The 72089-nt window shown below is 43.7% G+C and overlaps 1 protein-coding gene and 2 pseudogenes across 1 annotated transcript; 1 reads left to right on the forward strand and 2 right to left on the reverse strand.

The window, feature by feature from the left end:
* Nucleotides 1-16230: 16230 nt before the first annotated feature.
* LOC110488610 (CCR4-NOT transcription complex subunit 6) lies at nucleotides 16231-35269 on the reverse strand. Its single transcript, XM_021560885.3, has 12 exons — nucleotides 34982-35269; nucleotides 33914-34038; nucleotides 33416-33602; nucleotides 33108-33193; nucleotides 32891-32995; nucleotides 32742-32810; nucleotides 32375-32532; nucleotides 32067-32221; nucleotides 31081-31235; nucleotides 21940-22173; nucleotides 21018-21226; nucleotides 16231-20106 (listed from the first exon to the last, which is right to left on the reverse strand). Exons 2-12 carry the CDS (start codon nucleotides 34023-34025, stop codon nucleotides 19870-19872), a joined length of 1707 nt encoding a protein of 568 aa, XP_021416560.1. The 5' UTR covers nucleotides 34026-34038; nucleotides 34982-35269; the 3' UTR covers nucleotides 16231-19869.
* Nucleotides 35270-37947: 2678 nt separating this feature from the next.
* On the reverse strand, nucleotides 37948-43473 carry LOC149978256 (uncharacterized; annotated as a pseudogene).
* Nucleotides 43474-50279: 6806 nt separating this feature from the next.
* Nucleotides 50280-61654, forward strand: LOC149978257 (uncharacterized; annotated as a pseudogene).
* The last annotated feature ends 10435 nt before the right edge of the window (nucleotides 61655-72089 follow it).

A 72089-nucleotide genomic window follows, 5' to 3' on the forward strand; every position in this document is an offset into this window, starting at 1 on the left:
CAAATGCACACAGTATGTGCCACACACACGCAAACACACAGTGTGGGTTCACACAAACACACAGTGTGGGTTCACACAAACACACACCAAGGTGACAGCAGAAAGCCCCTCCGCTCAGTGTGGTGTATCCTAGCAGAGCGAGAGGAAAAACAACCTCTGAAGGCTTTAGAAACCCAACAAGCCATACTCGTGAACGTTCGCTTAGACCGTTGGTGTAGAAAGGCTAGATGCTTCGCTTTTCTCATAGGCCAACCTGTCCAAAGTATTCACGATGCCGAGGACGGCCAGCTGAAATAACGAATCAACCTATCAGAGACCTTAAACTGTCGAGTCACCATCCAATCGCATTTGTTCAACAGTTTGGCCACCAGAGGCAGATTGTTAAACCATCCAACTGCTTGGTTTAATTTGATATCCATGGTCTAAGTGGAGTGTGCCAATATATTTTTGCATGATGCTTCCTTGGCTAGGCTACTGACGTCATACAAAATTCATAAGGGCTTTTGCTCATGTATTTAACATATATCCATGTACTTTCACTGAAAAAAGCAGGAGAATTATATAACTTTGTACTCAGACATTGTAAAAGTCAAAGGCGATGACTTTCGTGGCGTTAACAAATTAGCAGTAATTTACCCACTACTGCTAGCCCGGAGTGGTTGTGTGATCCCCTAAAGTGATCTACTCCAAGGCGTGGGCATATGGTGGCTGTGAGTTCAAATCCCAAATAGGCTACACTAAAGTCCCATTTGCAATAGGTTATAGCAAGGAGGACACTATCTGGTGTGAATGTGTGCAACGTTCAACCTATAGTAGGCTGGCCTAGATCAACACCATTTTTGGACATGATAGCCTAACAGTCCATGACAATACCTCTATTGCTGAGCTGAATGTCTTACAAAATTGACAGGAAAGCACCATCAGATGAAGTGTCTTCTACTGCATTGCATTCATAAAAGGCTGCACCTCAGTGGATTCCTGGAGTAACTGCGCCCTCTACTGGACACTTGGTGAACTTAGCCAGGCCAGTCCATTTACACTTTGTTACACGTGTGACAAGGTAGGCAGGGTGTTTTCGAAGATGGCTTAAGAAAGTCGTAAGCCTAGCTCATTAAGAATGAATTTAACAAAGGATAATAATCTTCATTTTTAAGGCGATGACTGCACTTTCATTCTCAACACAATACAACACTGAGGTCCACATGTTAAAGGGAAAATTATGACCCCATTTGTCCTTTGTGTATCAGAGTGTGCCAGTGGACTTCTGGTAAGGATTCTTTAGTGAAAAAGTGTTGGATCACCTCCAACTACGTGCACAATTTTATTTGGCTGAGACGGAATTTGTTTCTGGATATAATTATCTGCTCAGCTGACCGTCTTCAACATTGTAGCTTATTGTGCCAGGTTGGCCTATGGAGAAAAAAAAAGCTAGCAGCTAGCCATTTTAGACCAATGGTTTAAACCATGGTTTAAGCAAAAGCAGAACCCCAACCAATTACTACAGCAATCATCTCCATGGCTGCAGTGTAATACATCTGCCTTAGACTGCTCCATACCTTTATAAATACTACAGACTAAACAGGCGTAAACAAAGGCTCACCCCAGCCAACAGCCTATTGAACTGAAGTGAGTGGAGCGTAGCCTAACCCGCTCGCTCCTATACTTACCACATAGCTAGCTCCCAGAACAACAACCTAGGCCAGAGAGAGTGGCCACAGTTTAACCTCTCTCTCTCCCAGTCATATGGCCATATGGTGGAGTCAAAAATAGTCTCTGGTGGGAAGATTGGGAGCAGGGCCCAGGAGGTAAAGTATGTTGTGTTGTGTGTGTGTGAGAGAGAAACCAACAGCTTAACATGTGGCCAAAGGGCTTTCTCTTCTGAATCTTCCAGTCTCTCTCTACCATTTCCCCTGACCTCTCGGTCTTTGTGTGTCTCTCTCTCTCTCCATTTTGGCTCTATTCATCCACCCTCACACTCATTAGTGTGTGAGGAATGTAGGACCTGTCATCAGCCCGCCCTGTGACCCTCGGACACGCCGCCCGGCCGTCCGCTCCCAGACCCAACTACAATTAGCACGGCCATCGCCTAGATAGAAGAGAGAGGGGACGATCACTTGGCTGTCATGGTGAGGCGCAGCGAGGCGACAGCGACAGCTCCCTGAGGAGAGACGAGGGCTGTGAACCCAGCCGTCTCGGTAGCGTTAGGTTACTCCTCCAGATGCAACGCTCCGCTCCTACTCCCCTCTCCTCTTGTAGTTCAGGGGAAATCTAGACAGCTAAGCCCAGCACTTCATTTCTAATTTTACGTTTTCTGTGAAGAGCGATTATTCTCCCCTCCCAGTTGACAGAGTAATCCCTGTGCGTCCATGCCTGGGTGCGTGCGTATGTCTGGCTGCGTGCATGCGTTTGTGTGTACGTGTGTGCGTGCATGCACATAAATGTGCATGTTTGCGTATGTGAATGTGTGTGTGGCTGTAGGTAGAGGATTAGGCTGGTACAGTGTGAGGTGAGCAGTGTGGCTGAGGCTGATGATGACTTATCATTTAATACACAGACCTTTAGATCAACCTGACACTCATTAGTTCCTCTGATAAATAGAGAAGCATGCCCTCTGAGACCTGCTCCATTACCTTAACAGAAAACATATAGATACAGACACACTGCTGTGTGTGTGTGTATGTGTGTCTGACCGGAAATACTTTCAATTACTGGCCATTTGAGAAATTTACCGGACCTATGTGCATAACTCATTAGGGCATCCACCCATGGTGCTCAGACTGACAATTGAATTATGGTAATTCATCTTAACAGAACATGCAACTTCTGTAATGAAGCAGCCTATAAAACATAATTTTCAAACATTGCCAAAATGCAATTCGAAGGAAAACTAAACAGTGGACCTGATGCGAGCGGTTCTGTACGGGGAATCTAAAGACGCAACAACTAGGATGGTTTGCTAACACGACTAGGATTGTGCCTTTGGCTTCTGGACAACGACAGGAAGTTGATATGAAATCCAATAGAACAGGAGAGAATTGCTGATTTCAATGGCATATGAGGAAGTCTTCATAACATAATTGCCTTCGTGTTTCTATCGTTGTGTTTTGCAGCGGATACTTTGAAGAAAAGTAAGATGCTTCATAACATGAAGTAAAAATGTTCAAGTTTCAAACAAATGAGTATATGTTTTCAAAATGCATAATGTAAATGAACTTATAGACCGTCAAATGTATTTACATCCACTGATATTTCCAACAATGAATGAAAAACGTTATTTTGAAATGGGATTGTTTTTTCTCACCGGTCAACTTGGCCAGCAGCAATTTTATTTATCAGCTTTAAATGATTTATTTATTTGCCAAAAGCTGGCAATTACCGGCTACAGGAAACCCTGGTATGTGTGTGTGCGTGCATGTGTGATTTTATCACGGATCTACTTCATTTTATGTGTTTCATGTGGAAATATGGAGGTTGGATTATGTGTCTTGTGCACGGCACACACACTCACAAAAATATGTGCACATTTGTGTTCACACCCACGCGCACAGGCATACACAAACACATGTAACCAGTCAATCAGCATTCAGGGTTCAAACCCAGTTGAATAAACTGGGTGGTTCGAGCCCTGAAAGGTGATTGGCTGACAGCTGTAGTATATCAGACTGCAATAGCACAGGTATGACAAAACATTATTTTTTATCTTTCTAAACATTTTAGTAAGCAGTTTAAAATAGCAATAAGGCAACTCGGGGGGTTGTGGTATATGGCCAAAAAACCAAGCTAAGGGTTGTATCAAATAAAATCAAAACAAATCAAATATTATTTGTCACATGCGCCGAATACAACAGGTGTAGTAGACCTTACAGTGAAATGCTTACTTACAAGCCCTTAACCAACAATGCAGTTTTAAGAAGATACCTAAAAAAAAGTGAGAGATAAAGAATAACAAATGATTAAAGAGCAGCAGTGAATAACAATAGCAGGGGTACCGGTACAGAGTCAATGTGCGAGGTAATTGTCGAGGTAATGAACATCTAGGTACTCTGGGTAGCCATTTCATTAGCTGTTTAGGAGTCTTATGGCTTGGGGGGTAGAAGCTATTTAGGAGCCGCTGGGACATAGACTTGACGCTTCGGTCCCGCAGAGAGAACAGTCTATGACTAGAGCGGCTGGAGTCTTTGACAATTTGTAGGGCCTTCCTCTGACACCGCCTGGTATAGAGGTCCTGGATGGCAGGAAGCTTGGCCCCGGTGATGTACTGGGCCGCACGCACTACCGTCAGTTGCCATACCAGGCAGTGATGCAACCCGTCAGGATGCTCTCGATTGTGCAGCTGTAAAACCTTCTGAGGATCTGAGGACCCATGACACATCTTTTCAGTCTTCTGAGGGGGAATAGGTTTTGTCGTGCCCTCTTCACGACTGTCTTGTTGTGCTTGGACCATGACAGTTTGTTGGTGATGTGGACGCCAAGGAACTTGAAGCTCTCAACCTGCTCCACTACAGCCCGGTCGATGAGAATGGGGGCGTGCTTGGTCCTCCTTTTCCTGTAGTCCACAATAATCTCCTTTGTCTTGATCACGTTCAGGGAGAGGTTGTTGTCCTGGCACCACACGGCCAGGTCTCAGACCTCCTCCCTATAGGCTGTCTCATCGTTGTCGGTGATCAGGCCTTCCACTGTTGTGTCATCAACAAACTTAATGATGGTGTTGGAGTCGTGCCTGGCCGTGCAGGAGAGGACTGAGCACGCACACCTGAGGGGCCTCCATGTTGAGGATCTGTCTGACCCTGCTGCCTTGTGAATGTTGACCTTATTGTGCCTTATTGCTTAAGTACTGCTTAAGTAAGCTAGCTAGCTAGCATACAGGCATTTGCTTACATGCGTTGCTTTGGTTACACAGTACCACAAGCTGCCAGAAGCAGTCCGCAGTCCGTACCAAAAAGTACATTTTCTAGACAAGTCATTTCCATTGCTTACATATGAAATGTCTTCCTGCATCCCTTGAATTGGTGCTGGCTGCATATGCCTCACATCGTGGCATTGTTGACAAGTTGGCTATTCTAATATAGGGATATCGTTTTATCTCTGATTCACTTCCGTTACTCAAAGCCCCAAAGGAGGTGTATGATAATGGCGGCCTAGTGGCTTCAAGGCTCTTATTGGCCAAGACATAGTGTCAGCTATGCAGGGATTATATACGTTGTTGGTCATAACTCATGCTTCTCACCTTTCTCTGTAATAAATGGTATAACAGGAGTTGACAAACATCACACAGGCCTACAAAATTTCAGGTGTCACTCTTTCCACATACCTCTTAACACGTGCAAAGGTCATTGTAAAGTTATAATTTGGCGACAGCAAGTCGAAACATTACACAGCAGTCATGCTAACTTTTGAGGTCAGAATACCTGCTAAGAAATCTACCATTGATCATATCAACAATGGGCTCTTACTTCTTCTGTGAATTCCACATTACTACATGGGAAGTTGGGAACTATAATTCCATACACACGGGCACTTAGCCAGGCTTCCTCTCCTCTCCCCTGTGTAGAGACACAAACATATACAAGCACACACATGCAAGAAAGAACACACACACAAGAAACACACACACAAGAAAGAACACACTCACATGCAGCCAAGAACACACGCATGCAAGCAAGAACAAATGCGCATGCACACGTACGCACACACAGTGAAATGGCACAAAAAAACAGTGCACGAGGCAGGCATGTTTACTGATCCCTATGTGAACTTCTCGGTCATGTAGAGTTTATTTTGTAAAGAGGGGAAAAAGGGAGGAGGATGAGGAGGAGTAGAGAAGCGACATCTGCAAGCGCTTTACAGGCTTCTGGACTGCCACGTCAACACAACACCGACAGACCGCCAGCACTGGAGTTAACCCGGGGAGGATCACATACACCAGATACAAACACACACAGGCAGCCAGACACACACACAGGCAGCCAGACACACAGACACACACACACAATCAAATTTCACATTAAAGAACAAAGGTTCCTGATCTAAAAAAAATTTTTTTTTTTAAATGCTTTTTTGATATTCTGACTTAATCCTCTCAACAGCCTCATTTTCAACACATTAACTCCATTGAATCAGAAAACATGAGAACGAGAGCAGTCTAATACAAATTAAAAGGTTATTTCACAGGTAATTTGAGCAGAATAATTGATAAAGTCTTGCTGCTAAACTCAAAGTGAGAATAACCTCACAGCTATGTAAGCTGGAGCTTAATAAATACACCAGAGCCCAATGAACTGCTCAAATATAAGAATGATTCAGTGTGATCCAACTTGAGAAGAGTTACCATTTTTACCAGATGTGCGGTATTGAGTAAAAAACTATATATTGTACCTGTGATGTTACCAAATGCATTTCCCCCCTAATTTCCACTATGTTTTAACACCTTCTTAAGGTGCCATGTAGATGGGCTCTTTGGCTAAAAGAGCAGTGTGTTTCAAAACTTAAAATCCCGGGGGCCATAGTTTGAGTGTGTGTTGCTCGAAATGCCTTTTTAAAGTAGGTATCCAGTGTTTCCAGATTTCTATTAAATATCGTATGTGATGAATTACAATATGAGTGAAATACTGTAGTTTTCCTTAAAATAGTTTTTTATTCATTATGTTAAAAATAGATTTTCTGTGTTTGAAATCAATCAAATCATTTTATTTTGTCACATGCTTCATAGACAGATGTAGACTAACAGTAAAACGCTTAATCATGGGTCCTTTTCCAACAATATAGAGTTAAGGAAGAACATTGTGACAGGAGGAATAAATACACAGCGAATAATGAGTAACAATAACATGCCTATATACAGGGAGTACCAGTACCGAGTCGAAGTGCAGTGACAAGAGGAAATTAGCTATGTACTTATAGGTAAGAGTAAAATGACTAGGCAACAGGATAGATAATAGAAACCAGCAGCAGCGTTTGTGATGAGTGTGAAATGGTGTGGGTGGTGTCAGTATGCATGTGTGTATGTTGTGTGCGTATACCACCTGGTATAGAGGCCCTGGATGGCAGGGAGCTCGGCCCCAGTGATGTACTGAGACATACTAACCACCTTCTATAGCGCCCTGCGGTCAGGTGCCTTGCAGTTGTCGTATCAAGCGGTGACGCAGCCAGTCAAGATGCTCTCAACGGTGCAGCTGTATAACGTTGAGGATCTGAGGGCTCATACCAAATCTTTTCAGCCGCCTGAGGGGGAAGAGGCGCTGCCGTGCCCTCTTCACGACTGCGTGGGTGTGAGTGGACCATGTTAATTCCTTAGTGATGTGGACACCGAGGAACTTGAAGCTCTCAAACCGCTCCACTACAGTGCCATTGATGTTGTGGAGCACACCCTAGAGGGGCCCCCGTGTTGATGGTCTGCGTGGCCGGTGTGTTGTTGCCTACCCTCACTGCCTGGGGGATGGCCTGTCAGGAAGTCAAGGATCCAGTTGCAGAGGGAGGTGTTCAGTCACAGGATACTGAGCTTGGTGAAGAGCTATGGTGTTGAATGCTGAGCTGTAGTCATTGAACAGCATTCTTACATGGGTATTCCTTTTGTCCAGGTGGGAAAGGGCAGTGTGGAGTGCAATAGAGATTGTGCCATCTGTGGATCTGTTGGGGTGGTATGCAAACTGGAGTGGGTCCAGGGTGTCTGGGATGATGGTGTTGATGTTAGGCATGACCAGCCTTTCAAAGCATTTCATGGCTATAGATGTGAGTACTACGTGGCGATAGTCATTTAGGCAGGTTACCTTGGCGTTCTTGGGAACGGGGACTATGGTCGTCTGCTTGAAATAAGTTGGTTTTTACAGACCGGGTCAGGGTTAGACTGAAATGTCTGCTCTGAGTACATGTCCCGTTATTCCGTCTGGCCCTGAGGCCTTGCCAATGTTAACCTGTTTAAAGGTTTTCCTCACATTGGCTACGGAGATCACGCAGCCGTCCTGCTGCGTTCCCCTTTGTAATCCACGATAGTTTGCAAGCCCTGCCACATCCGTCGAGTGTTAGAGCCGGCGTAGTAGGATTTGACAATTTGACTCTGATGGCTCGTCTGAGGTCGTAGCGGAATTTCTTATAAGGGTCTGGATTAGTGTCCCACTCCTTGAAATCGGCAGCTCTAGCCTTTAGCTCAGTGCGGATGCTGTCTGTTATCCATGGCTCCTGGTTGGGGTATGAACGTATGATCACTGTGGGGATGACGTCACCGATGCACTTACACTGAACCAAAATATAAACACAAAATGTAAAGTGTTGGTCCCATGTTTCATGAGCTAAAATAAAACATCCCCATAAAACAACCCCATTTTATATGCATAAAAAGCTTATTTCTTTCAAATTTTGTGGACAAATTTGTTTACATCCCTTTTAGTGAGCATTTATCCTTTGCCAAGATAATCCATCCACCTGACAGGTGTGCATATCAAGAAGCTGATTTAACAGCATGATCATTACACAGGTGCAACTTGTGCTGGGGACAATAAAAGTCGACTAAAATGTGCAAGTTTTGAGGGAGTGTGCAATTGGCAGGCTGACCGCAGGAATGTACACCAGAGCTGTTGCCAGAGAATTGAATGTTAATTTCTCTACCATAAGCCGACCAGCCACATGTATGGCATCGTGTGGATGAGCGGTTTGCTGATGTCAACAATGTGAACAGAGTGCTCCATGGTGACAGTGGGGTTATGGTATGGGCAGGCATAAGCTATGAACAACAAACACAGTTGCATTTTATCAATGGCAATTTGAATGCACAGAGACACCGTGACGAGATCATGAGGCCCATTGTCATGCCATTCATCCGCCATCATCATCTCATGTCTCAGCATGATAATGCACGGCCCCATGTCACAAGGTTCTGTTCACAATTCCTGGAAGCTGAAAATGTCCCAGTTCTTCCATGGCCTGCATACTCACCAGACATCTCACCCATTGAGCATGTTTGGCATGCTCTGGATGGAAGTTTACGACAGCGTGTTCCAGTTCCCACCAATATCCAGAAACTCTGCACAGCCATTGAAGAGGGGCACAACATTACACTGGACACAATCAACAGCCTGATCAACTCTACGAGAACGCGCTGCATGAGGCAAATAATGGTCACACCAGATTCTGACTGGTTTTCTAATCCTCGTCGATACTTTTTTTAAAAGGGATCTTGGACCAACAGAAGCATATGTGTAGTCCCAGTCATGTGAAAACTGTAGATTAGGGCCTAATAAATTCATTTCAATTGACTGATTTCCTTATATGAACTGTAAGAGTTTTTGAAACTGGATGTTACGTTTACATTTTTGTTCTGTTTATTAATGCCAGTGACTGATGTCCTCAATGTTATCGGATGAATCCCGGAACATATTTCAGTCTGTGCTCACGAAACAGTCCTGTAGCTTAGCACCTGCTTCATCGGACCACTCCCGTATTGAGCACATCACTAGGAATTCCTGTTTGAGTTTTTGCATCTAAGCAGGAAGCAGGACGATAGAGTTATGCTCCGATTTGTGAGCCTGATATCTGTTTCTGTGTGTGGAGTAAAGGTGATCCAGATCAGGGTTTCCCCAAACTCAGTCCTGGGGCCCCCCTGGGTACAAGTTTAGTTTTTTGCCCTAGCACTAACATTCACCGGGAGGGCACCAGGATTGAGTTTGGGAAATCCTAATCTAGAGTTATCGCCTCTGGTTGCACAGGTGACATGTTGGTTTAAAAAAAAAGGGGTAAAAAATATTTCAGATTCCCTGCATTAAAATCAAAGGCCACAAAAAACAATGCCTCTGAATGAGCATTTAATTTGTTATATTTTTTATGCCCTATACAACTCGTTGAGTGCGTTCTTACTGCCAGCATCGGTTTGTGGTGGTAAATAAGACAGCTATGAAAAATATAGATGAAAACTCTCTTGGTAAATAGTATGGTCTGCAGCTTATCATGAGGTATTCTAACTCGGGTGAGCAAAAACTTGGGATCTCGCACCAGATGTTGTTAACAAAGAGACACACCTCTGGGGTGAAATTACATTGAACCAACATGGAATAAACGTTGAATTGACATCTGTGCCCAGTGGTACACACCTCTTCCCATCTTCTTACCCGAGTCTGCAGTCCGGTCTTGACGATGCATAGAAAAAATCTGTGAGATGTTTATTAGACATGTCCTTGTTCAGCCACGACTCTGAGAAACAGGTCCAGTTGATAAAATAGTCTTGAATGGAGCTCATCCAGTTTGTTATCCAATGACTGCACCTTCGCCAAGAGAACGGAGGGAAATGACACCCTATTTGCTTGCCAGTGTAGTTTCATCAGGATGCCACCTCTCATGTATCTCTTTCGCAGCAGCTTCCTCTTTCGTGTCTCGGGATCAGGGCCTGGTCCGGAGTAAGCAGAATGTCCAGAGCTGCCGACTCATTGAAGTAGACATTTTCATCCAAATCTAATTTAGTGGTCGCTGTTCATATGTCCAGAAGCGGTTTTTGGTCATAGGAAATGATGGCAGAGACATTATGTACCAAAAAAGTTAAGATAGCACAAAACAACACAAAATAGCAGAATTGGTCAGGAGCCCCTAAGACGGCTGCTATCCACTGCAGCGACATCTTATATCATCTTAAATGTGGGCATACCCCAACAACAGAATGGTGTGGGCGTATACCAGTCAATAAAAATATTAATGACAAATAAACAGCGGATTGGCTAGCTCAGCCAGTATAGGACGGGTCAACAACATTATTTGGGTATGAGTCAACAGATAAGCATTTCAAAGTTCGATTTTCACTGGACAGTTACTCCTCTACGGGATCGGTGTGTCCCCCGTGGGACGGTTGAGCTAAAGTAGGCTAATGTGATTAGCATGAGGTTGTAAGTAACCAAAACATTTCCCAGGACATAGACATATCTTATATGGGCAGAAAGCTTACATTCTTGTTAATCTAACTGCACTGGCCAATTTATAGTAGCTATTTCCACCTGTTGGAATAGACAACAGGTGGAAATTATAGGCAATTAGCAAGACACACCCAATAAAGGAGTGGTTCTGCAGGTGGTGACCACAGACCACTTCTCAGTTCCTATGCTTCCTGGCTGATGTTTTGGTCACTTTTGAATGCTGGCGGTGCTTTCACTCTAGTGGTAGCATGAGACGGAGTCTACAACCCACACAAGTGGCTCAGGTAGTGCAGCTCATCCAGGATGGCACATCAATGCGAGCTGTGGCAAGAAGGTTTGCTGTGTCTCTCAGCATAGTGTCCAGAGCATGGAGGCGCTACCAGGAGACAGGCCAGTACATCAGGAGACGTGGAGGAGGCCATAGGAGGGCAACAACCCAGCAGCAGGACTGCTACCTCCGCCTTTGTGCACGGAGGAGCAGGAGGGGCACTGCCAGAGCCCTGCAAAATGACCTCCAGCAGGCCACAAATGTGCATGTGTCTGCTCAAACGGTCAGAAACAGACTCCATGAGGGTGGTATGAGGGCCCGACGTCCACAGGTGGGGTTTGTGCTTACAGCCCAACACCGTGCAGGACGTTCGGCATTTGCCAGAGAACACCAAGATTGGCAAATTCGCCACTGGCGCCCTGTGCTCTTCACAGATGTAAGCAGGTTCACACTGAGCACGTGACAGACAGTCTGGAGACGGCATGGAGAATGTTCTGCTGCCTGCAACATCCTCCAGCATGACCGGTTTGGCGGTGGGTCAGTCATGGTGTGGGGTGGCATTTCTTAGGGGGACTGCACAGCCCTCCATGTGCTCACCAGAGGTAGCCTGACTGCCATTAGGTACCGAGATGAGATCTTCAGACCCCTTGTGAGACCATATGCTGGTGCGGTTGGCCCTGGGTTCCTCCTAATGCAAGACAATGCTAGACCTCATGTGGCTGGAGTGTGTCAGCAGTTCCTGCAAGAGGAAGGCATTGATGCTATGGACTGGCCAGCCCGTTCCCCAGACCTGAATCCAATTGAGCACATCTGGGACATCATGTCTCGCTCCATTCACCAACGCCACGTTGCACCACAGACTGTCCAGGAGTTGGGGGATGCTTTAGTCCAGGTCTGGGAGGAGATCCCTCAGGAGACCATCCGTCACCTCATCAGGAGCATGCCCAGGCGTTGTAGGGAGGTCATACAGGCACGTGGAGGCCACACACACTATTGAGCCTCATTTTGACTTGTTTTAAGGACATTATATCAAAGTTGAATCTGGTCTGTAGTGTGGTTTTCCACTTTAATTTTGAGTGTGACTCCAAATCCAGACCTCCATGGGTTGATAAATTTGATTTCCATTGATAATTTTTGTGTGATTCTGTTGTCAGCACATTCAACTATGTAAAGAAAAAAGTATTTAATAAGAATATTTCATTCATTCAGATCTAGGATCTATTATTTTAGTGTTCCCTTTATTTTTTTGAGCAGTGTATTTGTATGATCTTTTACCAGATCTAATGTGTTATTTTCTCCTACATTAATTTCACATTTCCACAAACTTCAGTGTTTCCTTTCAAATGGTATCAAGAATATGCACATCCTTGCTTCAGATCCTGAAAAAGGGTCAGATCCTTAAGAGGTTTTTAAGCACCTCATCAATAATCACCACATCAATAACCACCTCTTCAGGGTTTGTTCTGGATGGGAGGCGAGCTCTACTCAGTCTGTTTTTGATTCTAAGGTGTCTGCGGTCGTTTGACCCTAACCAAGTCTAATTTAATAAGCACACACCTGCCCTACCTCAGCCATAAATGTCCCTTTTTCGCCCAGCAGCCACACTGTGACTAAGTAATATGCTCAACACCCTCAGACGGTTTGATTTTAGTGCACTACAAATATTATACACTGAGTGTACAAAAAATTAGGAACACCTTTCTAATATTAAGTTGCACACCCTTATGCCCTCAGAACAGCCTCAATTTGCCAGGGCATGGACTCTACAAGGTGTCGAAAGCGTTCCATAGGGACGCTGGCACATGCTGACGCCAATGCTTCTCAGTTGTGTCAAGTTAGCTGGATGTCATTTGGGTGGTGGACCATTCTTGATCCACACGAGGAACTGTTGAGCGTGAAAAAAAATCAGCAGTGTCGCAGTTCTTGACACACTCAAGCCGGTGTGCCTGGCACCTATTCTCATACCCCATTCAAAGGCACTTACATTTTTTTTGTCTTGCCCATTCACCCTAAGAACAGCACACATACACAATCCATGTCTCAAGGCTTAAAAATCCTTCTTAAACATGTCTCCTCCCCTTTATCTACACTGTCTGGAAGTGGATTTAACAGGTGACATCAATAAGGGATCATAGCTTTCACCTGGATTCAACTGGTCAGTCTAGGTCACGTGTCAAACTCAATCCACGGAGGGCTGAGTTTTCGCTCCTCCCTTGTACTCAATTGATGAATTAACTCACTAATTAGTAAGGATCTCCCCTCCCCTGGTTGCCTAGGTCTTAATTGAAAGGAAAAAAACTGCACAAACCTAGCCCTCCGTCAAATGAGTGACAACCCCTGGTTGAGGTCATGGAACGAGCAGGTGTTCCTAATGTTTTGTACAGTGTATTTGTTCAATGAACACCCCTATAACATGTAAATGTTCCACAGGTGTCAGACAGTGATCAAAAAACACAGGACACTTTGTTACTTGCTACGCACAACGGTGTTTTAGATCTTATAGTGCCACCTTGTGGTCATAAAAATGATAATACTTACCTACTTAATGGTCTTCAATCCATGCTGGGACATCAGGCTGCAATAACCGTATGCCACGGAGTCTGTCTTATACCTGTAAAGTAATAAATAACTAATAAAATACAGGTAGATAAACAGATTTGGATAACTGACCAAATCTCACTGATTACTTCCAATGAACCTCAGCTTCGCAAGGCTAGATTTTGTATTTATTTAAACACAAACATGTTTGTGATAACATTAAACATACTCCAAATACTGTGAAAAGGAGGCAGGACACAGGGAACACATGTAGCATGTATTGACAACCATATTATTCAAGTTCCGCTGCAAAGAATCAGAGAAGACCGATTGAAACAGATATAGAATTTATTTTCAACCAGAAGTAGGAAAATAGATAGGTAGGACTAAAGAAAACAAGCCAAAGGGTGTTATAAACAGAAAACTAGTCCAAAGACAAACCACGAAGACGGCTTAAGAAGAAAACTGAAAAAAGCCTTGTTTACCATTCAGTTTAACAGTTTGTATAATTTTAAAAACAGCTGCCTTCATTTTATTCTCTGTTGATGAACATTCTTTGAATGTTGTGCAAGTGTTTTTGCTGGTATTCCGTGAATGGTAAACAAGCAGTTGGTCCTGTGTATGTACAATACAGTGACACATCAATATAGCATGTACTCAGCTGGCTACAGATCGTTTGATGAACAGGATTGTCTATCACTATCAGCAGGGAGGAGGGTGAGGCCTATACAAGATGGAGATACGGAGGCAGGAGAGAGAGATGAGTGAATGGGGTGATTGTTAGTGGAGGTGGAATCTGCTGTAATTACACTCGGTCTTAGGGGAAAAGCAGCGGAAAAATGGGTGGCCAAAAAAAAAAGTAGTGGATCATTTTCAAAAACATTTTCTTAATGACTCTGAGGGTAATACTGCCAAGTTTCTAAGGAATGGAAATGACCGGTCTGAAATAAGATGCACTGTTGCAAGCCAAAATCCTTTTTGACAGACAAATTACTGTTATGGTTATAAAGGCTGTTGGAAAAGGCAAAGAGCCAAGTCATGACAGTGGTCTTTGGATGGGATGTGTATGTACTGTATAGAACAGGGGCGTCAATCATTCCACGAAGGGCCTAGTTTTTGCTGGTTTTTCCCTTTCCATTAAGACCTAGACAACCAGGTGAGGAGAGATCCTTACCATTTTAGGGACCTTAATTTAATCAATTACAAGGGAAGAGCAAAAACCAGCAGTCAGAATGAGTTTGACACGCGTTAAGGTTAAAGGATGCTCTACACTTGTACACAGAAAGCAGCTTCAGTGTGCACCTTGACAGGGAGCGCAGTCAGAGCAAGTCCTATACAACGGAGAAAACAGAAGCACAATGCAAAAGTGAAAAAGTGAACTGAGTTCAACAGTGATCACTAACTAACTGAAGTGAATGGTGACACGTCAAGCAGTGCCATTCTCCCTCCTTGATCCAATCATAGATTGGGGGGGGGGGGGGGGTTCAAAGTGAGGGCCAGGAGGGGACCAGAGTAACTACTCAGTTTAGCCACTATGAAGCACAAGAACAGTGGCAAGGACCAAATAGTACTCAAATCACCACAGGACCAGACTACAAAGCAGAGTTAATGAGTTAGCTGGCTAACTTTGATGATCAACCAGAAATAACCACACATGTTCTGGTTCATTAAGAATTAACTTGTATTTTTGGTTGTTGAGTCAAGTAGGTCCTTCTCATTTCAAGCTAATCTTTTGTAGTATACCTCTCAGCATCAATGAGTTAGCCAGCTAACTTGCCTACATTTTCTGAACTAAACATTTTTTTAAGACCGATAGGCTTGAAATGGGCATGGTCTCATTGACTCAACCAAAAACAAATGTCTAAGTTGTCTCCTTAAAAAAGATGGCACGCCAGGATCTTAAGCACAAATTCATAACATAGTATGAACTGGATTCGTTACATACCACACGAACTGCAACATATGAAATGGATGACTTAAGTACACAAAACTGGGGCCACTTTTGGATCGTGAGAACCACTCAAAACTACTTGGTGAAATTACACCAAAGTTTGATTGCATCTTTAAATGAACCAGAAAATCTAGTTATTTCTGGTTGTTAATCAAAGTTAACTGGCTAACTCATTGATCCTGCTTTGTAGTATAACTACGTTTTTGCTTCATTTTACATTCATGTTGGTTTCACACCAGTCAACAATAGTGCTGTCTAGAACTGAATCGGCTAATAAGACAAGGCTATCCTGGCCTAAGACAATAGTATACATCTGCTAGCCTAAGTGACATCCCAAATACAGAAAGTGTAAATATTCACGTTTGGAGTTAAACTACTCCGCTTAAGGAATCTTGAGTCGATAAAAGCATTCTGCGTCCATTTTTTACAGCGACCCAAAGTTGACCAAGTTAATGGTTTTAATGATGACTATCATTTCTACCAAAAAAAAGAATCATTTGGTTGATGGAAAGGTGGGGTATGGAAAAGCAATGGGTAAAAATGAAATTGTAGCAATCATAGGATATACACAACACAATTCAAAGTTTTAGGAAGGAAACAAGAGATACATCTTTTATTCACACTTTACAAAAAAAGCTAAGTCTTTAAATCTACTACAATACTACCAGCAATTCAGGGGTATCAAACTGGACATTTGCTTCTGTTCAAAACAAATAAAATATATCAAGGGGGGAGGGGGGGGAGTAAGGACAGAAAAAAAGCTTTTGAACTAGGACTAAATTTATATTTCCCATTTCAACCTTTCCCCTCTGTAAAAATTCATAAAATTCTAACTTTAGCACAGTGGCGAAAGAATCATATTTACTTTAAAAAGGTGACTTTAATTTATTCAATAATAAATGTGGGAAAGGAGGGGGGGGGGAGCGTGATCATTCCATTTCCTGTTTAAAATGTGACAGTTGCAATATATAGTCAGTCACAGACATATTTCAGTCCCGATGGTAACAAAACAGAGAGAGAGAGCGTCTGTCTGGGCCACCTGACAGATGGGGAGACGGGTCAGTTCCTCACAGATGGTACGGCAGAGGAGATGGAACGGCACAGGGGCTTCAGTAGCGGGGTTAAAAGGACTAAAGTAATACACTTGACTGTTAAGTGTCTAGGGGGTTGGACATAGGGCTAGGTATAGGGGAACATGCTTTTCTAGATCCAGAATTCAGCGGTGGAGGGGCAAGACAGGCTAGGTGACTATGGTGACAAGGGGCTATCAAGGGGTTCTAAGAGCTGAGCTAAAGTACACGGAGGGTGCAAAACATTCTGGAAGTAAGGGGGTTCCAGAAGAGGTCTTCACGTTGCCCCGGTGAAAAAAAAACTAAAGCTTGACAAATATTCCATACCGGATTACTAGATCGCTCCACAAGGAGTATATACACATAACATTGTCACAGCTCATACAAAAAAAAGAAAGAAAATACAAAACGAGAACAAAAACCCCAAAGGACATCAAATGTCTGGACAGTATTTAAAAAATAAAATGGGAGAAGAGGTTGTTCCGGAGTTGGCCGATTAGAAGTAGTGCAAGACAACAAAACGGCTACGGTGAGGCACAACGTTCCGGTTGTACAACGCCAATTGTGGGATACTGGATGTGCGTGATGCAAAAAAAATCACTCTTAGGGTCAATCTGAAATGACAACCTATTTCCTATATAGTGCACTTTTGAACAGACATACACAGGACCGGCCAAAATTAGTGCACTATAGTGAATAGGGTGTTATTGGAGACCTAACCTTACTTTTGTCTGAACTGTGAGTGGATGAATGGGTCGGTTGGTGGCAGACAGCAGTATGGACCAATGGCTTGTTGATAGAATGGATTTGAAGATGTATCATCATTTAGTCAGTAGATCTATTTACAATCTGAGAAACATGTTCTCAAATCATAACAGGAAAACAAGCAATACAGACGCATAGAAACAGTTAACCTAGGGCAGGAGTGCAAAGTAGTGGCAGCGAACGCCTGGAACAACCCCTTACGTCTTTTGTACAAGCTGGTCATTTCAATTTCATCTTAACATTTACTGGATAAAAAAAAAATTGCCATAGTTTACAATACAATCCTGTCTTTTTTTTCTTCTTCAAATTGGATCATAATTTACTCATAGTACAAAAAAAACCCTGCCAGAAAACAGGTCTTTTGTGACTCATATACAATCGTGTAAAGACAATCTAGATTTATATTCTGTACAAACACTTGTGAAAAAAAACCCACTGCTGTAGAGTACGGAATTTATGGCTGAGGGAAAAAAAAAATCACTACTGGCCTCAAGAGACAGTGCTACAAGATCTCTGCGTATGTCCACGTGTGTGACAGTGAGAGGATTGCTGGTTTAAACTCCTGTACATCAGCTATTGCCCTCCCTCTTTAAAAAGTAACAAATCTGAAAAATGTTTAGTTGAGAATTTCCTACGTTGCATTGCCCCTCAGCCAAAATCCCCTACCCCATTACAAAAGGTGGTATATGGTCCAAATCAGGAATGGGCAACTCCAGTCCTCGGGGGGCCTGATTGCAGTCACAATTTTGCCCCAGCTAACGCACCCAACTCCTATAAATCAACTAGTCGTGATAGTTTAAAACCCAATTCGTTTAAAATCAGCTGTGTTGGCTAGAGCTGGTGAAAAAGTGAGACACCACTCCAGCACCCAAGGACTGGAGTTGCACATCCCTGGTCCAAATGAAGTCATATTAACAATGACTCTGTCACGTACACATGCAGAGGAAAAACAGTGTGCAAAAAGGGATGGTAGCTGGCCACTAATTACATGTTATTCAACTACTTAAAATCATTCAAATCTGTTCCAATCCAGAGGAAACAGATACATTTTTTTAGCACTATGCCTGACCGGCATGCCAACAAGCCTTCGCTAACTAGAGCTTACTTGCTTCCATACAACAGGTCCAGACAAGTGTATTTGGTGGTTGCGGTCATCCTTTCCTAAAAGGATAATAATCATCAACATCTAAAAACACCGTGAGGCAATTCCACAGGAACAGAGACCCAGATTTTTCACTTTAAAAACGTATGTCAAACAAACCCTCTCTATGCACAAGGACTACTTTCAACAATTCCCACAGAAGACTGAACAAAAACATTTACTTGATGAACAGTGCAGATGAAAAGTTGGTAACAGAACGATGGCTCAAACTGTCATTCTGTTACCAAACGTTGCACCTGCACTGATCCAATTAAATGTGTTTTTGTCAAATTCAGTGGAAATTGTTAAAAAGTAGTCCTTGTGCATAGAGTTGTATGTTTGTTTAACTTTGCAATCATTGGTTTTTGTTTGACATACATTTTAAAGTTACAAATCGGAGTCAGTGTCACGGTTACCATGGAATTGCCTCTCAGCAGTGACATCAGTCTACATGCACCAGTGGGGTTAGTTCCTATTGCACCACTTGGAGAGGGAGACAACTGACTAGGTTCTATTACTCAATAGTAGTGGACTGGTGAGCACCACAAAGCACCCGGTGAGCACCACAATTTTGGACCCACAGAGAGATTGGCCCTATAGCACAGAAAGGAGGAGTGGCACACCATGTTATGCCTTATATGGTAGATAGATATACCATCACATTGATCTCAGTGGGGAGAGAAAAGACAAGGCCCACTCTTAGCCTTGGCTGAGACATTAGACATGTCTGTTTCTGCCATTTGTGCTGGTTTGAGATTGGTATAGGACAGACTATCAGCTGCAAGCTTTAGAAGTGGTGTCCTTTCTCTCCTTGCCTTGTAAAGGGTGTCCACAGATAGAGTGATACAAGGTATTTCTTGTGCCATTGTTCAAGACTGCACAGGTCATGTCAAAGACAACAAGAGTCAGGTGATATTGCTAAAGATCTAAATATCTATACGGGGGCCAGAGGGGATATGGTGATATAATCGAATGAATGACCGGGTGGGGGATCCAAAACATAACAGACAGGATTGACATTTTCTAAATGAAAACAAAATGGAAAACGACAATGAGGAAAATAAAAAATATATAACAGAAATCCCTGTTGGCCAGACCTCACTGTACGGCTGATTCTTATGTTACAGGTTGGTTGTGTATTCCGTCTCATCTTCTTTCCTCCAAGTGACAACAAGAAAAGAGCTGGAGGGCTAGAGGCTGCACACTGCTATAGCATACAGCGCCCCTGGAGTGGGGTTGTCTCACCACTACCTGCGTCCTCCAGGCAGGTGGATGCCGTTGACCTGGTTGTTGGCCTGGCCCTGGGGCAGAGTGCTGGGCAGCAGCAGCTCCAGCTGGGCGAACAGGGAGAAGTGGTCAGAGGGGATGTGGGGGTGCGGGCAGCCGCTGATATTGTTCTCATGGAGCCAGTTGGAGTCCAGGGGACCCAGGATGCCGAGCACATTGATCTGAGGCTTAGAGTAGAAGATGTAGTCAATCACACCCTGAGGAGAGAGCGAGACAGAGAGAGAGGAGGGGGATGAGTGACAGCGTTTACAAAACAGATTTTAATTAGGAGGGCAAACCGGCCATCAAATAAAAATGGGTTTGAATGTTGTTACAGCAGGATACTGCTTTTTAAAGGAATGCCCAGTGCCGACTGCCAAATTGACTGCAATGATTGAGCTAAACAAGCAGGAATGATACCCTACAAAGTGAGCGTTGGCTCCTTGCACAAGGCACATCTTCCTTTGTCATCTGGTTGGCAATATCCTCCATTTTAGTGTCAATGTCTTTTTCCACTTATCTGAGATCCATTCCTTTGTACAGTAGCTATCTAGCTAGCTTTGCAAATGTTTTAGCATTTCTAAGCCAACTACTCAACCACCTTGGTGGACCTGTATGATATTTCTGTAAATTAGCAAAAATATTGATCAATAACTGAATACTTCTCCCCTGCATGCAAACAGTCAGTCGCAGACTCACTGGTGCGAGAAACTTTGTGGGCCAGTATTAGTTGATAAAATACTGCAAGTCTGCAGACAGGAAATGTAGAGAGATGATGCGTTTGAAAGACAAACAACCTGAACCAACTTCCGTGCATTGCTAAATGTAATATAGAGACATTTATTTTAAAATCAGTACAAAAGTAACATTTCCGGCTAACAGAAAAGCTGATGACTGAGGAAGAGAACACGCCTAACAATTAGACACAGTGGACAAAACATCAGAGTACATGAAACCTTTGCAAAGCAGGTGTAATGCTGCAGAAAAGACCATGGGTCAATTTCAATGTCGGGAAAAATAGGATTTCCTGATAAATCAGGACAAGAACAAAAAGCAATCTGTAGCACTGTCAAAAGGCGGTGTCAGAGACATTGCTTCAGGTCTGCCTGTGTTTGTGTGGCTCCCTCACCTTGAAGTCAAAGGTGTAGTTGGTGTAAGGCATCAGGCTGTCCTCGTAGGCGCTCTTCAGCTTGAAGCCGTGGGTGATCCTGGAGTTGGACGTGGAGTTGCCGTTCTTGCCATTGCAGTTGAAGTTGGTGAGGCTATCAAGGTAGCGAAGCTCCTTGAAGTCCTTGTGGGTGCAGTCCACTCCACCCTGACTCAGGTACTCCACCACGCCTGGAGAGAGGGGGACGGTAGGGGTTTACATGAGTCCTGTTCAGTAAAGGGGAATATACTACATAAACTTGTCCAGTTACTTTTCCATTGCAACATGTTTTCCCTATGGAACAACCCATAAGTGTCTGTTAATTCCTTCATTCAAAGTAACCATCACCAAGCCATGCAGGCAGCTAGTGGGCCCATCACTATATTTATCGATTATACCTTTCCCTTTGATGGATTCTGGGTACTAAGTCCTAAACTTGGGATAGGGTTAATTATTAGGTATCCTATTGAAATAGAGTGCTTAGGTTTAGAGGGTCTACATCAGTAGTTAATGGTTATCTGTAAGAGGAAGGTATACGGTGCACTCAATTAAGCTTGAAATGTGCTGAGTGCAGGGGAAAAAAAATATTGTGGCAGCATTGATAGGGGGCGAGAGCCACGGATTAGTGATGAAGAAGGTCAAAGTCAGGTCAGGTTAAGGGAGAAAGAAGTTCATTGCCCGTATCACTTAGTTTCCTGCCTAGCAATACAGATACGATGTTTAGCAAGAAGGAGGAGACTCCACCCAAAGTGGGGTTGCTATATCACAACTATTGTAAACATGTCTTTGTCTAATGCAGCTGTATTGACTCAATGGGAAGAATAAACTTGGTTTGAGCTTTCACAGTTTCCGGTGAGTTTTTACTCAGAATTAGAACCTAACATCTTCTAACCCAGCTACTCACCAGAGTCTGGTAGAGAGTTGAGGTCGGCACAGAGAACAAGAGGGATGCCATTGGTCTCCCCAGAGACAGAGGAGAGTTTGAGGCTGCGAGTGGCCTTGTCCACAATGTTCTTCACCTCAGACAGGAACATCATGGTCTGGACCAGCTTGACGTCGGAGTACTCCGGGTCCCAGTGCATGTGGGCGTTAGCCACCAAGAGGAGCTGTTTCTCCATGCCGTGCAGAGACTTCCCCGCTGGAGAGAAGAGATAGAAAAATACATGTTGGGGTTACTTTAAAATGGTCAATAAGCAGTAGAAACAAAGAACGTCACCAACACTGTTTTGGAAAAAAGATGGATAAACGGAACATGTCTTTAAAAATCATAAAACAGAGCCATGGATGCCATGATATCAATATTATAGTTTAACCAGGTTGAGGCTATAGTTTTCCTTATAATATCTACTTTGTTGACAATACATTGAACAAAAATATAAAATGCAACATGCAGTGCGACATCTTCGCATCAATTTGATCAGGCTGTTGATTGTGGCCTGTGGAATGTTATCCCACTCTTCAATGGATGTGCAAAGTTGCTGGATATTGGTGGAAACTGTTGTACACGTTGACCCAGAGCACCCCAAACATGCTCAATGTGTGATACATCTGTTGAGTATGCAGGCCATGGAAGAACTGGGAAATTTTCAGCTTCCAGGAATTGTGTACAGATCCTTGCAACATGGGGCCGTGCATTATAATGGTGAAACAGGAGGCGATGAGTGGATGAACGGCACAACAATGGGCCTCAGGATCTCGTCACGGTATCTCTGTGCATTTCAAATTGCCATCGACAAAATGCAAGTGTGTTCATTGTCCGTAGCTTATGCTTGCCCATACCATAACCCCACCACCACTGGGCACTCTGTTCCCAACTTTGATTTCAGAAAACCGCTCGCCCACACGACGCCATACACATGGGTCGGCGGTTGTGAGGCCGGTTGGACATGCTGCCAAAATCTAAAACAACGTTTGGTGCGGCTTATGGTAGAGAAAAACATTACATTTTCTGACAACAGCTCTGGGAGACACTACTGCATTCTGCATGCCAATTGCATGCTCCCTCCAATCTTTAGACATATGTGGCATTGTGTTGTGTGACCAAACTGCACATTATAGAGTGGCCTTTTATTGTTCCCAGTACAATGTGCAATGATCATGCTGCAATGTGCAATGATCATGCTGTTTAATCAGATTCTATGCCACATCTGTCAGGTGGATGGATTATCTTGGCAAAGGAGAAATCCTCAATAACAGAGATGTAAACAGATGTGTGCACAACATTTGAGAAATAAGCTTTTTGAGAGTATGAAACACTTCTGGGATTTTTTTATTTCAGCTCATTAAACATGGGACCAACACTTCACATGGTGTTTTTATTTTGGCTTCTGATGGGGTACAACAGTTGAACTAAGCTCATGTACCCATTGATTCTTGAGGAATATATCATTCCTTTATAAGTAAAAAAATTGACGTAGCAACAGCTAATGGCCCTTTAAAAAGGCAGAGCACAGCCATGGGACACAAGCCAGAATAGTGCAGCAACAGCCTCTTCCCTTTTGAAGTTCTACATTTAAAGTGAGATGAAGATAAGCCCCTGTGGTACACCCTTGAAAACCGACTGGGAGAGACCATTTCTAAGCCATGTGGATATCCGCCAAATAATTCACCCACCATATTACAAAACGTGTTCAGTCCTTTCAGTTCTACGAATACCAAATGAGTAAGAACCAGACGAAGAGCCAGGTGCAGGGGCTAGGGTGACAAATGTCAGGGCTTGACATTCAGTTAAATTTGCCAGTGGCAAAATCAGGCCAGTGGCAACTGAAAGCTACTGGCACAAATGAAGAAAATACTGGGCCAGGACAAGATCTCACAGGAAAGCACATGATATGCTCATAATTTCAATATCAGGTGATTTTCTCAATTTTGCAGGATGATCAAGTAGCCTATAATAACCTACCCTCCATACTAGGGATGCACGATATATCGGTGAACTTATCGGAATCGGCCGCTATTTGCTAAAAATGCCAACGTCGGCCCAATGTCTAGTTTAACGCCAATGTGCAAAACCGATGTCAAAGCTGACGTGCATACCTATAACGTAGGTACATGACGTAATGACACCACGTAAAATGTTGCACTACTCGTGCAACACCGCATTCCTAACCTAGCCCAATGTCTGCTGTGTGGATCGAGCAGTTAAGTCGAGCATTTGAAAGTAAGAATTTCAGTGAGACAACTCGAAGGCAAACCCCATTAATGCCAAGATAATGGAATTCATTGCCCTTGACAATTAACCGTTCTCTGTCGTGGGTGACGTTGGCTTTCGCCTACTGGTTGAGCACCGGTACACACTATCAAGTACGCTACTTTTCAGATGTTGCCCCCCCCCGGAGTTACACATTAATAGCGCCACTGCTTTAAAAAAACCTTTTTTAAAGCATTGCTATTAGCTTCACAACTGACATTTGGACCAGCGATATCAGCCCCATGGGCATGCGGAGTCTGACAGCACAGTAGGTCTAGGATTTCGTACTGAGGAAAGTTGTATTGCAGGCTCATGAATGTGCTGGTTGTTATACCGCTGCTGCCATTTCAATGGCATTTGAGAACATGTTTGAAACATGAACACACTAGCTAAGCTCCATTCAAACAACTGACTCGAGAAATAAGCTCATCAACTGCGCCTGCAGCACACGAGACACCCTCTGTCATGGCATTGAAACGCCTGCTCAACAAAGCGATTCGGTGGCACTTTACTGTGTCGTCACCATGCTCGATGCTATGTACAAGGACCGCTACTTTGATGCAGACAAACAGGGTTACATGAAATGTTACACACACAGCTAGACAAGATGGAAACTGACACAGTGGCAGTGCACACCGAGGAAGAGAGGCCAAAGACAGAGCTGAAACTTCACTGCTTGACATTATGAAATCCTGGTTGAGAATGAAACGACTGAACAAACAGCAGAGCAAGTAAGTAAAATAAATCAGTTTTGATTATGTTTTACTGGTAATGGGGGCATATGTTAACCCAGGCACTCCAGCCCCCGGCATCACTCCCATTCCTCAGGTGCTCTCATTTGTTGACTTCTGTAACCGTAAAAGCATTGGTATCATGCATGTTAACATTAAAAGCCTCATCCCTAAAAGTTTGTTTTATTCACTGCTTTAGCACACGCCGCCAACCTGGATGTCCTAGCCGTGTCCGAATCCAGGCTTAGGAAGGCCACCAAAAATCCTGAAATGTCCATCCCTAACGACTACATTTCCTGACAAGGTGGAACTACCAAAGGGGGCGGAGTTGCAATATACTGCAGAGATAGCCTGCAGAGTTCTGTCATACTATCCAGGTCTGTGCCCAAACAATGAGCTTCTTCTTTTAAAAATCTCCCTTTCCAGAAGCAAGTCTCTCACCGCTGCTGCTTGTTATAGACCCCCAGTTGTGCCCTGGACACCATATATGAAATGATCAACGGCCCTCTCTCTCTAACCTACGCAACACAAAATTAATTCTGTAACCATGGGCATACTCTTAGATATCATCCTGACCAACCTGCCCTCTAAATACCCCTCTGCTGTCTTCAACCAGGATCTCAGCGATCACTGCCTCATTGCCTGCGGTCAAACGACCACCCCTCCTAACTGTCAAACGGTCCCTAAAACACTTCAGCGAGCAGGCCTTTCTAATCAACCTGGCCCGGGTATCCTGGAAGGATACTCACCTCATCCCGTCAGTAGAGGAAGCCTGGTTGCGCTAAAAATGTGCTTTCCTCTCCCATTTTAAATAAGCATGATCCATTCAAAAAAATGTATAACTAAGGACAGATATAGCCCTTGGTTCACCAAAGACTTGACTTCCCTTGACCAGCACAAAGACACCCTGTGGTGTTCTGCATTAGCATCGAATAGCCCCCGCAACTTATATACCAATATACAGTCAGTTACGAAAGCCAACACTCTCTCTGGCCGCCTTTCTTTCCAGTTCTCTGCTGCCAAATGACTTGAACGAATTGCAAAAATCACAGAAACTAGAGACATATCTCCCTCACTAACTTGAAGCATCAGCTGTCTGAGCAGCTTACCGATCACTGTACACAGCCAATCTGTAAATAGCACACCCTAAATCTGTAAATAGCACACCTCATCCCCATATTATTACTTACCCTCTTGCACCCCAGTATCTCTACTTGCACATCTGCACATCTGTCACTCCAGTATTAATGCTAAATTTGAATTATTTTCACCTCTGATCTATTTGCCTACAAGATTTTACAATTATTTTGTGTTATTGACTGTACGTTTGTTTGTGTAACTGTTGTTTTTAAATCGCACTGGTTTCCTTTATCTTGGCCAGGTCACAGTTGTAAATGAGAACTTGTTCTCAACTGGCTTACCTGGTTAAGTAAAGGTGAAATAAAAAATAAAAAAATAAAAAACTGTAAATGCCAACAAAATAACTTATTGGGCAGTGTGTGTGCGTAACCTTTAACTAGGCAAGTCAGTTAAGAACAAACTTAATTACAATGACGGCCCACCTAGGCCAAACCATGACAACTCTGGGCCAATTGTGCACCGCCCTATGGGACTCCCAATCACGGCCGAATGTGATATAGCCTGGATTCGAACCAGGCCTCTTGCACGGCGATGCAGTGCCTTAGACCGCTGCGTCTGTGTGTGTTAACTAATTAACGGTACTAGAAAGCTTAAAAAGGCTGCAAAAATGGTAAATATCTGTTTTCGGTATCAGTTTTCTTGGGTCAAGGAAAATATATGATATCGGCCAAAAATATAATATCGGTACATCACTAGCATACACAATAACATTTTAACTTGACAATATATTTACATTGATTGCGTAAATGTTGTCCAACAACCTCAAAAAAGTGTTATTTTTTAAAACAATTTTAAGCAGTCAGTCTACAGTTGTAGGGCCCAATGAAATCAGTTTAATCTTTTGCTAAATACTGTTTTCCCCAGTTTGATTTTCCAGGTTCCCCTAGTTTTTATAAAAATATATATAAAACTTAAGAAACATTTTCCCAATGGATGTCCACAACAATGCTTAAACCACATCGGGAGACCTTTGGGGAGGGTGTAGTTGCCCTTTAATTCAATTGCCACCTACTGAGAGATCGCTGTTTGGCTTTCTGTAGCTTACTACACAATGAACAGCAACAAGGCTGGGGTTACTACTCATTTGAAGTGGGACCGGTTTGTCTGGTTGAAGCAAGCAGATTGGAGTATGGGAACCATGCACACATCTACTGTACGACTGATGGCTTAGTATAACCAGTGGAAGGTAGAATTCGGAGTGAGACTGACGAACCAGGTACTGTGCAGAGCGTGACTGAAGCCTTCAACCGCCATTTTCTACAAACCTACAGGTAACATCGCAAGTATCAGCAGCGATGGCGATAAACTGGGTAAATTCAATGTGGATTTACCTCACTATATCACTCTATTGGAAAAGCGGACTCCCAACAAAAAGCCAGCAGATATAATGTAGAGAGAGCAGAGACTTACCGATTGACTGCTGAGTTGGCCACCAAAGTTAAGGGCCTTCAGCGGGAGAGATCGATTCACTGGCAGGTTGCTGCCAGTGCTAGACTAGTTGTTCTCTAGCTTACTACTTAGATATATGTTGACTGTGGTGGTTGGCTAGCAAGCAGGCTAAAATATCCAAGTTTAGCTGGCTGGCTAAGAACTGCTTATACCGGTAACATTATTTGATAACTGGTTAGATGGCATTATGCATTTCCAAAACGTGTTTACTTTAACATAGATATCTAGATATTTAGTGTATATGTATCGATATATAGACTGTGTGCGCTGCTTTTAAAATGTATGTAGCTCCGTCTGTGAGCTACATACATTGTTATTATTGTTATGCATCATGCCATGTTTTATGTTGACCCTAGGAAGTGTAGCTGCTGCTTTCGCAACAGCTAATTAGGATCCCAATAAAATATATGTTGAGCCTGAATGGGATAGTGTCATAGCAAGGTCTAGGATTTACAGCAGCGACGGGCAACCCCCTTTTGTAGGCCCATGCATTTAAAAAATAAAAATAGAAACTTGTGTTGGTCCCATGTTTCATGGCCTAAAATAAAAGACAGCAGAAATGTTCAATACGCACAAAAAGCTTTTTCTCTCAAAATGTTTTGAACAAATCTGTTCACATTCCTGTTAGTGAGCAGTTCTCCTTTACCAAGATAAACCAGCCACCTGACAGGTGTGTTATGTCAAGAAGCAGATTAAACGGCATGATCATTACACAGTTGCACCTTGTGCGGGGGACAATAAAAGGCCACTAAAATAAACAGTTTGTCACAATGCCACATGTCTCAAGTTCAGGGAGCGTGGAATTGGCATGCTGACTGCAGGAATGTCCAACCAGCCTCAAAACCGCAGACCACGTGTAATCATTCAAGCCCAGGACCTCCACATCTAGCTTCTTCACCTGCGGGATCGTCTGAAGGGGAAGGGGTGCTCAATAATATTTCTGTATGTATTAAAGCCCTTCTGTGGGGAAAAACATGCTGATTAGCTGGGCCTGACTTCAAAGTGGGTGGGTCTATGCCTTCCCAGGACATCCCCATGCTTGCACCTCAGCCCAGCAGATTATGTGAGTCAAGTTCAGCAGTTGGCCGCTCAAGGCGCTCCATGTCCTTTCCTACGCTTTGATAAAAAAACGCTCCAGGCCTCCAGAAAAAAAAATATCCTGCTCCCAAATTCACACCATTCATTAAAATAAGGATTTGACCAAAACCAATATATTTGTATGACTACCTGGACCTACCAACTGTTTAACGTATTGAAACTAAAACATATAGATTTGAATGAACAGTAAGAATATCCATGAAAAGGTGAACATAAGACACTAACAATTTCAAAAATGATACATGTCATTAAACAGTATATAAACTTTAAAAAGGTCAGGAGCCAGAAAGGGAGCCTAAGGAGGAATTAAAATTAATTTAGGCTATATCATTTCGATTATGGTAGGGACATAAACCACACAGCATTTAAAAAAAAAATTGTATGAAGTCATAGGTCTGTAAATCGCACATAGGCTTCGACTTACTTTAGAATTAAATACAAATTAAATTAAATGACTTATTAGTGCCTTTGAATTACATTTTAGAATCACGAGCTTGGCCAGCCTGTGGCTTCAGGCTCATGCGAGAGCCGGCCAGCAGTGGAGAATATCCTTTACACACTTAGAGCCACTGTGGATGCTAAACACCCTTTTGGCCACTCTTGCCAGGCTGGGCAGTTTTTGTATTTTTCTATTAGGTAGACCCAAAAGGTTTTTAGGCCAAATAACTTCATCAAAACAGAAAGCTCCTTGAACGTGGGAATATGCCAGGCCTATTGGGCAAAAATCTAATTATGGCCCATTGTATTGATAATGTAACAAAAAGTTTGAGATCTGATTTTCTTATTATAAATACTTTGATACAATGACATTTATCTACCCACCTCCTTTATTTTAGCATGTGCACATAGTAAGTACACCATCAAACTTTTGGGATAAGTGTCTTTTCATATTCCACAATGATTCTTTAGTTGTGGATGTTTCATGTAGCCAGTGTGTAATAACTTCCATATCCCGCATGTAGAACAATGTTATCCGGTCTGTAACTTAACAGTTTAGTACCATACCAGAAGGTGTCATCCAAGCCTTACACATAAGTGGACACTACATCACCGCTCTCCCTCCTCACCTTGATTTAGCGTTTTGTCAGTTTCTTTATGAAAATATTTAGCCAACTCCATAACAGTAGCTAAAGCAATGGGCTATTAGGAGCACAAGTAGACTACAAACGCATGCTGGGGGGGGGGGGGGGCATGCCTCTTGCTCGTGAAGTGAGCGTTAGTGGAGTGGGCAAGAAGGTCGACGCTCGAGCCTTCAGGAAATCTCACTCCAGTCAAAATCGGGCACGCTCCGCTCCTCGCTCACATACTCTGCTATTTATTTCAGTTGAACGATTTCCTTATATGAACTTTAACTAATCAAAATGGTTGTGATTATATTACACACACCTACTCATTCAAGGGTTTCTTTATTTTTACTATTTGACCTGGCACAACCCCCACAATCACCCGACCTCAACCCAATTGAGATGGTTTGGGATGAGTTGTACCGCAGAGTGAAGGAAAAGCAGCCAACAAGTACTCAGCATATGCGGGAATTCCTTCAAGTCTGTTGGAAAAGCATTCCTCGTGAAGCTGGTTGAGAGAATGCCAACGGTGTACAAAGCTGTCATCAAGGCAAAGGGTGGCTACTTTGAAGAACCTCAAATGTAAAAAATATTTTGACACTTTTGGTTACTACATGATTCCATGTTTACTACATGATTCCATGTGTCAAAGTGTTGTCGTCACTATTATTCTACAATGTAGAAAATAGTACAAATAAAAACCCTTGAATGAGTAGGTTTCCAAACTTTTAACTGATTCTGTATGCATGTTTATATCTCCATTTTTTGGAACTCAGTCGGGGTCTCAACCTAATGTTGGGAGTTAGAATAGTAGAAAACAAGGTGCAATTTTGAACGTTGGTTGTGCAGCAGCAGATCCTCTTGTTATGTCAGTCACTCAATTAGCCCATGTCAGATTTTTTTTTTTTTTAGATTGGTAAATTAGTTTAGGCAGGCATCTAAACTTGTAATCATGGTCAAATTACTGACCAGAGGGCCCACATTGATTTAGTTAAGTCACTCATATCACTGCAAACATTTCTCTCCACCCCATGACAAAATGTGTAGAACTGCTCGAAATGAACTCCAAAACGTTTGTCCTCCGCTGTCAGGACAGGGGCCACTAAAATGTTTTGCTAGCAAGGTGGGTCCCCCCACACACAACAAAAGTTAACTTAAGGGACCCAAAAGGCTAGGGCTGGCTCTGACTGCATGTATGGGTATGATGTGGGTACGAAGTCCCGCTTGTCACTGCGGCCCCTCATGATGACTTCAGATTTATTTGCGGCCCACACCCCCATCAAAAGTTGCCCATCACTGGTCTAGGGTGAGAAAATGGAGAGGGCCATAACTAGGTGTAGGGTCTATAGTTGGAAAAGGAACATAACACTCACAGGATTCCTCCATCATTTCCTTGCGGACCTCCAGCAGTACAGCCACTCCGATGTTGTCCTTGGTCATAACCCTGTTGAGCATGGCCTCAGAGCCTTCAGAGTTAGCCATGGCCAGCTGGTTAAACTCTACCGTGTGTTTCTGCACCACACCGAACCTGAGGGAAGAAGGCAAGGGGGAAGAGAGATGTGATAAGTAACCAAGTTTCCATCCAACCATTTCATGCGGATGAATTACCTGACGCATATAAAAAAACATAAAAAAAAAAAAAATCACAACAGGGCTGGTGGAAACAGGAAACGTCAATACAATTTTAGAATTGTCAACTGACAATTTGTTCGTTTGACATGGTGGGATCTTTGTGTTATTCAAATTCATTATGTGAGATATGGTGGCGGAAACACCTACCACCAGAAAGCTGAAAAGCATTAAGTTTATTAGGCAGATTAAATCAATTAGGATAAACTTCACATGGCGTTTAAGTGCACGGTGATCATGCAAATCTCCAATAGGCTAAATATCTAGGGTAGGCTATTTGAACGCTGGTGACAAGATCGGTAATTGGCTGCCAATTATCAAATAAAATGATCTTGCTCATCCACGTAAGCTATCCACTTTATCAGCAAACTTGTCGAGAGAGCATGCGCCAAAACCAGATTGGTCAAGTTTGCTATATTTATATCACCACAACAGTTTGTTACAAAACCACCAGTAGAGATAAATGTAACCTGTTTTTTTTTTGTTCTCGGTACCTGGGAACTTAACTGCAAAATTGTTTTTTTACATCATCTTGCACAGCCTTTTATTAGCAACAAGTCAGTTGATGGAAACACCACTGGTGGGAAATTGTGCATATTGGTTTTATGCACATTTTAGAATATTTACTTGAAAATCTGTCACCATTTGGATGGGAACTTAGCTAGTGTGTCATTGAGCATTGTGTGGAGAAGAAAAGAAAGCATTGACAGTGCTCCTCTGGTGCACTCACTTTTCTGTCCTGTAGAAAACTGCGCACCCGTCCACATGTTTGCGGTCTGACTCATGCATGGTTCTGGCTCGAGACTTTGGGCTGAAGAAGCCCTCGTAGCCCTGCTCCTTCAGCTCTGGCAGGAAATACTGGTAGTACTGCTCCGTCTCCACTTCCTGTAGAAAATAAATCAAAATCCATACATTAAAGTGGACAGATGACTTAATGTACCAGGGAAATCAGATTCATTGATCAATGACTTGCCAGAGAGAAACCAAAATGACTGCGACAGGAGTTGTTTAACACTGGGTCGAGGTTTACCCACATACCTGTAGGTTGATGATATCAGCGTTGCAGTTCATGATCTCCTGCATGATGGACTTCTTCCTGTACTCCCAGTTGAGGGCCCAGGAAGGGCAGTAGCCATAGAGCTGGCGCGTGGCGTACTTATCACACAGCACATTGTAGCACATCACTGAGAACAACGCTGAGAGGGAGGACAGGGAGGGAGAGACGTAGGATATAGAACCTTATTCAGTGTATTCTTATTTTAGGCCAGGGAATACAACAGTACCGCGATACTCATTAGTATTGTGGCAAGGAAACAAAACACTAAGCGGATTTAACTTCTTTAGGAAAACATCCCGTGTGTGTGTGCGTGCACGTGTGTACAGGGACTGTCTGCTGGTCTCTCACCAGAAGGTCTCGTCTGGTCCGGCTCCTGGAGTGCGATCCACGACCGGGACGGGGGCTGCTCTGTGGGGGCTGGGGACAGGAGGAGTTGTCCACGTTAACCATTAGTAATTTTTGCTAATACGTTATGTGAGAGACAGAGGGTGACTTACTGCATTTGATTGAACCTGCCAGATTGTCCAACAGGTAGTTCAGCAATTTCCTCGTGCCATCATGCTCCTGGTACAGGCTCATGATTTCTTGTGCAAGTGGATTTCCTGATAGGAGCAGGAACGAAGACAACGTTGAATGACATTTTTAAAAATGCAATGGGATCTACAATGGGGTCTCCAGGATGGAATGGTTACCAAGACGATAAGCCACACTCACCTTTCAACCCCAGTGTTTGTAACTGAAACAGTTTCCCCAATTCGAATGGCAGAACCCGCAATTGGTTGTTATTTAAAAGCAGCTCCCTGTTGAGGACGGACACAGGGAAAAGTGTCAGAGACAAGCCTCTGTGACAATACAGCTCCTTCCTCAACTTTCCCATAAACAATTAACATATTGACCAGTGATCTATACAGGCAAAAGTAAATGCTCTGTGAGCCCAACAGGCAACGGTTATTCTCAGGCACCAACTAGTGACAAGTTTAGAACAAAGTGAATACTGGGAAGTGCGGTTCCCAGCGGCTCACCTGAGAGAGACCATGTGGCCGAGCTCTGCCGGCAGGCTCCTGATCTTATTGGACGACAGATCCAGGTACAAAAGGTTGTGTAGTTTGGCAATGTCAGGTGGGATGCGTGACAGACAGTTGTCAGCGATATGTAGGGCAGTGAGGTGGGTCAGAGTCCACAGAGATGGGCTCAGGCTCCTGACATTACCTGGAGAGAGAGAGATGTGGAGGGGTAGATAAACACACAGTTGAGTCATGTCTCTGTGGTGGCTTTTCATGCAAAGCAGATATGTATTGGATAGAAACAAACCTGAGTAAACAATCATGCTAGACTTGCCGGTCAAACCAATATACATGCTTATAAAACAGAGGACCTTATCCTCTAAGCGCTAGAATGCTGGTCACTGAAAAAAAAATGGTTGATAAACTGGCCTAGACTAAAGCACCCTCACTTGCTGAGTCCTAATATGAGAACAGCACCCCTCCACAGCTTCTGGGCCACCCCCCTGCAATGCTCACCTGTGATTTCCAGCTCAGCCCAGTAAGACTTCTTTCCATTGGCTGCCTCCTCAGTTGACATGATAGTGTACATCCGCCTGGGGTCTGGCGGTTCATATTTTTCCTTGGGCATTCCTGCTGTAACACTGGGGAAAATCATTTTTAGTAATTGAACATTATATCTATCCACTGATAACATGCATGTCAAACGCAATTAGATATCCATTGCACAAAACGGACATTTTGAAAGTGACTGTTCACTAGCAGCTTTCTAGGTACTTTACAAACATGCAAAGAGGAACGTAACTTTTCAAGAGGGCTTCGCTTGATTCTGACAACTTCTGGAAATGAGGCTCAAAGATGTGGCCATATTATTGGCTGGCTGCTGATACTAATTGCAGAAATAAATCCGGTTCAACGAGAACGCATTGCTTTACAACTTAGCAGCGAGGGAAATAAATAAAGTTGAACTTCTAATACTCATTGCAACAGCTCGGTAATCTAGTTAGCCAGCCAACTAACGTTAGTTCTACACAACAGGCCACACAGAGCACTGACCACCACTAAATAGTTTGAGAACACAAACTGGCCGGCTAGTTAGACAATTGGGTGGCTCGTTGAGCCCCGCATCGGGTCAGGAAAAATGGACTTAGCTCGATAGCTGAGAATTTTAGCTACTGTTAGGGGCTAACTAGCAAATTAGCCAAGGAACGGCCGTCCACTACAAAATAACGTATTGAGAATTATAGTTAGCTGATATAGTTACCTAACCAATGAATTGAGAAGATATTAACGGTTGCATATTATTCTAGATGTAACTGACCATAACACGCTAGGCTGACAGAGTAGCAACTAACTAGTTCACTTATGGCTAACTAGCTAGCGTACCTATGCTGGCTATTCCTAATGGAAATCACCGCTGAAAGCTAATGTTGGCTAGCTAAGCTAGGTATCTACATTTTCCGAACCTGTCCGACTTCATATATGCATAAGTAGCACTTTATGAAACACATATGCAGCAATAATTGAAAACAATTGAGTTGTGGATCTGTTTCACCCAAAGCAACTCGTCGCTTGTGTTGATTTTACCTGCAAACGCATACCAATCTGTATCGCGAGGACGAGTGTGTGCTCTCTTTTGTTTCTACTTTCTCGTTTCCGCTGCTGTATCACAAGGAACAAACAAGCATCATGGCGACTGTCAGGTTTTTTTTCTCTCTGTGTGATAACAACGCTTGGTGCTATTGGTTAGCTCTTGGATGGACCGCACCATCTGCGGTTGAATCAGGAAGGCTTTGGCGCAGATGGAACAATGTGACAGATATTTCACCGGATATATAAATGTGAAGCCTCCGCTTGGCGTTTCCACACACTACCAAATTTGGTAGTGAGAGGAAGCCCATTGGCCAGCGGTGGGAGAAGATGAAAAGAGATGCATTTTGGCCGACATTCTGCACATTTTTCATCGATGAAACATTTGATCTCAATATAGTTTTATGTTACCAACACTACAATCTGTTTTGAACAGAGTGGACTAGGTTTTGTAGACTTTTCCCTTTGCCAAAGTTTTTTAAAAGTGCGTTGTTTACAAGGAGTGCAAAGGCGAATTAAGTTAATGCAGACGCGCACTTCACAGAGTAGGCGTTCCCTAATTGAAATATGCAGATGTTTGCTAGAACAGGCAAATAGGATCTCGCTAAGTCGTGCTTGGCTCTTCCCACCTCCTTGCCTGTTCTGCCCACTATGACTAATTTGTTGCCATTGGAAACGACAGGGTGTGGTCTATCTTGGTTTAGTTATACACCTCTCTGGCTTTGGTTTAATGTTTATGTGAAACTTCAGGGGTGTGTTCAAGAATCATATGACGTCACAGGATTCATGTCTCAACTTTAATTACGCTTGGCTGTACCATTCATTGTTCTTTATAATGAGCAAATAATGAACACTAATCCTACTCATAATGAGGGGGTGGGCTGAACTATACAGCAGATGTTCTTCATACACTAGGTTATTTGCTTGATTTGAGACCATGCAACATTTCAGCATATTGGGCTTGAATTACTGGTGTACTTCCTGTGTTGATATTGATGGGATTGAGTCGGGTGAGCGTTGATGACATTCTATCCCTCCCAGGGGTGAGCCTGGTGCCTGGTTCTGGCAAAAAGTTGGCTCAAAACAGAAGTGACGTAGGTTAAACACCTGGAGTAACATGATTGCTTTTGATAAAAACACTTTATCTGCCTTCCAAAAGAAAACAAGTTAAAACATATACCGTATTTTATGGAAGAGTTGTACAGGGCCTTCAGAAAGTATTCATACCCCTTGACTTATTTCACATTTTGTTGCGGTACAGTCTGAATTCAAAATGGATTAAATATATTATTTTCTTCGGTCATCTACACACAATACCCAATAATGGCAAAGTGCAGGGCAGGCCTTAGGGGGCCTGGCCTGCCCTACCATACCTCCTTGCCCGTCCATCTGAAATACAGAAATATTAATACTGTATTTGACCAAGACGCGCTGACAGAAAGGCGCATCAATCTCAGATACAGCATCCGATCAAGCGAAACTGCGACCCACTGTGTCAGTGTATGTAGACAATGTATCTCATGCTGTCTGGACAAAAACAGTATGCCATGTCATACTACACTGAACAAATATATAAATGCAACATGTTAAGTGTTGGTCCCATGTTTCATGAGCTGAAATAAAAGTTCCCCAAAATGTTCCATACATAAGGTTAAGGTTCCATATTTGTTTACATTTCTGTTAGTGAGCATAATCCATCCACCTGACAGGTGTGGCATATCAAGAAGCTGATTAAACAGCATGATCATTTCACAGGTGCACCTTGTGCTGGGGACAATAAAAGGTCCCTCTAAAATGTGCAGTTGTCACAACATAATGACACAGATGTCTCAAGTTGAGAGAGCATGCTTTATTGTATAACATCTGCTAAACATGTGTATGTGACCAATAAAATGTGATTTGAATTTGAATTGGCATGCTGACTGCAGGAATGTCCACTAGAGCTGTTGCCGGAGAACCGTGTAAGGCGTCGTGTGGGCTAGCATTTTGCTGATGTCAATGTTGTGAACAGTGCTCCATGGTGGCGGTGGGGTTAGGGTATGGGATAAGCTACGGACAACGAACACAATTGCATTTTATCGATGGCAATGCACAGATATACCATGATATACCATGATGAGATTCTGTGGCACATTGTCATGCCATTCATCCGCCGCCATCACCTCATTTCTCAGCATGATGAGGCACGGCACCATGTCGCAAGGATCTGTACACAATTCCTGGAAGCTGAAAATGTCCCAAATATTCCATGGCCTGCATACTCACCAGATATGACAACCATTGAGCAGGTTTGGGATGCTCTGGATTGACGTGTACAACAGCATTTTCCACTTCCCACAAATATCCAGTAACTTCGCACATCCATTGAAAAGAAGTGGGACATCATTCCACAGGCCACAATCAACAGGCTGATCAACCCTATGCGAAGGAGATGTGTCGTGCTGCAAATGGTGGTCACACCAGATAATGACTGGTTTTCTGATCTACGCCCCTACTTTTTTGTTAAAGGTGTCTGTGGCCAACAGATGGATATTTATATTCCCTGCCATGTGAAATGTATAGATTAGGGCCTATTGACTTTATTTTCATTGATTGATTTCCTAATATGAACTGTAACCCAGTAAAATCGTAGAAATTGTTCCATGTTGCATTAAAAAAAATTCTGTATTTCTGGCCAGACAGGATCAGATACATTGTACTACATATATTAAGACAGATGGGCGCTGTTTGGCTATCTCGTATGGAGAGTGATCCATGCCAAAATTAAACCTAGTGAAGCTACTGATACCTCTCACCAAGTCACCTAACGTCTTCATAGCGCCATAGGATACTGCTATGAATTAACATTGACTGTCAATGCAGCCAAGTTTTTTGTAAGGCATTAAAACTGCTGACTCGTTCACGTCACGTGACACGTACACATCATGTGAGGAGGGGGATTACACGTTGGTGAGGCGGGGGATTTATTTAAGATGCTCTTTGAAGAGGTAGGGTTTCAGGTGCTTTCGGAAGATGGGCAGGGACTCTGCTCTTCTAGCTTCAGGGGGAAGCTGGTTCCACCATTGTGCTACCAGGACAGATAAGTGCTTGGACTGGGCTGAGCGGGAGCTACCTCCTATAGGGGTTGGAGGGCCAAGAGACCAGAGGTGGCAGAACAGATTGCTCGGGTTCGTGTGTAGGGTTTGAGCATAGCTTGAAGGTAGCGAGGGGCAGTTCCTCTTACTGATTCGTAGGCAAGCGCCATGGTCTTTTATGGATGTGCGCTTCGACTGGAAGCTAGTGAAGTGTGCAGAGGAGTGGGGTGACATAGGTGAATTTGGGAAGGTTGAAATCCAGACGGGCTGCAGCGTTCTTAAAAAGTTGCAGGAGTTTGATGGTACAAGCGGATAGCCCAGCCAACAGAGAGATGCAGTAGTCCAGATGGGAGATGACAAGTACCAGGATTAGAACCTTCACCTCTTCCTGTGTGATGTAGGGTTGTACCCTACGGATGTTGTAGAGCATGAATCTGCAGGAGTGAGTCATTGCTTTGATGTTTGCAGAGAACGACAGGGTGTTGTCCAGTGTCACGCAAAGGTTCTTTGCACTCTGGGAGGGTAAACTGTGGAGTTGTCAACCTTGATGAGAGGTGATGAAAGGTCTTTGAGCAAGAGCCTTCCCCGGGAGGAAGAGCAGTTCAATTTTTTCGGGGTTGACCTTGAGGTGGTGGGCCGACATCCAAGCTGAGATATACAGTTGAAGTCAGACGTTTATATACACCAAATACATTTAAACTCAATTTTTCACAATTCCTGACATTTAATCCAAGTTAAAATTTTAGGTCAGTTAGGATTACCATTTTATTTTAAGAATAGATTAGGGCCTAATGACATGGTTCAATTCTCGGGACGACTCTTTTCTCTGTATATATCAATGATGTTGCTCTGACTCTTTGATCCACCTCTACGAAGACGACACCATTCTGTATACATCTGGCCCTTTTTGGGACACTGTGTTGTTACCAAAGCCCCGTATACTATCCACCACTGCGACCTGTATGCTCTCGTTGGCTGGTCCTCGCTACATATTCGTTGCCAAACGAAATGGCTCCAGGTCATCTATAAGTCTTCGCTAGGTATAGCTCCACCTTATCTCAGCTCACTGGTCACCATAGCAACACCCACCCGTAGCACGCACTCCAGTCACCCCCAAAGCTAACACCTCATTTGGCCGCTTTTCCTTCCAGTTCTCTGCTCTCAATGACTGTAATGAATTGCAACAACGTTGGAGACATATCTCCCTCACTAACTTTAAGTGTCAGCTGTCAGAGCAGCTTACTGATCGCTGCAGCTGTAACACAGCCATCTGTAAAAAGCCCATCCAACCAACTACCTACCTCATCCCCATATTTGTTTTTGTTTTTCTGCTCTTTTGCACACCAGTATTTCTACTTGCACATCCTCATCTGCACATATATGACTCCAGTGTAAATTGCTAAATTGTAATTACGTCGCCAAGATTGGCCTATTTATTGCCTTTCCTCCTTACTTCATTTTACACACTGTATACAGATTTTTCAATTGTGATATTGACTGTATGTTGGTTTATCATGTGTGTAACTCTGTATTGTTGTTTTTCTCGCACTGCTTTGCTTTATCTTGGCCAGGTTGCAGTTGTAAATGAGAACGTGTTCTCAACTGGCTTACCTGGTTAAATAAAGGTGAAATAAAAATAATAATAAAATAAAAATTTTATTTTGACACAACTGGAAGTATGCTTAGAGTCATTGACCATTTGGAAGACACATTTGAGACCAAGCTTTAACTTCCTGACTGATGTCTTGAGATGTTGCTTCAAAATTTCCAAATAATTTTCCTAACTGATGATGGCATCTATTTGTGAAGTGCACCAGTCCCTCCTGCAGCAAAGCATCCCCACAGCATGATGCTGCCACCCCCATTCTTCACGGTTGGGATGGTGTTCTTCGGCTTGCAAGCCAGCTTGTACCTGTTTCCTCCAGCATCTTCACAAGGTCCTTTGCTGTTGTTCTGTGATTGATTTGCACTTTTCGCACCAAAGTACTTTCATCTCTAGGAGACAACAGGCATCTCCTTCCTGAGCGGTATGGCGGATGCATGGTCCCATGGTGTTTATACCTGCGTACTGTTGTTTGTACAGATGAACGTGGTACCTTCAGGCACTTGGAAATTGCTCCCAAGGATGAACCAGACTTGTGAAGGTCTATAATTTTTTTCTGCAGTCTTGGCTGATTTCTTTAGATTTTCCCATGATGCCAAGCAAAGAGGCACTGAGTTTGAAGGTAAGCCTTGAAATACATTCACAGGTACACCTCCAATTGACTCAAATTATGTCATTTAGAAACGTATAAAGCCATGACATAATTTTCTAAGCTGTTTAAAATTAGTCAATTTAGTGTATGTAAACTTCTAACCCACTGGAATTGTGATACAGTGAAATATAAGTGAAATAATCTGTCTGTAAACAATTGCTGGAAAAATTAATTGTCATGCACAAAGTAGATGTCCTAACCGACAAGCCAAAACTATAGTTTGCTAACAAGAAATTTGTGGAGTGGTTGAAAACCTAGTTTTAATGACTCCAACCTAAGAATATGTAAACGTCCAAATTCAGCTGTCCATATGAGATGAGTAATGCAAAATATGTAAGCATTTTTAAAGTGACTAGTGTTCCATTTTTAAAGTGGCCAGTGATTTCAAGTCTATGTACACTGCTCAAAAAAATAAAGGGAACACTAAAATAACACATCCTAGATCTGAATGAATGAAATATTCGTATTAAATACTTTTTTCTTTACATAGTTGAATGTGCTGATGTTACGCCCCTGAAAACAGGGGAGAAATAACCACGAGAGTGATACGGTGTTGTTTTCTCAATTTAACTTTTAGTTGAATGAGAAAAGACGGCGATTTCCCCAGGAATATGGGTGGAGACCAGAGCAATCGATCTCAGGCTCATAGATTAAGAGCATTTCGTAGATCACAGATTAACACTTTTAGGCACCACAAAATAAAGTAATCAATATAACGTTTACACATTACTCTCACAATTCGTACCCTTTGTACGCTTGACGGATTTTAACTTAATACAATTATATGAATGTTATCAATCTCTATGAACTAATACTGCATGCATCTTTTTAACCTTAGATGTTTTAAGATCCTCACATACTATGAACTCACTAATACTTTTTAATGTATAACAGGCTATGAATACTTCCTTTAACCTGTCACACTGGCAACAAAATCACACAAAAATTATCAATGGAAATCAAATGTATCAATTTATGGAGGTCTGGATTTGGAGTCACACTCAAAATTAAAGTGGAAAATCACACTACAGGCTGATCCAACTTTGATGTAATGTCCTTAAAACAAGTCAAAATGAGGCTCAGTAGTGTGTGTGGCCTCCACGTGCCTGTATGACCTCCCTACAACGCCTGGGCATGCTCCTGATGAGGTGGCGGATGGTCTCCTGAGGATCTCCTCCCAGACCTGGACTAAAGCATCCACCAACTCCTGGACAGTCTGTGGTGCAACATGGCATTGGTGGATGGAGCGAGACATGATGTCCCAGATGTGCTCAATTGGATTCAGGTCTGGGGAACGGGCGGGCCAGTCCATAGCATCAATGCCTTCCTCTTGCAGGAACTGCTGACACACTCCAGCCACATGAGGTCTAGTGTTGTCTTGCATTAGGAGGAACCCAGGGCCAACTGCACCAGCATATGGTCTCACAAGGGGTCTGAGGATCTCATCTCGGTACCTAATGGCAGTCAGGCTACCTCTGGCTGTGCGGCCCCCCAAATAAATGCCACCCCACACCATGACTGACCAACCGCCAAACCGGTCATGCTGGAGGATGTTGCAGGCAGCAGAACGTTCTCCACGGCGTCTCCAGACTCAGTCACGTCTGTCACATGTGCTAAGTGTGAACCTGCTTTCATCTGTGAAGAGCACAGGGCGCCAGTGGCAAATTTGCCAATCTTGGTGTTCTCTAGCAAATGCCAAACGTCCTGCACGGTGTTGGGCTGTAAGCACAAACCCCACCTGTGGACATCGGGCCCTCATACCACCCTCATGGAGTCTGTTTCTGACCGTTTGAACAGACACATGCACATTTGTAGCCTGCTGGAGGTCATTTTGCAGGGCTCTGGCAGTGTTCCTCCTTGCACAAAGGCGGAGGTAGCGGTCCTGCTGCTGGGTTGTTGCCCTCCTACGGCCTCCTCCACGTCTCCTGATGTACTGGCCTGTCTCCTGGTAGCGCCTCCATGCACTGGACACTACGCTGACAGACACAGCAAACCTTCTTTCCACAGCTAGCATTGATGTGCCATCCTGGATGAGCTGCACTACCTGAGCCACTTGTGTGGGTTGTAGACTCCGTCTCATGCTACCACTAGAGTGAAAGCACCGCCAGCATTCAAAAGTGACCAAAACATCAGCCAGGAAGCATAGGAACTGAGAAGTGGTCTGTGGTCACCACCTGCAGAACCACTCCTTTATTTGGGGTGTCTTGCTAATTGCCTACAATTTCCACCTGTTGTCTATTCCATTTGCACAACAGCATGTGAAATGTATTGTCAATCAGTGTTGCTTCCTAAGTGGACAGTTCAATTTCACACAAGTGTGATTGACTTGGAGTTATATTGTGTTGTTTAAGTGTTCCCTTTATTTTTTTGAGCAGTGTATATAGGCAGCAGCCTCTAATGTGCTAGTGATGGTTATTTAACAGTCTGATGGCTTTGAGATAGAAGCTGTTTTTCAGTCTCCTGCTCCCAGCTTTGATGCACCTGTACTGAGCCATCACCATCGGGCGGCAGGGTAGCCTAGTGGTTAGAGCATTGGACTAGTAACCGGAAGGTTTCAAATTCAAACCCCCGAGCTGACAAGGTACAAATCTGTCGTTCTGCCCCTGAACAGGCAGTTAACCCACTGTTCCTAGCCCGTCATTGAAAATAAGAATTTGTTCTTAATTGACTTGCCTAGTTAAATAAAATAGAAATCTGGATGATAGCGAGGTGAACAGGCAGTGGCTCGGTTGGTTGTTGTCCTTGATTATCTTTTTGGCCTTCCTGTGACATTGGGTGCTGTAGGTGTCCTGGAGGGAAGGTAGTTTGCCCCCGGTGTTGGGCAGACCGACAAGATGCTCTCCAGATCTCTGGAGAGCCCTGTGGATGCGGGCGGTGCAGTTCTGTACCAGGCAGTGATGCAGCCCGACAAGATGCTCTCAATTGTTCATCTGTAAAAGTTTGTGAGGGATTTAGGTGCCAATACAAATTTCTTCAGCGTCCTGAGGTTGAAGAGGCACTGTTGCTCCTTCTTAACCACACTGTCTGTGTGGGTGGACCATTTCAGCTTGTCAAAGATGTGTACGTCAAGGAAGTTGAAGTTTTCCACCTTCTCCACTGCGGTTCTGCCGATGTGGATAAAGGAGTGTTCCCTCTGCTGTTTCCTGAAGTCAACGGTCATCTTCTATGCTTTGTTGATGTTGAGTTAGAGGTTATTTTCCTGGCATCACACTCCCAAAGTCCTCACCTCCCTGTAGGCTGTATTGTCATTGTTGGTAGTCAAGCATACTACTGTTGTGTCGTCTGCAAACTTGATGGCTGAGTTTGAGGCGTGAGTGGCCATGCAGTCATGGGGAAACAAGGAGTCCTGGAGGGGGCTGAGCACACACCCTTGTGGGGCCCCAGTGTTGAGGATCAGCGAAGTGGAGGTGTTGTTTCCTACCTTCACCACCTGGTGGTGGCCAGTCAGGAAGTCCAGGACCCAGTTGCACAGGGCAGTGTTCAGACCCAGGGCCTCAAGCTTAATGATGAGCTTGGAGGGTACTATGGTGTTGAATGCTGAGCTATGGTAAATGAATAGGAGAGACCATGTGAGGATAGGACGGAGCCAAGTGACTTGGTGTATAGAGAGAAGAGGAGAGGCCCTAGAACCGAGCACTCTGTTTGGTAATGTTGTAAAAATTAGGATGTGTGTATTGAGTATAATTATTATTATTGTTTTTTAATCTGACAAGAAGGAGGGAATGGGTGTGTGGCAAAGACGCAATGAAGGCATGTTTCTGTCTCCAGACAAATCGTGCGCATTTATTGTGTCGTTGTGAGAATTGTATAGGCTACCCGTTTGTTAATGTTATATACAGTACCAGTCAAAATGTGTACTATTTTTTACATTGTAGAACAATAGTGAAGACATCAATACTATGAAATAACACATATGGAATCATGTAGTAACCAAAAAAGTGTTAAACAAATCAAAGTATATTTTATATTTGAAATTCTTCAAAGTAGCCTTGATGACAGCTTTGCACACTCTTGGCTCTGCCCCACCTGCCCTGAATGACAGGTCGCCACTAGACTGCACGAATGGTGAGCTAACGTTTACTAGCTGGATAGCCAGCTCACAAAGGACTTGTGAGCTCAATATTTTCCCATAAAAAACAATCGGTTTTGCTCCACGAGTGCATCTGTTGTACTGTACATGTCTAATCAAATGGCCTGTGAGGTCAGTTATGCATGTCATCCGGGATGGAAATGAAATGGTACCCTGTCACTGTTGGTCCCCTATTACTGTTGGTCCCCTATCACTGTTGGTCCCCTATCACAAATAGTACCCTAGATTGTCCTGATCATCTAGTTGAGCATTCCAGATAATTCCTCCATCCCAACAGAAATGTACAATCCACATAGTAGGATTTTAGATGTGCAAATAGACCAAAGCCCAGTCTATTTTACCATTACTATAGTCAAGTCTTTGGGTTATGGTATTTTAATATAGGTGTTACCGTTTTAGTAATACACCTAGCTAGCAAGTCAATTAAACTTTTTTTTTGTCTTTCAGATGGGCGGACCAGAAACCCAGTGACAACACCGCGGTCTGCAGCTGCCATTTTCCAGTGAGAAAGAGAAATGGCCCTGTATTTACCAGAAAAGATAGCTCATCCACCATGGCAGAAGAGGAAGATCCAGACTGTTGATTGGGAAACAAGAACAAACAATAAGGATTGGGTTTTAAGGGACCACTTGCCACGTTGCCCAAGGTGGGTTTGTGTTATAATAAACCATATGTTTTCTGTCCAGATAAAGACGGTGATAAACCATGGAAAAATACACTGACCAAATGTCTCTTTGCTTTCCAGTCCAACAGGAGTGCATCCCTCAGACCATCCGGTTCATGGACATCCTGTGCCAGTGTGATCGGAGCAAAGGCGTCCAGATGTGGAGACTACAGCACATCGAGCCTGTGGACCGACAGGTCAGTAAGTCATCAAATATGATACAATATTGTGTAAAACACAATAAATTCTCACTGTGCCCATGATAAAATCAACGTGAATTGTGTTTTACTGCTGAATGAAACTGAAGAGAGGCACTCAGACAAGCGTTTGTGATTGAACTTACGTTAACTACATTACTTTAGTTGGCTGCTTTCAGTAAAACTTCAATGTAAAATAACCTTCTCCGGGAGCCTATTGTTTGTGTATGATCTTTATTCATTGTTCACTTGTTTTTCAGCAATGTCAGGTAAAGGCAGGGATGACTAGGGCCTTCAGCAAATAAGACACAGGGGATAAGAAATAATTTGAACACAGATATAAAGTCCCACTGTGCCCACAATGAAGTTGGCTGCTTTGTGCACAACTTGTATGTAATATAACCTATTCCGGGAGCCTAGTGTGTGTTATTATGAACTGCTCTATGTGGAATATTTTGGGACCATTGGCTTCCCTGAAAACAGGTACTGACAGGAGGAGCAGTATGAGTCAGGGTTGGGGCGCTGTCCAACTGTTGCCTGCCTTATAGCCTCATGCTTCTCCACAGACAGCACCATGCCAGCCAGGCTGCCTGCATGACCCAGGTGCCCATGTTTTTAACAATGTCCGGTACAGACAGGGATGACAGGGAGACTGGGAAGAATTTATAGTGTACGTTCGCAATATCCCCCTATTTGCAAGCATGACCAATGGCATAGTACGTAATTGATATGTAAATTCAACCAACCCAATTGGAATACATAAACATGGAACACGTTTCTGCAGTGTCAAGGGGGAAAATAACCGACCCTTTTACACATGCAAAGTGTAATTAATAACTTCACATGTCACGTTCTGACCTTAGTTCCTTCGTTATGTCTTTGTTTTAGTATGGTATGGTCAGGGCATGAGTTGGGTGGGTTGTCTATGTTCATTTTTCTATAATTTGGGATTTCTGTGTTCGGCCTAGTATGGTTCTCAGTCAGAGTCAGCTGTCAATCGTTGTCCCTGATTGAGAATCATACTTAGGTAGCCTGGTTTCACTTTTTGAGTTGTGGGTGTTTGTCTTCTGTGTCAGTGCTTGTTTCCACACGGGATTGTTTCGTTTATTCACGTTTATTGTTTTGTTCCAGTGTTCTGTTGTGTTTTGATTAAACATGATGGACACTTACCGCGCGCATTGGTCCTCCGATCCTTCTCGCTACTACTCCTCAGAAGAGGAGGGCGAGATCTGTTACATCACCGTGCTCAAAGGGATACTCAATGTATGTATTTTATATTTTTACCCATAAACCAATAGGTGCCCTTTTTCGGGATGTCTCACGTCTCGAGCTGAAACTGACAGATTTTCATGGGATCTTCTAAATCATGCTAATTAGCTTTCCACAGAGCTGCAGAAATCCACTCTGGGGTTAAACGTTTTTCTAATTATCTACAGCTACTTTATTACTTGATTTCCTGACTACTGGTCACATTTTCAATGCTAATCCTGTAGAATCTTTAGCAACGGCGCTGGTCCCATGACTTTGTTTCTTTTCGAAAGCTTCCCGCGATAAATTATTATGCATGGAATGCTTACATTGTCCTAACCTGGACATCTTTAACCTGGGTCACAGAGACAGAGAGAAACAGAGAAGAGGGAAACATTACTCCTAATTACCAGGTCTTGAACAGGTCCAGCCGTCAACTGCCTCAGTTTACTGAGCTGGATTGGACACACATAGTTCCTGTCTCCTCTACTGACCTCTGGCTCAGAGTGATCCTCACCACTTCCCCTCTCTCCACCCATCTCCTCTCCATCACTACCATCCCTCCATGCAGTAGTCATCAGGCTCTCAGCGCCCAAACCATCCTGACAATCTCCAGGAGATCTGGGCTCTGCCTCCACATCCAACTCCTCGAACCACAGTAACATTGGAGGGTCACTGGGGATACTGCAACACATTTAACCAGTTGAGGGGATATCCATAGCCAGGTCCGCCTCAGTCTCATCCACAGGCCAGTCTGGGGTCTCCCCAGCTTGGATGACTGTGGACGTAGGGCTGGAGGTCAGACTGGGCTGGCTTTTATTATCGCTATAAGTTCATCCCATGCAAGCAGTATGGGGATGTGGAGCTAGTGGTTAGCTGGGGAAGGAGGGGGAATCCTGGGGTGCCCGTTGGGGAGCAAGCTGGTTTGGCTCTATGGAGGGAGGGCAGGAACTGGATTCAGACCTCCAACAGCCCTAATTCTGTCCCACTGCTAGGGGAGGTATGGGGGTAGACTGGATCCTGTTTGAGACTGTGTGTACTGGTGGGGAAGGTGGGGTAGTTCACTGAGTGACTGGTTGAGACATGGTGTTAGATCCTCATGTGCAGCTGGAGAGAGAGATATCCCAAAGGGGATGTGTGTAGGGGAATAACAGGCGTCGTTGTGCTGAGATTCATGTGCCCCCCCCAATCCTCAGAACCTGAGAGGGACCGGGTCTATATCATCTGGGACGTAGGGGCTGTCTACACTGTAAACATTTTAATCTTACTCAATGAGTAACTTCAACCTAGACACAGTCACAATGGAAAGAACAGGTGCAAATACTATCTGTACAATCTCTATTAGCTCAATTATCAGTCGTATATATGCATCGACTTCCAAACTCTCCAAAACAAATGGCAATATCCTTAGCAGGACAAGCATTTGCCCAGATGACTGTTTTAGTTTACTTGACGTTAATGTACTAACAGAAATTGGGAATGGCATCTAGAGGGGAATAAGGGAAACCAAGAATAGCAGAATTCACTGAGTCCAGATCAATCTGTCCTGACACAAGATGATACCAAACACATTTGATTTCAAATGGGTCTATGCCCTCCAGAATTAAATGCATAATGTCTTGTGGCATTTGTATGATATCAAAGGCTGGGAATTCAACTAACTTGCTCTTTCTATTGATCCCATATGTTGTTCTCAGGCTGTTGCGTAGCAAGTCCGTCTGTTCCTTTTCTATTTCATCACACTGTCTGACATGCTTCTCCAATGCCCTTTTAGTATATGCATCCTCATTGAAGTGTGACTGCATGTCCTCAAAAGAACACTCAGTGTCTGCACTTACTGTAGGCAAAGCCCACACCCTCTTTGAACCCTGCTGGTTCATGTTGTGCCAGGGTGTCTCCACAGAGAGAGACCATGGCACCATGTATCGTTTTCTCTCCGTTAATAGTTAGCATTTTAACCCCACTGTACAATGCATCCATATTTTCCTTGATTCTATTCAATATTACATCTACACCAGATTGACGGTCTGCTATCTAGCCATGGCAAGTAGCCTGATAGCTGCCAGTTTAGACCTGTATTTTGGATTTATATTTCCTAGGGTGTAGTACACCATTAACAACTTGTTTTTTGATGCAAAGGATCCTAGTGGATTACAAATTTATTTCATCCATGTACAGAACAATCTGCAATGCCTTTGGTTTATCTGAAAATAAGGGATGTGATTTTAGAAGAGCACCATCAACAATGTCATGAAAAAAAACTTCCCTACACATCTGGGGTCCCTTTTCAACCATAGACAAAATCATTGGGTGTGATAAGAACTGTTCTAGACTTTTGACGAATGGTACATAATCAAATACTTTGTCTTTGATGAAAATGTATTTTGATCCTCAACATTTCATCCTGCATATGGTTCGAGCAATTGGAATTTCCTCTGCATCTAAACCAGACAGACAGACAGACAGACAGACAGACAGACAGACAGACAGACAGACAGACAGACAGACACCCATCCATCCATCCATCATGGAGGTTGGAACACACCATGTATACCTATGATATTCAGATTTGCTTATGACAATATTCATTAACATAAGGACATAAGGGATCAACAATAGTAAGGTGGACAACCTAGCACTGAAAATGAACTCAACCGTCACTGAACCACAAGATTCTCTGCATAATGTAACAAACCAAATTCTGTGCTCTGGGCATGAAAAAGCATCTTACCTGTGAGAGACGATGCTTGGCTCTGGCATTTATCACAAATGCAGTGGCATGTGTTCTCAGATCCTGCAATTTTTTTGACATTGAATGTAGTATCCTGAAGCTGGACATTTCTAGTTCATGACAAGTATAATGTTTGTTGTTTGTTAGGAATCTGTGAAGAAGCATCTTTTGAAAAGGATTCAGAATGTGACAACCCCCAAAAAGAAGCAGGGAGCGACCCCTTCAAGAAAGAGGGCACGAAGCCTTAGATTTCAGAGCAGCCAGGAGATGTCCACTGATGAGACGGACGAATCCACCTCCTCAACCCTGATCTTGGAGAGATCCCCACAATCTAGACGCAGCACCCCAGAGGTTGAACAGTTGGGTTTTAAGTACACAAATTGAAATAGTGGGTAGTGTTTCCATGTAAATGCAACTTCTACTACTACTCTAAATGAGGAACTAGAAACAAAGTGACTATTTAGTCTTCAGTGTTTCCTGTGGAATGAGAGGTTTGGGGGGTAGTAGCAGCGGAATCACTGGTCTTAATTTCAGTCTACATTTTTAAATGTTAATTGGTCAGGTTTGTTATGTTTTCTGGCATCAGAAACTACTCAGAGCCTACAGAACTAGGCGAGACATTATAAAACTCTACAGGAGATGTACAAAACCAAGGCCAGACCCAACCAGAAGGATGTTTCCCAGCTCCTGGACCTTGCATTCTAAGCAAGACGGGCCTTCATCGACTCTGATGCTACTAAGGAGCAAGACATGCCTACCAAGATACTTCAAGTTTCAGAGAACTGGATCATGTAAGGAAATGTATTCATTTTAAGTAGGCCTATACTTCTTTAGCTTGGTTAACACAGAATCTCAAATAAGATACAGTGTGGGAACTGAGCAGCGTGAGAAGCTATAGCAGGGACGGGGGTAAACTACTTTGGGCAAATGTAAAACAGTGAGCTTGCAAGAATTCGGTCTGATAGTAAGCAGGCTAATGCTTCCTACGCCTCCAGCTAGATAGATAGACAGAGTCTTACACTGTCTGTCTGAGGTTATGGATGAACTCCGGCGGATCCTTGATCGAGGCAACTCCCGCTTCATAGCTGAACTGAAGACCCACTGGGGGACCCTTTACAACAAGGCACGATCTTATGGAGTGTTCAAAAAGGTCATGAAGCTGGACGAAGGTATTTACTGGCTCTGTTGACAATGGAGAATCCCATGAACGGATACATTTTTGTTTAAATAACTGGCTGCAGTAAATCAAATGAAACCATTTTAGTTTTTAACAGTGAAGCACTCAATCGCCATGATGAAGGCTTTACCAGATATGTTGCCATCACCTGTGGCTCCACCGAAGAAGTTAGGACATGCAAGTGAGGCTATGCTTCACATCCTTGAGGTAAGAAATGTGTGCATGTATTAGCATTTTCATTACTTAACCATAACATACAAAGAGTGTGAATTGTCTTTGTGGTCATATTTGTTTGTCTCTTTGTGTTTGTGTCAGTCTGCAGAAGACCCCAACACCTTTCTTCAGGCGAGACCACTCTTCAGCCCTGTCCTGATTGTCTGCGAAACCAACTGCATACAGGCCATTAGAACCATGCCTGTGGTGACCTTCCCAAAAGAGGACATCTATGCCAGTATCTCATGGCATGTTATTACGCCTTTCACCTCACATATCCCAAGTGCATTGCGACACTCCTCTCTGTGCTGCAGACAGAAGTCCTCTCGGATGCCATCCACGACCGGGACGTGACTTCTTCGTATAAAAAAGGCTATGGCCGTGTGAAAAAAGTTCATTACTGACTAGGGTTGCACAATACCATTTTTTTTTCTTTTTCTGGTCCCTATAACAAAACTGTGTGTATTGGCCCATCCGAGAACTGATCCGAGAACCTTTAATAAATAGGCAGGGCGTTTGTTGTTTATTATAAGAAGGTTTAAAGCACTGTTGTTTGTTATGTTCCCATTGGTCTTCCATTTTCACCTTGACCACCAATGGCCTTTGTTGTTGTTTTTGCATCCTGTTCTGCCCATATCCGCCTCTCGATATACTCAATAAAGAAGTGAAAAGAAATTAGAATTCTAGTAGTAATACAAGTGCATTTATCTTAGTCAGGATTACTTATTTTAAGCACAATTTCTCTGTAAATTCCTGGGAATATTGCCTTATTTCAAGTTGATTGCAATAGCATTGGATTCTAAATTTAAGCACATTTTCCTACATATCTCAAAATGATTCTTAAATCTTTTCTTTGTATCCAGACAAATGTACTTGTTTTTAGTGTAGCTGTACTGGTTTTAGATATATTTACTAAACATATAGCCTTATTTCAAGATGATGGCACTAGCATTTGCTAAATTTAAGCACATTTTCCTACATATTGAGAATTATTCTTAAATCTTTTCTTTGTATCCAGACAAATGACTTGTTTTTAGTCTGAATGCACTATTTTTAAGATATCTGTACGTTCTTTGAGACTAGATATTTTTACTTGTTTAAAAAGTCTTGTCAAGTAAAATTTTCCTGTTCTGTTGGCAGATAATTTAGCTTATTTTAAGTAATATTTCCCTAATTGTATTGCTTTTTTATCTTGTTTTTGAGAGCTGACTCTTGCACTGTAGGCTTTAGGGGGTGAGGGAGAGAGTTGTATAGTAGTGATTGTGCGGACCCTGGTTGTTTATTTTTCTTTGTCAAAATACGTTTTTTCGCTGTCATAGACTCTGTTTCTTGCTCTTCCAATACACCATTTTCTGCTTCTCCAGTGCAGCTCGTCTGAGCTTCATTTGGAATGGTTATAGAGGTCGAGGTCTCAGACTTTAAGCATTCTGGTTCTTCTTTGCCTTCAAACAATGGTTCAGAAGGTTTACCTGAGTATTGTTGTGACTTCCCAGTTATCTGGTTAGTGGAAGAGCCTGAGGCTCCTGCCACTGCAGGCTGTTCAGATTTAGGCACACTTGGTGATTTTATTGGACATATTGGAATGTCTGTCTGAGCTTTTCACGGCTTTCTTGTCATTTGATGGTCCAGTCGAAGAAGAATCCCTGAGAGAATTGGATTCAATAATGTCCCTTTCTTCTGCTTTTAAAACTGCTTTGTTCTTGACTTCGGGACAGAGAATCTTGACTTCTGGTGTGTGGTCCTTCATGTTTTGAGATCCTTAGACTGCTGCGCAACTTGGGAGCCCCAGTCTGATGGTCTAACGTTATAAAAAACACAGCGAGACAATGATATCCATTTTATAAACGATGCCGCAAATGTTTTGTAATAGATAATCCAAAACATTATTCACAATAACGTTAGCTAGCAAGTAGCCACATAACAAAGAAAATCTGTAAATGTCCTTACTAGTATTCTGCCAGCAGTAGAAACGATTACATCACTATAGTGTTGTAATGAGGAAACCTTCAAAAATAAAACCCTGCATTTCAAAACATTGCTTATTTTGGATAGCTCATTCAAATTATATATTTTTTGTTGTTGTCAATGGCCACTGTTATTGTGCCAACAAGAAAATGCAATAAGTAATTTATGAAAAAATTAAATGTTGAGACTGGTATGTTGAGAATATTGGGCTTTAGAGAGAGAACATTTCTACCAGTCATTTCTACCAAGTGGGGTGGAAAATACTCAGTAGGCCCTCTAATAACCAAATATGGTTCGTTTTGGAGGGGGACTGTGTCTTAATTATCCAGCAGCACTTTGTTCCATAAAGGCCTATTAACTTCTTTGGGGTAGGGGGCAGTATTGGGTAGCTTGGATGAAAAACGTGCCCAAATTAAGTTGCCTGCTACTCCGCCGTAAAAGCTAGAATATGCATATAATTAGTACATTTGGATAGAAAACACTGAAGTTTCTAAAACTGTTTGAATGATGTCTGTGAGTATAACAGAACTAATATGTCAGGCAAAACCCTGAGAGAAAATCCAACCAGGAAGTGGGAAATCTGAGTTTTGTAGTTTTTCAATTCAGCCCCCATTGAAGATACAGTGGGATATTAGTTATGTTTCACTTTCCAAGGCTTCCACTAGATGTCAACAGTATTTAGAACCTATTTTGAGGATTCTACTCTAAAGGAGGGGCTCATAAGAGCTCTTTGAGTGAGTGGTCTGGCAGAGTGCTACAGCCTCGGTCTGGCGCGCTCACGTGAAAGGTAGCTACGTTCCACTTCATTTGTACAGACAAAGGAATTGTCCGGTTGGAACATTAATGAAGTTTTATGTTAAAAACATCCTAAAGATTGATTCCATACTTAGTTTGGCAAGTTTCTAGGCTGTAACGGAACCTTTTAAACTTTTCGTCCGACGTTCAGTGCGACCTGAACAAGCTTTTGGATTTGTTTACTAAATGCCCTAACAAAAGAAGATATTTGGACATAACTGATGGACATTATCGAACAAATCAAACATTTATTGTGGAACTGGGATTCCTGGGAGTGCATTCTGATGAAAATAATCAAAGGTAACTAAATATTTAAAATGCTATTTCTGAGTAATGTTGACTACCCAATATGGCGGGTATCTTTTGGGCTGCTTTGTTGTCTAAAGGCTGTACTCAGATTATTGCATGGTTTGCTTTCTCCGTAAAGTGTTTTTGAAATCTGACACAGCGGTTGCATTAAGGAGACGTTTATTTAAAGGTCCATGTATAATAGTCGTATCTTTATCAATGTTTATTATGAGTATTTCTGTTAATTGATGTGGCTCTCTCAAAATCACCGCATGTTTTAGAACTACTGAATGTAAAGCGCCAATGTAAACTCAGATTTTTTTATTTAAATATTAACTTTATCAATCCAAACATGCATGTATTGTGTAACATGAAGTCCTATGAGTGTCATCTGATGAAGATCATCAAAGGTTAGTGATTAATTTTATCTCTTTCTGCTTTTTGTGACTCCTCTCTTTGGCTGGAAAAATGGCTGTGTTTTTCTGTGGCTTGGTGGTGCCCTAACATAATCGTTTGTGATGCTTTCGCTGTAAATCCTTTTTGAAATCAGTCACTGTGGCTGGATTAACGGGAATGTTATCTTTAAAATGGTGTAAAATACTTGTATGCTTGAGGAATTTTAATTATGAGATTTCTGTTGTTTGGAATTTGGCGCCCTGCACTTTCACTGGCTGTTGCGGGGAGTCCTAGACAGCTTAACCAAGTTTTCAAAACCAATAACGGAGACAAGATGGAAAGATACTATTTAATACAGAAACGTGATGGTTATCTATCAAGGTCAGCAAAGGCATTTTTGTAGAGTTTTAAATGTATTATGTAGTAATCTTCTCTGATAACTCATAAAACATATCCTCGCATGCCATTGTGACTAAGCTTATTCACATTGCCCTCTAATAAGACTGCTTTAGAGACTAAGCACACATGAACACCACAACTACTACCATCTGTCTGTTTTCTAAAATTGGGGCACCGATGAGAAAATTATGCAGTTTAGTGTCGCATCAACCACATATCCATGCATTGCTAGATCATGTATCCTTTAATTATTTTTCATACTGGCTCAAGAAATCCATCATTTTAAGATGTAATTTAATGCAATTCCTGCTACTAACTACAGTATATGTTGCATTTCTATGGCTATAACTGTCTTTAAGTTCACAGGCACTATCACATGCTCAAAATACCACCAATTGTGCACCGTTCCAGGCACATTTGGCATAACCTCTTTGTCATGACAGACTCTGTAATTCCTGACTAGCAAAAGATGCAGGGAACACCAACACAAATTGATCCTTTCTTAGGATGCTTGTGGTGAAAGGAACTCTGATGCCTCTTTCTGAAATATGACTTGGTTCAACTATTTGTTTTTTTACCCTGGCTATACATGGCTTTCTTGCACTGACTACAATTTTGAGAGAATACACTTTAAATGTGGAGGAGATCATTGGCTTAGAAATGTGCAGGTAGCATTTCCTCCACAAGAGAGTCTACGTCACACATATCACTGTTTTGAAGTCTCTGTTAAAACAATGGTTGTGTAGTCTGTCCTGTTTTCACTGCATCCAACTGTGAAATTACTTTGCCAAATTGCTGATTTGGAGTCACGCCGTTTGCTTTAAGTAATCTTTGTGACATTCTTTGAAAGCGGATGTTTTTTTCAGAAATGTCAAAACAGGAAAGCTTTACCCTCAAGATGATTGGGAAAATAGTTACATGTTGGAATAACATCACTATATGAATCTGACTCACATGGCTGTCCTTGCTCACTGATAGAGCTTCTGGGAAGGCCCTCATTACATAATTCATACAAATTTATAACTCCTGTGTCCTCAATATTTGTAGATTCTACAAAAAATAAGATTAACTTCACTAGGGTATGTGGGATGCTAGCGTCCCACCTCGTCAACAGCCAGTGAAACTGCAGGGCGTCAAATTTAAAAACAACAGAAATCCCATAATTAAAATTCCTCAAACATACAAGTATTTTACACCATTTTAAAGATACACTTGTTGTAAATCCAGCCACCGTGTCCGATTTCAAAAAGGCTTTACGACGAAAGCACACCAAATGATTATGTTAGGTCAGAGCCAAGTCACAGAAAAACACAGCCATTTTTCCAGCCAAAGAGAGGAGTCACGAAAAGATAGAATTATAAAATGAATGACTAACCTTTATTGATCTTCATCAGATGACACTCATAGGACTTCATGTTACACAATACATGTATGTTTTGTTCGGTAAAGTTCATATTTATATCCAAAAATCTGAGTTTACATTGACGCGTTATGTTCAGTAGTTCCAAAACATCCAGTGATTTTGCAGAGCCACATCAATTTACAGAAATACTCATAATAAACATTGCTAAAAGATACAACTGTTATGCATGGAATTTTAGATCCACTTCTCCTTAACATTAGCCTTCTACATCTAGCTACATATTGAACGTCTATCCTCGCAGGCCAGGGGCACATCAATGTATGAATTCATTTTTGGATCAGAATTTCCGTTATAGTCATTGGCCAGTATGGAGAATTAAGAAAAACCACAAGTCCAAATCCCTATCTCCATCCATGGCTAATTTAGGAAAGGGTCCATTTTAGCTAGCTAGCTAGCCACCGGAGGACAACAACACAAGGAAATGCAACACTTCAAGTTTTTCTGTCAGTGACGCATGCTCTCAATGGGATTTGATAGGAGTAACGCCAAAATCCAAGCTGGCTTCCTTGACACTTTTTTTGGGGTGTGCCAGGACCATTCACAGTTGAGCTTGCTCAGTTTTACTCAATGCTGATTGGCAAATTGTTTATACTTTTTTTGTATCAAAGGAGGCCAAAGGCTCGCTGGCTTCCCTTACCTTCAATGCTACGGGCAACAATGTCATACTCATTTGACAGCATCAGAGAGATTTCCTACAAGTAGAGAGACAGAGGGGTGCCGTTTTGCTCACTAATGCTTTCTCCTGTGAGATACATACAGCGAATAGAAAGAAAGGAAGCACAGAGAGACAAAATATTAATATTTTTTGGGGAAACCAGGCTTCCCTCGGCATCCATCCATACATGCCACTGCCATTTGGGATACGCTGACCTAGATTAACCTAACTTGGTCCTGGGGACCCAAGGGGTGCACGTTTTGGGTTTTGCCCTACCACTACACAGCTGATTAAAATAATCAAAGCTTGATAATCAGTTAATTATTTGTATGAGCCTTGTAGTGCTAGGGCAAAATCCAAAACATGCACCCTTGGGGTCCCGAGGACCGAGTTTGGGAAACACTGATCTAGGTCATTAACAGGTATGCCTGTCCATCGTTGTTCACATTGTGTATTTGTCTATAGAGAGTGAGAAGTCAGCAGCAGGCCGTAAAACACAGTCTCCATCTGTAGCGCCTTGCGGTCAGATGCCAAGCAGTTGCCATACCAAGCGGCGATGCAACCAGTAAGGATGCTCTCGATGATGCAGCTGTATAACTTTCTGAGGATCTGAGAACCCATGCCAAGTCTTTTCAGTCTCCTGAGGGGGAATAGGCATTGTTGTGCCCTCTTCGTGACTGTCTTGGTGTGTTTGGACCGTGATAGTTTTTTAGTGATGTGGACAACAAGGAATTTGAAGCTCTTAAACCGCTCCACTACAGACCCGTCAATGTGAATGGTGGTGTGCTCGGCCCTCCTTTTCCTTTAGTACATGATCAGCTCCTTTGTCTTGCTCATGATGTGGGAGAGGTTGTTGTCCTGGCACCACACTGCTAAGACTCTGACCCCAGCCCTATAGGCTGTCTCGTTGTCAGTGATCAGGCCTACCACCGTTGTGTCATCAACAAACTTAATGATGGTGTTGGAGTAGTGCGTGGTCACGCAGCCGTGGATGAACAGGGAGTACAGGAGGGGACTAACTATGCACCCCTGAGGGGCCCCCAGTGTTGAGTATCAGTGTGGCAAATGTGTTTTTGCCTACCCTTACCACCTGGTGGTGGCCTGTGTGATAGAAAAATTATGTTTTTACCTGATTTGTTTGATATTAATAGTTAATGATTATATACTTAACAAATAGTAAGACATTTCTGTTTTTTAAACGCTGTGTTTCTGTAAAGGGATGGTTTCCACTCTAGCTTCTTGCAGTTAGTCTGGGCATATGGTCAAGTAAATGGGTTCTGCTAGAGATAGCTTGAACTGACAATGACTTGTGATAAAAACCTAAAGTCGAAAAAAATCTGAGTTTACATTGACGCGTTATGTTCAGTAGTTCCAAAACATCCAGTGATTTTGCAGAGCCACATCAATTTACAGAAATACTCATAATAAACATTGCTAAAAGATACAACTGTTATGCATGGAATTTTAGATCCACTTCTCCTTAACATTAGCCTTCTACATCTAGCTACATATTGAACGTCTATCCTCGCAGGCCAGGGGCACATCAATGTATGAATTCATTTTTGGATCAGAATTTCCGTTATAGTCATTGGCCAGTATGGAGAATTAAGAAAAACCACAAGTCCAAATCCCTATCTCCATCCATGGCTAATTTAGGAAAGGGTCCATTTTAGCTAGCTAGCTAGCCACTGGAGGACAACAACACAAGGAAATGCAACACTTCAAGTTTTTCTGTCAGTGACGCATGCTCTCAATGGGATTTGATAGGAGTAACGCCAAAATCCAAGCTGGCTTCCTTGACACTTTTTTTGGGGTGTGCCAGGACCATTCACAGTTGAGCTTGCTCAGTTTTACTCAATGCTGATTGGCAAATTGTTTATACTTTTTTTGTATCAAAGGAGGCCAAAGGCTAGCTGGCTTCCCTTACCTTCAATGCTACGGGCAACAATGTCATACTCATTTGACAGCATCAGAGAGATTTCCTACAAGTAGAGAGACAGAGGGGTGCCGTTTTGCTCACTAATGCTTTCTCCTGTGAGATACATACAGCGAATAGAAAGAAAGGAAGCACAGAGAGACAAAATATTAATATTTTTGGGGGAAACCAGGCTTCCCTCGGCATCCATCCATACATGCCACTGCCATTTGGGATACGCTGACCTAGATTAACCTAACTTGGTCCTGGGGACCCAAGGGGTGCACGTTTTGGGTTTTGCCCTACCACTACACAGCTGATTAAAATAATCAAAGCTTGATAATCAGTTAATTATTTGTATGAGCCTTGTAGTGCTAGGGCAAAATCCAAAACATGCACCCTTGGGGTCCCGAGGACCGAGTTTGGGAAACACTGATCTAGGTCATTAACAGGTATGCCTGTCCATCGTTGTTCACATTGTGTATTTGTCTATAGAGAGTGAGAAGTCAGCAGCAGGCCGTAAAACACAGTCTCCATCTGTAGCGCCTTGCGGTCAGATGCCAAGCAGTTGCCATACCAAGCGGCGATGCAACCAGTAAGGATGCTCTCGATGATGCAGCTGTATAACTTTCTGAGGATCTGAGAACCCATGCCAAGTCTTTTCAGTCTCCTGAGGGGGAATAGGCATTGTTGTGCCCTCTTCGTGACTGTCTTGGTGTGTTTGGACCGTGATAGTTTTTTAGTGATGTGGACAACAAGGAATTTGAAGCTCTTAAACCGCTCCACTACAGACCCGTCAATGTGAATGGTGGTGTGCTCGGCCCTCCTTTTCCTTTAGTACATGATCAGCTCCTTTGTCTTGCTCATGATGTGGGAGAGGTTGTTGTCCTGGCACCACACTGCTAAGACTCTGACCCCAGCCCTATAGGCTGTCTCGTTGTCAGTGATCAGGCCTACCACCGTTGTGTCATCAACAAACTTAATGATGGTGTTGGAGTAGTGCGTGGTCACGCAGCCGTGGATGAACAGGGAGTACAGGAGGGGACTAACTATGCACCCCTGAGGGGCCCCCAGTGTTGAGTATCAGTGTGGCAAATGTGTTTTTGCCTACCCTTACCACCTGGTGGTGGCCTGTGTGATAGAAAAATTATGTTTTTACCTGATTTGTTTGATATTAATAGTTAATGATTATATACTTAACAAATAGTAAGACATTTCTGTTTTTTAAACGCTGTGTTTCTGTAAAGGGATGGTTTCCACTCTAGCTTCTTGCAGTTAGTCTGGGCATATGGTCAAGTAAATGGGTTCTGCTAGAGATAGCTTGAACTGACAATGACTTGTGATAAAAACCTAAAGTCGATATTCCATAGACAAGATGTGGTGTGTGTGACCTGAGATAGAGATAGCCTGGAAGAGTTTAGAAAAATCCCTCATTGTCTCATCTTCCTGGCATCTGAGATACTAAGCCAGGTTGGGGTTAAAACAACACCCCGTGCAGGAGATGGACCATGGTGGCTTTTGGGAGGGGTGGAATCAGCCCTGACTAAGTATTTTTAGGTCCTATATAAGATCTCCATTTTTTTTATTATCAGCAACAGCTCTCGGCAACACACACTTCGGACTGTTGGGTCAACGGTTTCCTTATTGCAATAATGAATCAATATTGAATAAAGATGATTGTTTGAGGAAATGACAAAGTCTTTCTCACTTGATTAGAATATTCCACGACACCCATCAGGAAGTCTAGGATCCAGTTGCAGAGGGAGGTGTTTAGTGCCAGGGTACTTAGCTTTGAGGGCACTATGGTGTTGAATGCTGAGCTATAGCCAACGAACAACATTCTCACATAGATGTTAGTTTTGTCCAGGTGGGAAAGGGCAGTGTGGAGTGCCATGGAGATTGTGTCATCTGTGGATATGTTGGGGCGGTATTGGAATTGTAGTGTGTATAGGGTTTCTGGGATGATGGTGTTGATGTGAGCCATGCCTTTCAAAGCACCTTAGGCTACATATGTGAGTGCTACGGGGCGTAGTCATTTAGGCAGGTTACCTTGGCATTCTTGGACTATGGTGGTCTGCTTGAAACATGTAGGCATTACAGACTCGGCCAGGGAAAGGTTGAAAATGCCAGTGAAGGCACTTGCCAGTTGGTCAGTGCATGCTCTGAGTGTGCGTCCTGGTAATCCATCTGGCCTCGAGAATGTTGACCTGTTTAAAGATCTTACTCACATCGGCTATGGAGAGCGTGATTACAGTTGTCCGGCACAGCTAATGCTCTCATGCATGGTTCAGTGTTGCTTGTCTCGATGCAAGCATATAAGTAATTTAGCTCATCTGGTAGGCTCGTGTCACTGGGCAGCTTACGGCTGGGTTTGTAATCTGTAATAGTTTGCAAGCCCTGCCACATCCGACGAGCGTCAGTGTAAGGATTGACGCCGGACAGGAGAAGCAGGTACGAAGAGTCAAACATTTATTCAGGAACGGACAAAGAACATGACAGGTTACCACACCGGTAAACAAGGACATCTGACAAACAATCTCGAAACAGGGAACAGAGCTAGGGAAAAGACAGATAAAGGGAAGAAAATTACACAAGCAATTGAGTCCACGTGAGTCCAATGAGCGCTGATGCGCGTGACAGGGAAAGGCAGGTGTGCATACTGAAAGTGGCTTGAGTGCGTAATGTTGGAACATCTGGCACCCTCGAGTGCCAGAGGGAGGAAGAGCAGAAGCAGGCATGACAGTACCCCCCCCAACCCCCCTCCCCTCTAGGGGCGCCCGGAGTCCCACCTGGGAGAGCCAGCCGAGACATGGGCGCCGGGCAAGCTGGCTGGGGGTAAACTCCCGACGAACAGGCAGGGGCGTGGGAGCCTGGCAAGCCGGCTGAGGCATGAACGCCTGTCGATCCCGCTGCGATGTGGAAGCCCGATGATCCGACGGAGACATGACAGTCTGACGAGCCGGCTGGGTGAACAAGACCTGGCAATCCGGCTGAGGCCCAACTTGGGATGGGCGCTTTTCGAGCCAACCGGGGAAAGGAAACCTCTCGAGCCAGCTAGGCGTGGATGCCCGACGAGCTGGCTAGGCACCCCCAGTTCCATCGGTGGCAACCCAGAACCGATGTCACCTCCAACTGGAATGCCACTACTCCCCGATGCTTCGTGTGACGGCTTCAGGATTCTGTAAGGACCGACACCGGACAGGAGAAACAGGTACGTGGAGTCAAACATTTATTCAGGAATGGGCAAAGAACACGACAGGAACAGCGTCAGCACACGGGTAAAGAAGAACATATGACAAACAATCCCGAAGCAGGGGTCAGAGCTAGGAAACTACACAAGTAATTGAGACCATGTGAGTCCAATGAGCTCTGATGTGCGTTACGGGGAAAGGCAGATGTGCGTACTGAAAGTGGCTTGAGTGCGTAATGTTGGGTAGTCTTGTGCTCTCGAGCACAAGAGGGAGGAAGAGCGGGAGCAGGCGTGACAGTCAGAGCCAGTGTAATTGGATTCAATCTTAGTCCTGTATTGACTTTTTGGCTGTTTGATGGTTTGTCTGCGGGAATAGTAGGATTTCTTAGAAGTGTTGCCTGTAATCCATGGCTTCTGGTTGGCATATGTACCTACGTCTACTGTGGGGATGACGTCGTTGATGCACTTATTGATAAAGCTGGTGACTGATGTGGTATACTCCTTAATGCCATTCGATGAATCCTGGAACATATTCCAGTCTGTGCAAGCAAAATAGTCCTGTAGCTTAGTATCAGAGTCAAAAGACCACTTCCGTATTGAGCGAGTCACTGGTACATAGAATTATGTTCAGATATGTCAAATGGAGGGCGAGGGAGAGCTTTGTACTTGTCTCTGTGTGTGGAGTAAAGGTGGTCTAGAGTTATTTTTCCCCCTGGTTGCATGTGACATGATGATAGAATTTAGGTAAAACGGATTTACATTTTCCTGCATTAACGTCCCCGGACACTAGGAGCGGCACTTCTGGGTGAGCATTCTTTTGTTTATTTATGGCCTTACACAGCTCGTTGAGTGAGGTCTTTGTGCCTGTATCAGTTTGTGGAGGTAAATAGACAGCTATGAGAAATATAGATGAAAGCTCTCTTGGTAAATCGTGTGGTCTACAACTTCTCATGAGGTACTGTATCTCAGGCAAGCAAAACCTAGAGACTTCCTTAATATTAAAGATTGTGCATCAGCTGTTAATGACAAATAGACACAGACCCCCAACCCTTGTATTCCCGGAGGTTGCAGTTCTGTCTTGCCGATGCACGGAAAAGCCAGCCAACTGTATGTTCTCCATGTCCTCGTTCAGCCACAACTCAGTGAAAGATAAGATATTATATTATATTATATAGTCTCGAACCAAGGTCATCAAGTTTATTCTACAGTGATTGCACCTTCGCCAGTAGGGCAAATGGTAAAGGTGTCACCCCTGCCTGTTCGGGCGGTGCTCGGTGGTCGTCGTCGCCGGTCTACTAGCCGCCACCGATTCCTTTTTCGTTTTCTGTTAGTTTAGTCTTATTAGTTGCACCTGTTCCTTTTTGTGTTTCTTGATTTTTGTCTATTTAAGCCTGTTATGCCCGCTTAGGTTTGTGCGGGATTATTTTGTTCTCTGTCGGTTGTGGATGTGGATGTGTTCTCGTTGTTGTTTTCTCCGGACTGTTTGTCCTGTGTTTGGGCTGGTCAGTGTTATTCGCCCTGTAATTTGGCGAGACAGCTTTGTGCCGAAGAATAAATCATACTAATTACCGAACCCTCTGCTCTCTGCGCCTGACTCCTACACACCACTCCTAGTACCTGTGACAAAAGGTTACTTATCAACCTGCATATGAATCCTCAACAAGCACCCGGATATGCGGCCTCTGTATCAGCATCGCCTCTTCATGCGAATGACGGGATTTGGACCTGGTCCGGGAAAGGTCGGAAATGTTTTGCCTCGAATTCATTCAAGAAAATGTCTTTCTCGAGTCTGAGGTGAGTAAAAGCTGTTCTGATATCCAGAAGCTATTTTCCGATATAAGAGACAGAAGAAGAAACATTATGTCCAAAAAAGTTACAAAACGTTAATAAAATACACAGAATAACACAATTGGTTAGGAGCCCGTAAAACGGCCGGCCATCCACTCCGGTGCCATTGGGACACACAATAGCCTACACAATAGCTTTAAACATACCAGTATTTGTGTAAACTTTCAAAATAAATGCTAGTGTAAATATTACAATATTAAAAACAAAAGACTGAAAAATATTCTCAAAGTTTAGTCTGTCTTTGCAGGGGGACAATCGTGCTTCCAGCATAATATCCTGCTGCTAGGAGAAGTATAACTTGTTTTTACGGTCACACGATACATGCAACTTCAGTTTATAACACCTGCCGCAGCCTGCTCTGTACTTCTCGAAAGTACATAAACTCAGCAAAAAAAGAAACGTCCTCTGTCACTGCGTTTATTTTCAGCAAACTTGATATGTGTAAATATTTGTATGAACATAACAAGAAGCAACAACTGAGACATAAACTGAACAAGTTCCACAGACATGCGACTAACAGAAATTGAATAATATCGCCCTGAACAAAGGGGGGGTCCAAATCAAAAGTAACAGTCAGTATCTGGTGTGGCCACCAGGTGCATTAAGTACCTGGCAGTGCATCTCCTCCTCATGGACTGCACCAGATTTGACAGTTCTTGCTGTGAGATGTTACCCCACTCTTCCACCAAGGCACCTGCAAGTACTCCAACAGGTCACAAACGTTCTCAATGGGATTGAGATCTGGGCACTTCGCTGGCCATGGCAGAACACGGACATTCCAGTCTTGCAGGAAATCACACACGGAACGAGCAGTATGGCTGGTTGCATTGTCATGCTGGAGGGTCATGTCAGGATGAGCCTGCAGGAAGGGTACCACATGAGGGAGGAGGATGTCTTCCCTGTAACGCACAGCGTTGAGATTGCCTGCAATGACAACAAGCTCAGTCCGATGATGCTGTGACACACAGCCCCCAGACCATGACTGACCGACCCTCCACCTCCAAATCGATCCCGCTCCAGAGTACAAGCCTCGGAGTAACGCTCATTCCTTCGATGATAAACGCGAATCCGACCATCACCCCTGGTGAGACAAAACCGCGACTCGTCAGTGAAGAGCATTTTTGCCTGTCCCGTCTGGTCCAGTGACAGTGGGTTTGTGCCCATAGGCGACATTGTTGAAAAACAGCTTCTATCTCAAGGCCACCGGACTGTTAAACAGACATCACCAACATTGAGTGGCTGCTGCCAACATACTGACTCAAATCTCTAGACACTTTAATAATAAAAAATTGTTGTAATAAATGTATCACTAGCCACTTTAAACAATGCCACTTTATATAATGTTTACATACCCTACATTACTCATCTCATATGTATATACTGCACTCTACTGCATTTTTCCTATGCCGTTCGGCCATTGCTCATCCATATATTTTTATGTACATATTCTTATTCATTCCTTTACACTTGTGTGTAAAAGGTAGTTGTTGTGAAATTGTTAGATTACTTGTTAGATATTACTGCATGGTCGGAACTAGAATCACAAGCATTTCGCTACACTCGCATTAAACATCTGCTTACCATGTGTATGTGACAAAAACAATTTGATTTGATTTGTCTTTGGCGTCTCACAGTACAGACATGGCATTTTATTGCCCTGGCCACATCTGCAGTCCTCATGCCTCCTTGCAGCATGCCTAAGGCATGTTCACACAGATGAGCAGGGACCCTGGGCATCTTTCTTTTGGTGTTTTTCAGAGTCAGTAGAAAGGCCTCTTTTAGTATCCTGAGTTTTCATAATTGATTGCCTTCCGTCTGTAAGCTGTTAGTGTCTTACCTACCGTTCCACAGGTGCATGTTCATTAATTGTTCATGGTTCATTGAACAAACATGGGAAACAGTGTTTGAACCCTTTACAATGAAGATCTGTGATGTTATTTAGATTTTTACGAATTATCTTCGAAAGACAATGTACTGAAAAGGGGACGTTTCTGTTTTTGCATAGTTTATTTGAGAATAGCTAAGAGTATATTAATAATAGATTTCCACGCCCAATTAACTCACTTTATAATAACTAGCAAAGTCAAAGTCTGCATTTTCTATTTCCTTGTTGTGAACTGGATCGTATTGGAGGAAGCTGTTCCGCATCTTACTTAACCTTACCAGTAGAGGGCACTGTAGTTCAAGAAATTTAAGAGTGGGCAGAAGTGGAGAATAGAGGAGACTTTGTACATTCTGTACCCTATGCACAAGATTGTATGTTTCTGTAATGAATGTTTATGGGAAAATAGATTTCATCTTTCCCTGCAACATTACATTTAAAGAGAAGTATAATGCACCACCAATTATGTTGTGTAAAGGCCAGTTACGTAAATGTGTGTGTGTGTTTCTACATCAAATCAAATTGTATTGGTCACATACACATATTTAGCATATGTTATTGTGGGTGTAGCGAAATGCTTGCTGCATCTGTCTGCATCTGTCTGTCTGTCTGCCTCTGGGTGTTGTCATGTGAGTGTGTGTGCATGGGTCTTTCTTTCTCTGTCTGCTGTTTGTGTATGTGTGTGTGTGTGGTTACTGTGACTCCAGGGGGATGGAGACTACAAGAGAGGTATTGTCACATGCCCTCTACTCCCTGGTCCCTAAGATCTACTTCTGACACTTGACGGCCCTGCCAGACATGGTAAAAGAGCCCAATTAACATTGACATTCAAATTCTTGGGCCATAATCGTACAAACCACGCAGTGCCAGAGGGGGAAAACAGCAAACAGGAAACAGCTGTAATTATCTGTGACCAGATGTACCATGTCTGCAGAAAGATGATCTCGTAAAAAAAAAATGTTTGTAGTGATGCAGCAAAGGCTGTGTTTACACAGATAGCCCAATTCTGATCTTTTGCACAATTATGGGCAAAATAACTGATCTCATTGGTCAAAAGACGAATTAGTGAAAAAAATGTCAGAATTGGGCTGCCTGTGTGAACACAGAAACAGAGAGCAAGTCATTGTGGTATATGTCTTGACTTGATGTGTGAGCTGCATTCTGATGATTGGAGAGGAAACAGTGCAAGTGTTTCTGTGTTGACATGATAATATTATACTGTGTATATTTTTGATGACATGTTACGTCATAGGATGTAGTGTGTGCTCTAAGCCATTGGTTCCTCGTGACAACAAAATGGCATGAAAAACATGATTCACTTTGAAGAGAATTTTCACAATTCCAGGTTTCCAAGGTGATGGCTAAACAACAGAGGTTCAAAGTATGAGGAAGTTGTCCAGTATTACATTACCTGCGTCACTGGGTACACTGCCTCTGTAGTGTTGGATATTAAGCTTAGTTCCAAAGTTGAAGCTCATTTATACAATTTAAAACTCTAAAATGCGATTTGGAGAACAGCAAAAAACAGCTAAAATTTCCCCAGCCATTATCACATTGGTTGCTGTAGCTTTATTCACCTCAGTTGATCTACAAACACATTAAAGCCTATTAGCTATAGCCTACAATTAGCCGCTACACATCATATTTATAATTGAAAACATACAGCAGAAAAATTATTTTAATTAACAAAAGGTAAATACATTTGTTTGCTTTACAGAACTTTTTTGTGTTTTCATGCAATTCTACACATTTTGCCATGACTTATGTAATGTTAATATGATATCTGAGTGAGAGTGACTAACAAAATCAATGGGGGCCCCCTGGAGGTCAGGGCCCCTGGGCACTTGCTCTGCATGCCTGGTCAGTAATTCGGCAATGATTACTACAAGTTTAGATACACTATATATACAAAGGTACGTGGACACGCCATCAAATTAGTGGATTTGGCTATTTCAGCCACACCCGTTGCTGACAGGTATATAAAATGGAGCACACAGCCATAAAATCTCCATAGACAAACATTGGCAGTAGAATGGCCTTACTGAAGAGCTCAGTGACTTTCAACATGGTACCGTCATAGGATGCCACCATTCCAACAAGTCAGTTCATCAAATTTCTGCCCTGCTAGAGCTGCCCCGGTCAACTGTAAGTGCTGTTATTGTGAAGTGGAAATGTCTAGGAGCAACAACGTCTCAGCCGTGAAGTGGTAGGCCACACAAGCTCACAGAATGGGACAGCCGAATGCTAAAGCGTGTAATGCGTAAAAATGGTCTGTTCTCGGTTGCAACAAACTGCCTCTGGAAGCAACGTCAGCACAATAACTGTTTGTTGGGAGCTTCATGAAAGGGGTTTCCATGGCTGAGCAGCCCCACCCAAACCTAAGATCACCATGCGCAATGCCAAGCATCGGCTGGAGTGGTGTAAAGCTCACCGCCATTGGACTCTGGAGCAGTGGAAACGCGTGATGAATCAGTGATGAATCACGCTTCACCATTTGGCAGTCCAATGGACGAATCTGGGTTTGGCGGATGCTACCTGCCCAACGCGTAGTGCCAACTGTAAAGTTTTGTGGAGGAGGAATAATGGTCTGGGGCTGTTTTTCATGGTTCGGCTTACAGCATACAATGTCATTCTAGACGATTCTGTGCTTCCAACAGTTTAAATTCTGTGGCAACAGTTTGGGGATGGCCCTTTCGTGTTTCAGCATGACAATGCCCCCGTGTGTAAAGCGAGGTCCATACAGAAATGGTTTGTCAAGATTGGTGTGGGAGAACTTGACTGGCCTGCAACGAGCCCTGACCTCAACCCCATCGAACACTTTTGGGATGAATTGGAAAGCCGATGTTGGGAGGTCACCAAACATCAGTGCCCAACCTCCCCATTGCTCTTGTGACTGAATGGAAGCAAGTCCCCACGGCAATGTTCCGACATCTAGTGGAAAGCCTTCCCAGAAGAGTGGAGGCTGTTATGGCAGCAAACGGGGGACCCACACCATATTGATGCCCACGATTTTGGAATTACATTGTAACGGTTTTCTTCGTGAGAAGGAGAGTCGGACCAAAATGCAGCGTGTCGATTGCGATTCATGTTTAATGAAAAAAAACACACTAAACACAAACACTACAAAAACAATAAACGTAACGAAAACCTAAACAGCCTATCTGGTGAAAACACATAGACAGGAACAATCACCCACAAACACACAGTGAACCCCAGGCTACCTAAATATGGTTCCCAATCAGAGACAATGATGAACACCTGCCTCTGACTGAGAACCATATCAGGCTGAACATAGAAATAGACAAACAAGACATGAAACATAGAATGCCCACTCAGATCACACCCTGACCAATCAAAACATAGAAAATACAAAGTAAACTATGGTCAGGGCGTGACAGTACCCCCCCCCCAAGGTGCGGACTCCGGCCGCAAAACCTGAACCTATAGGGGAGGGTCTGGGTGGGCATCTGTCCGCGGTGGCGGCTCTGGCGCTGGACGTGGACCCCACTCCATGACAGTTTTAATCCCCCTCCTAAACGTCCCTAAATAGGTTACCCACCACAATGATAACATGGGACAGAGGGACAGCTCGGGACAGAGGTAACTCGGGACAGATGGGTAGCTCAGCCCTGAGAGGAAGCTCAGCACTGAGAAGAAGCTCAGCACTGAGAAGAAGCTCAGGCAGGTGGTTAGATCCGGCAGATCCTGGCTGGCTGGCGGTTCTGGAAGATCCTGGCTGACTGGCGGATCTGGGAGAATCTGGACGACTGGCAGATCTGGGAGAATCTGGACGACTGGCAGATCTGGGAGAATCTGGACGACTGGCAGATCTGGGAGAATCTGGACGACTGGCAGATCTGAGAGAGTCTGGACGACTGGCAGATCTGGAAGAGTCTGGACGACTGGCAGATCTGGAAGAGTCTGGTCGACTGGCAGATCTGGAAAAGTCTGGTCGACTGGCAGATCTGGAAGAGTCTGGTCGACTGGCAGATCTGGAAGAGTCTGGTCGACTGGCAGATCTGGAAGAGTCTGGTCGACTGGCAGATCTGGAAGAGTCTGGTCGACTGGCAGATCTGGAAGAGTCTGGTCGACTGGCAGATCTGGAAGAGTCTGGTCGACTGGCAGATCTGGAAGAGTCTGGTCGACTGGCAGATCTGGAAGAGTCTGGACGACGGGCAGATCTGGAAGAGTCTGGTCGACTGGCAGATCTGGAAGAGTCTGGACGACTGGCAGATCTGGAAGAGTCTGGACGACTGGCAGATCTGGAAGAGACTGGTCGACACAGACTGGCTGCTCTGGCTGCTCCATGCTGACTGACAGCTCTGGCTGCTCCATGCTGGCAGACTGCTCTGGCTGCTCCATGATGACTGGTAGCTCTGGCTGCTCCATGCTGACTGGCTGCTCCATGCTGACTGGCAGCTCTGGCTGCTCCATGCTGACTGGCTGCTCTGGCTGCTCCATGCTGACTGGCTGCTCCATGCTGACTGGCTGCTCCATGCTGACTGGCGGCCCTGGCTGCTCCATGCTGACTGGCGGCCCTGGCTGCTCCATGCTGACTGGCGGCCCTGGCTGCTCCATGCTAACTGGCAGCTCTGGCGGCTCCTTGCAGACTGGCAGCTCTGGCGGCTCCTTGCAGACTGGCAGCTTTGGCGGCATCCTGCAGACTGGCAGCTCTGGCGGCTCCTTGCAGACTGGCAGCTCCATGCAGACTGGCAGCTCTATGCAGACTGGCAGCTCCTTGCAGACTGGCAGCTCCTTGCTAACTGGCAGCTCTAAGCTAACTGGCAGCTCTATGCTAACTGGCATCTCTATGCTAACTGGCAGCTCTATGCTAACTGGCAGCTCTATGCTAACTGGCAGCTCTATGCTAACTGGCAGTTCTGAACAGGCGGGAGACTCCGGCAGCGCTGTAGAGAAGGCAGGCTCTAACAGCGCTAAACAGGCAGGAGACTCCGACAGCGCTGAAGAGAAGGGAGGCTCTGGCAGCGCTGGACAGGCGAGGCGCACTGTAGGCCTGATGCGTGGTGCTGGCACTGGTGGTACTGGGCCGAGGACACGCACAGGAAGCCTGGTGCGGGGAGCTGCTACCGGAGGGCTGGGGTGTGGAGGTGGTACTGGAAAAACCGGACCGTGCAGGCGCACTGGAGCTCTTGAGCACCGAGCCTGCCCAACCTTACCTGGTTGAATGCTCACGGTCGCCCTGCCAGTGCGGCGAGGTGGAATAGCCCGCACTGGACTATGCAGGCGAACCGGAGAAACCGAGCGCAAGGCTGGTGCCATGTAAACCGGCCCAAGGAGACGCACTGGGGACCAGCTGCGTAGAGCCGGCTTCATGGCATTAGGCTCGACGCTCAATCTAGCCCGGCAGACACGCGGAGCTGGAATATACCGCACCGGGCTATGCACCCGCACTGGAGACACCGTGCGCACCACTGCATAACACGGTGCCTGTCCGGTCTCTCTAGCCCCCCGGTAAGCACAGGGAGTCTGCCCAGGTCTCCTACCTGGCGTAGCCATACTCCCTGTTAGCCCCCCCCCAAGAAATTTTTGGGGCTGCCTCTCAGGCTTCCATCCGCTACGTCGTGCTGCCTCCTCATATCTGCGCCTCTCAGCTTTCGCCGCCTCCAGTTCCTCCTTGGGGCGGCGATATTCTCCAGGCTGAGCCCAGGGTCCTTTACCGTCCAGTTCTTCCTCCCATGTCCATTTCTCCAGGTGGTGCAGCCTCTCCCACTGCAGCTGCTCCTGCTGCTTCTTCTCCTGCTGCACCTTTGGGCGGCTACACTCCCCTGGTTTAGCCCAGGGTCCTCTCCCGTCGAGGATTTCCTCCCATGTCCAGAAATCCTTACAACGTAACTCCTCTTTTTGCTGCTGCTGCTGCCTGTTGACACGCCGCTTGGTCCGTTGGTGGTGGGTGATTCTGTAACGGTTTTCTTCGTGAGAAGGAGAGTCGGACCAAAATGCAGCGTGTCGATTGCGATTCATGTTTAATGAAAAAAAACACACTAAACACAAACACTACAAAAACAATAAACGTAACGAAAACCTAAACAGCCTATCTGGTGAAAACACATAGACAGGAACAATCACCCACAAACACACAGTGAACCCCAGGCTACCTAAATATGGTTCCCAATCAGAGACAATGATGAACACCTGCCTCTGACTGAGAACCATATCAGGCTGAACATAGAAATAGACAAACAAGACATGAAACATAGAATGCCCACTCAGATCACACCCTGACCAATCAAAACATAGAAAATACAAAGTAAACTATGGTCAGGGCGTGACATACATGTTCGATGAGCAGGTGTCCACATATCTTTGGTCATGTAGTGTAGCTGGCTAGACTAATTTTATGACAACTAATATAACAATTTGATATGGGCCAATTGAGTGACTGTCAGCGACTGACATATAACAAGAGGAAGACTGCTGATGCACAACCAGGTTTCAAAATGCCACCTAGTGTATTCTAATATTCTAACTCCCAACAGTAAGTTGAGACCTAGACTGAGTTCCCCATAATAGTTTTTTTAGTTAGTTGATTTTATTAGAAACAAGTTACAGAGGTCCGGACCTCTGTGTATGTAGCTACGGTCCTGGTGCTTTTAGAGCTGAATAACAGCAATAATAGCGGTGTGTGTTTGTGCCTGAGGTGCAGTGTGTCAGGCTGTTACACAGAGAGAAAACAGACTGA

The sequence above is a fragment of the Oncorhynchus mykiss genome, chromosome 14, assembly GCF_057628025.1.
Source record: "Oncorhynchus mykiss isolate SJ-2025 chromosome 14, ASM5762802v1, whole genome shotgun sequence".
Taxonomy (NCBI): Eukaryota; Metazoa; Chordata; class Actinopteri; order Salmoniformes; family Salmonidae; genus Oncorhynchus; species Oncorhynchus mykiss.

What these genes read in the sequence shown, in the direction of transcription:
- LOC110488610 (XM_021560885.3), bottom strand. Translation starts at nt 34,025, where the DNA reads ATGCCCAAGGAAAAATATGAACCGCCAGACCCCAGGCGGATGTACACT. An exon ending in GGCTGAGCTGGAAATCACAG is followed by an intron (nt 33,603 to 33,913) that starts GTGAGCATTGCA and finishes CTCTCTCTCCAG; the next exon opens with GTAATGTCAGGAGCCTGAGC. An exon ending in CAACTCTCTACCAGACTCTG is followed by an intron (nt 21,227 to 21,939) that starts GTGAGTAGCTGG and finishes CCCTCTCTCCAG; the next exon opens with GCGTGGTGGAGTACCTGAGT.